Source organism: Rhamphochromis longiceps, linkage group LG4, assembly GCF_057381845.1.
Source record: "Rhamphochromis longiceps isolate RC_006_pf linkage group LG4, R_longiceps_female_GT1.1, whole genome shotgun sequence".
In the NCBI taxonomy this organism is placed as follows: Eukaryota; Metazoa; Chordata; class Actinopteri; order Cichliformes; family Cichlidae; genus Rhamphochromis; species Rhamphochromis longiceps.
In genome coordinates this window covers 20,378,834-20,439,781 of record NC_140560.1, presented here as the reverse complement: position 1 = coordinate 20,439,781, position 60,948 = coordinate 20,378,834, and the positions used below count along the sequence as shown (strand labels likewise).

Below are 60,948 nucleotides of genomic sequence, written 5' to 3'. Positions count from 1 at the left end.
AGAAGACTTTGTGGGGAATGAGTGAAGAAAGAGTGAAAAAAATTACAGCCAAAGGTCGTTCTCTTCAAGGCAGACGATAGCGGTGCACACAAAAGCCTCAAATTCGCCATGCACGCTCACATGTGCACGCAAGCGCACTTTTGACCTCGGTTTCACCTTTGTCAGCCCAAAGAGCTCAAAGCAGCTGGGTGGAGGAGAATTCTGACAACACGCTGAAACTGAAACTGTATGCCCACATAATCCTGGGCCACAGAAGGTCGAGTGGGTTCAGGGGGAAAGAGAGGAATGAGGAGCAAATGAGAGATACTGTGACTATAAAAAAAAACACCAATAGAGAGAAGAAATGTTTCAGTGATACAACATAGGTCAAAACAAAGCTCAAATCCATCTTAGAGAGAGTGATGGAAACACCATTGTCACACTTTATTGAAAAAAAAATGCAACCTGCCACATATACCGTATTCTTTTACTGTACAAACATGAGCCGCAATAACAAGAGACTGCTTTGCTGATTGTCAGAACATACAGAGCGAGCCCTACAGCGCACACAGACAGACACTGAAGATGAATCACGACACTGTGTGGAAAGACTGTGGTCGTGAATGAGAACAGAAATCCACTTGCTGTCATACATTATATCAATATTGGTTGGATTATGGCATGTATAACTCCTCTCCACACACATTGTGCACCCAACGTGTGTGAGCATGTGTATGACAGCTGTCCCTGTATGTGTAATAATCCTCGGTAAGCTCCATGGCTCCTACAGTCTCTTCCACTAGATCCTCCAGAGCATCTCTGACCTCAATGTGTGCTTCTCTGACACTCCCTACAACCTACAATACACCACACAAACTGCTCAAGCTGTAGGTGAGAGATACCATGACTCCAACTACTGTCTTCTTGCAGTGGTCAAGCAGGGCTGTCACTTACAGAATACATACATACAGATATTTAGCTTCATATGCAATCTCTACGAGTGTACTTGCATGGATCCTCTTATATTGAAAAGCTGAACATTAAATAGTTCAATGTTATGGTAAATACGCATTCTTTTAGTTTTTGTATTGTGAGAGGATAGATGCCATTCTGTTGTTTGTAAGTAAAATAGAAAGCTATAGGGAGTAGCTGGCTAACTTAGCTTAGCACAAATACATTAACAGCTAGCCTAGTGATGTGCAGTTAAAGAGATAAAAACAAAAGCGTTTTGGCTCTCATCTTTTGTCCAGTTTGTCTCAAAAGCTCATTAAAAAGAAAACATATCATTAAAATAGACCACACAAGTTAATTAGTGGGCTTTCTAGGTGAATTTGTTCCTTCCGGACACAGTTGCTTTATATCTGGCCGGAAGCAGGAAAATGTACAGAGTTGCGCAACAGACTTGAGCCACCCTTCATTTTTTCACATTTTGTTTTCATAGACCCAATTTTCTTGTAATTTTTCTCTCTTCTTTTGAAATTGGCTGCTTTTTCAATCATTTTCAGTCCAGTCTTTGTACCTTATTTTTTTTGTTAAGCACTTAAAACTGACCTATGACTCATTCAAGCTTAAAAAAGGCATCTAACTCAAGGGATAAACCAATCTTGTATGTAGACATGACAGACAACTTAGCAAAGAACCAGTTTAAAATGATATCTTTAGACACTTTGTTACTTTCAACCTATCGAGAAAAAAAAGAAAAGAAGAAAGAAATGACAAGAAAGCTATCCAGTCGTTAAGTGATGACGTCACGAATCCTACTTCCGGGCCTAAAGTAGTCTGCGTTTAATATGGCTTTTGTGTTGTTAACATGTTTAATGTTTTGTATTTTCTTCTATTTAATCTCAAAAAGCTCCTAAAACAGTCAGTGATCACTGTTGGGATCCCTCAGCTTTTATTACCGCTAATTATTTATCTAAGCTCAGTTTTTAAAACCTTACGATGTAACTACAGCCCAGCCCATGCAGCAGTATATGAATGACTAACTTTGTATTGTGGATGGATTATCTCAGTTGTTCTCCTGGCTGAAGTTTGGTCCGTTTACAGCATCCTGCCATGTGATTACATTTGTTCCTGACCACCGAGAACACTCACGTTAACTTTTATCGAGTGGACAAACGTTAGTGTGTGCTCACATAGCTGTGTCGCTAGCGGTCACGTAGCACATCATTATATACCAGCTAGCCAAACTTCAGTAACCCTACAAACGTCACTGCTGTTTAGTTTTCTGTCTTCATTTATGTTGGAAGTGATAACAGAGCTGTACGTTTGAATTTGTTTCCAAAGTCCCGCAGTCAGGACATGCTATATTGTATTTAGATGGAAGCTAGCGAGCTAACTTCCTGCTAATTTCTACTCCGTTAAATTTCATAAATTCCGTTTTCATGGATGCTTGGATGATAAACTCAATGTTACACCTGGTAGAGCAGAACGCTGATCATTTTATTACAGATGAAAGACTTTAGACAGTTTTTCAACTCTCAGTGATGCCATAGTGATCATTTGACTTTGGGACCTGCAGCGAAGTTTGAGCCCAGTGACGTCAGACTTAAAGACCGGATTAAAAGAATTCAGGCTATGTTGAAAAATAAAGGTGGTCATACAAAATACTGACTTACAATCTCATCAGAATTTTTGCCTTACATACTGTATTTACAAGTATATTTGCATGTTTTGTTAAATCACTGCATACATTTCCTATTTTCCTAGCAAAATGTAGAAAAAAATGAAAGGTGGCTCAGGGGTTTCTCCCAGCACTGTCACAAGATATTGACCTTCCTTGAGCACAAATCAACTTGATAAACTTCACATTTACAAGACAATACTATAGTTAATACTGACTGATTATTAGCACGTGGCCAGCAATTACATTTCCCTTCCAAAGCTACTTATAAAATGATGCTGAGCTTCATACCTTCATATTTAACAACTTACCTTTGAATCAAAGTCCAACAAAACATAACTAGCTCATAAAGTGTAGGCCACTTCACATTAAATCTGAATAATGCTGTCTAATACAAATACATCTTCAAATTATCTAAAGTTTATTTTCTCCACTTCATTTGAATTATTTAATGTTTCTGGGACATTTTAAGATGATGAATGAAGTCTGGATAAACATCTATTCCGTTTAGTGTCAAAAGGGGGTATCTATTCATGGTGTAAGTTCGCCCCCTGCTGTACACATCGAGCCTTCAATAACAACAACAAAACTCATCCCTCACACTATTTCCCCTGAGAAACTCCCTCACTTTTCATGCCTATTATTTCCTTCAATAACACAATTAATAATAGTGGTGCCTCCCTTTGTTATGCATGTGTGCACTGGAGCACTTTGTAAATAGAGGTTAGTGGTGATACACTTATTACGACTAATGGTTAAATAACAAGTAGGGGATTCGTAAATCAAAGTAATCGACTCAAAGTAAAGGTACGAATACACGTAGGATACACTATGCTCAACTATCATTTTCTTTATCAGTGGTTACAATCAAACATGGGATCAATGGGCTGAAGGTGGAGGGTCTCAACTCTTTCACAGTGATCTTCTGTCAAACTTTGGGCTTCTTATGACTTCTGTGGGACAAAATCCCCACATTATCCACAATCATTCATGTCACAGTGTCCTCAAAAGTCTCTCAAACGCAGTCCACGATAATGGGATACTGTTTAATCATAGTCGCTTATACTTTTTAAATATAAAAATAGCTGTCAAAAAGAGTCTCTAGGAGTAGGGAGAATGGGATAATCAAGTAAAGACAAAGGCAAATTTGTGAATATTTGACTGCACTTTCCCCAAGGACAGCAGTACATGTAAGGACAAAGTTCCCTTCTGAGCATATTTTTTGCAGTCACAAAGTCATATAGCACTTCCTTTATGCTGGACTTGAACGAAAAGGAACTATTAAGTCACTTAAGAAGTAAAATCCTTCGAACAGTTCTGTCACATTAAATCCCAGGATGAAAATATCTTCTGTTTGAAGGGTTATTTTGGTTCTTTGTCTAAGAAGAAGAGAATCTGTATATCAAGAGGATAAGTCTCCCATTCAGGGATCTGCATAAATCTCTGTCCTTTGTCGTGTCCTTAGAGCAGAATGTCTCAGAAATTGCTGAAGAGCTCATGCTTCTTCGTCCAGTCCATCTGCGGGGCCTTCCTCTTTTCTTTACCACGGACCTTCCTCTTTTCTTCTGCCGCCGTAGCACTGAGACTCAGGCCCATCTCGGCAAAGGGGTCAGACAGCTGGCCACCTTCATCATCTGCCAGCTAGAAATGATGAGACAGACAGATGCAAACAAAGGATTAGGGTAGAGGCTTTTATGTGGAGGTACAAAGCCCAAACATGTCACTGTGCACGAATGCTCACATCCACCTGCGTGCTGTTGCCCTGGCTGCTGAGGTCAGAATGCGTGGACCGGATGGACTGAGTGGTAGAGCTGCCATTGATCTGAGGACTGGGGGAGCCATTGGATATGGATGGACCGTCATAGTCTGCGAAAACATTCACATATGAAGGAAGTGTTTTCCAAGCCCACGGCTTATTTGACATAGTGCTTGTCTTTACTTTTGTCATTATTTGATAATAATTGTTCAAAAAAAAATAACTTTACATAGGAAGATACCCCAAATTATTTGTTTGTGTATGCTAGACCTTTTAGTCAGTGCTAAGCAGATGACCTGAACAAATTAAAGCCAAATTAGTCTGGCTGTAAAAAGCAGCGCTCCACTGCCACCACTCTTTTAAAGGTGTATAATGATCTTTTTATGGCGTCTTATGGATTTTACTTCAGTGCAGTTTTTAATACCATTAACTGTAACATTTTACTTTATAGGCTTAAGGTTTTAGCTGGTATCGCTGGCTCTGCGTTAGATTGGGTTTCCTCTTACTTATCTGATAGGTCTTTCTCTGTTAGGGTTGGCAAGTGCACCTCTAACATTGCCTCCCTAAACTGTGGGACTCCACAAGGTTTAGTCATGGGGTAATTAGTATTTTTCTTTCTAAATCCTAAATACTTTAGCTGGCATCCTTCAATCTTTTATTGATTTTTCTTATCAAATGTTTTTACATCGATGACATTCAGCTTTATATCCCTTTAAAACCTCACCAGCTGGACAGGTGAGGTTCCCCTAGTCCACTGTTTAACACAGATTAGTCATTAGCTCTCTACCAATTGCTTTGTTTTAAATATCACCAAGACCAAGACCAAGATCATAAAATATGCCAGGCTCAACAATTCTTCCCTGGGCTTTAACTTGGATGAAAAATCTTTATCTTTATTGCCTTTTTCATTTAAAGAACATTTCTAAATTGCAACATATGGTCTCCTCAGGTGAACGGGAGAAAAATATTCATCCATCTGTGCCATTGTGTTTAGATTACTGTAATGCCATGTTTACATTCTTGGACAAATCATCTCTTTCACCTCTCCAAGCGATATAAAATACTGTGGCCATCCTGTTAAAAGGTTCTAGTAAGCTCACATTACTCCCATTTTATCCTCTTTACATTGGCTCCCAAGAGATTTTAAAATTCTTATATTTACAAACAGAGCACTAAATGGCCAGGCTCCAGATTATTTATGTCATCTACCTACAAATTGCACTGCTGCTTGATGTCTTCATTCACAGGCTCTGAATTTGTTAGTTTTCCCTGTACATGACTAAATAGATGAGAGGGGATGACAAAGCCTTTCAGCCTGTGGCACCAAAACCGTGGAACAATCTATTACTACAAGTTGACTCTGTAGAGTCTTTTAATAAGTAGTTAAAGCTTTTTTGTTTAAACAGGCTATCTTTGTGACTGTCTTCTAACAAAGAAGAAAGCTCTATCTAGTTTATAAAAACTATAAACATCTTTTTTGAAAAAATGTTCACCAAAATAATGCAATAAAATATCTGCCATGTGCTTCCTCAACAGGGCTTCTTGGAAATTCAAGCCCATCAAATAGCCCGATGTAGCACAATCCCACCTTTTACATGGCTGACTGTGGGGATCAATCCCCTCCTCTTGAAGTGCTCGTCTGTTTCTGGATCCACCACCAACAGCCAGGTTTCATCTCCCCCTTTCTTGATGAAGGCCACCACCTCTGCATGCCGCATGCCCTCGATGTTAACGCCATTAACCTGGAAAACACACACACACACACAAAAGAAAGGTTGCTTTTGTTTAACAGAATCATGCTTTTACATGTTATTCTTTTTAACTTTTCCATCCAGGCTTATGACAGCTTTAAACTGAATTTCTTAATAGTTAGCTATACAGTGAATAGTACTCTCTATTTTGGACTGAACACCTGCTAACCTTCTGACCCTTGAGTAAGTTACTATTCATGCTATTATGAAGACCTGTTTTGTAAACAGCTAATGCTCAGTCACAGTCCCAGCTACACGAGTAACTGTAACTATAACCAGCAACATGAAGTTATCTACACTCCCATGAAGTGTCTTTTGGGCAATCTGGGCAAATGGGATGGGAACACGGACAGCCCTCATTACAGTGTTGAGGTCCTTATTCAACTTTGTCATCACTGTCCCATAAAAAAAAATACACACAGACATGGCATGTATAGTTTGATGATTCAAGACTCCCTCAAAACATGACTTTCCTTGATTTGACCCAGGGTCATTTTGGGTCACTTTAGGAATAGTCATAAAATTTTAGCCTAAAGGAATGACATTTAGGGTATTTTGACTTCTGCTGAAATGTCAGTTTTTAAGGGACAGTACAGTATAGAAGTCTGTGCTACCTCATTCAAACAGCAGGGGGAGCCATGCAGCCACAAACTAATTGCACAGAGTTTATTTTTCAGGGGGCCTGAAAAATGCAACAATTCTACTACCTCTTGAATTTCTGCAACAGCGATTAAGCAAAGCTTTTTTCTTTACATCTGTACGTACGTGTGGCCATGGATGCAGCGTGACGTAACAGTGTGGAAAGCACACATCCACATCTACTCTTGTGTGACGTCGCCCTTGCTTTCTACACTTCACTTGCATAACACAACAGTCTGTTGTTGCCTCATCTTATCTAGATGCTGTGTTTTGAAAACTTTGAGTAGACCGTGGCTTCTCAAAAGGCAGCAGTCGCGGCATGCCGAGTTAGTGTCGGTACACAATCAATTATTGATGGCTCTCCTTGGCTCTGGCTATAGTGCAAGTTTCAGGTGTCAGTGTACTGAAGGGAAATTTGTGTAAAATTTCACTGCTTATGATAGAGGAGGATGGAAAATTTGAGCTTTAAAAAATAAAACTGTAGACAAAAAGGTACAATATGACAGACCAGGAAACAGAAAATGAACGGAAGGGCAAAGAGAGTAGATGGAAATGAAATGTAGAGAGAGCAGGATCAACAGATGGAAAAATGTGAACCTCTCTACATCAAAAAATCACAAATGCAGGACTTATGTCAGCCAGAGGGACAGACAGACAGTTTGAATCCGAGAGAACAAACATCTTTGTATTTGGCCAAACAACAGGTGTTGTGTCATGTTTCACAGACTTCATTAACAGTCCATCCCACACAAGACAATACACTCTGTTCTTTGCCCACTGAGCTCATTAATACAGGCTGTAGAAACGTGCAGAAGCTTATTTCTCATGGGACAAACCCTTGTGGGACCTCTTGATACTCTGACTGTGCGTTTCTGAGGTCCTGCCACCTGCAGTTCACGTTTTTCATGCTATTTGCACATGTGGGTCTAACCTTGGACTGATCGAAACAAACAATTTTAAATGCATCCACACATCTGAGAATATGACGCATGTGATACTGTGAGTGACTTTTAACACTTCTGTCCACGCAGAGTCCCAGGAGGGGATGCCGGACAAACAAACAAAGCATGAAATGTGATTTAGATGAATGTTTGCAAGTATTTTGCCTCAGATTAAGTCATGCTTGTAACAGATGTTAATGTAATTTACATAGAACAACAATTTTTAAAGTTTACCAGCTAAACAATCATTTCAATTGTTCCGTTCAACTCAGTTTTGTTTATATAGCTGCAAACCATAGAAAAACACTTGCCTCAAGGTGTTTTACATCTACAATATTAGAACGAAAAGAAAACCTCCACAATCAGACGACCTCCTTTGAAGAAGCACTTGGTGACAGTGGAAAGAAAAAACTCCCTTTGAACAGGAAGAAACCTCCAGCAGTTCCAGACTCAGAGAGGGAGGATAAGGGGAAAGAGAAGAAACATACGAAGAGTGAAGTCTAAGCCTTAGTGGAACATAACTGAAACTAAGTTTGATCTAAAAGGAAGTTTTTAAGCCTTACTGGTCTGCCTTCTGAAACCAAACTGGGAGCTGCTTCTACAGGAAAGGGCCTGAAAGCTGAAGGATCTGACTAGGAGCAAAGTGCAAAGTGCTCTGTTAGGATAGTAGTGTAAGCGTTCCTTACAGCAACTTGAATCACATTTAAAATACCTTTACTTTTATTTTCAACATAGAAAACTCCAATGCCTTCATCAGGGAATTTAACAGGTTCCATGGACACAAGTTTGTAGTGATGTTACACCAATAGAAATCTTCTACCAGGAATTAGAGCGTAAGATTCCACCAGTGATCTTCACATCAAACTTGCACATGGTGTGGGAGTCAAGAAGGCACACATAGCTGCGTTTCCATTTTAAATGAGTAACTATAGGCAAACTAGGAGGACCATGAGGCTGCACCGATCTATATGCAGCAAAAAACTGAGTGAGGCAGTTGGCACAGAGACTGATGAGGCGTTCACTGGTGTCAGGGCTTCTGCCAGACATGGGCAGAAAGCTGAGCTCTCATCATAGTCTTAACACGCGTCCTGTGTAATGGGGCGTAGTGAGAGAAAAAGACGCCGGGAGATGGAGAAAGAGAGATCTGTCATGGTCTCTAACAAGCTGCTGACAGATAACACAAGCGCATCTTGACGCATGGTCAGAGACGGCTGTAATTATCAGGGTGCTCTCCCACACTAACTCACACAGCAGCCAACTAACTTCACAAAGACTCAGATTTGCTGATCCACAAACAACTCATACACTGAATTTGACAGGAAATTAAAAATAACTTTTTCTCTGCTCTAAATAAGCACACAATACTGGGCGTGTTATTTCTATGCCAATTAACCCTGCTCTTTACTCTGCATATGCATACGTATTCATAATTTCACTCAAGCGCTTTAAATTAGTAAGGTTGAGTACCATTCAACTTCATCTGTATATGAATGTTCATGTCTGTGAGTGTCCCTCGGTTTCTGTCTCCATGGAGAAGGGAGGTGGAGGACAGTCAGTGCCTTCGTTGACCTGCTACAGGATGTTCCCACACTCTCTCTCCAGCCATCTAATTTTCCAGTGAAGCATCAGCGCACTTTATTTTCTAATGATAAGCATGTTGCCAGCACAAACTCGCCTCTTGCTAACTTTGGTGAACAGCAACTCTGCTCTGCTCGTTTAGGTTTGCATAAAGACTGGAGAAAAAGGGCAAAACTCACTTTAAGCATTCCGGAATATCCATGCATTTCCTTAAACTCCAACTAAGGTTGTGGAAGGGCTCGATTGAGAGAGACATGGGTTGTCAGTCTGTGGTAAGGTTAACGCAGAATAGCAGACCCCCCCATTCACGCTGACGCCTACACCCAATTTAGAATCACTAATGAACCCAACATGGATGTCTTTGGGTTGTGGGAGGAAGTCAGAGCATTTGGAGGAAACCCACGCAGGCACTGGAAGAACATACAAACTCCATAAACAAAGGTCCCAGCTGACCAAGAACTTTCTTACTATGAGGCGACAGTGCTAAAAAACTGCACCACCGAATCTGCTCTAATGGCATATTGTGATTTTTATGCTTAGGATTGCCAGTACATTCAAATTAAATATGTGTCATAACTGCTAACTGGCTGATGGGGCTCTCTTCATCTAACTCTTCTACCCATCGTAATACACCACCTTATTTACTTAGGAGGAAGTATATCTGCGAGCTATCAACTGAAACCAGGAGCTACAAAAGCATCAGTATGTTTCGCTAGATTTTAGCTTCGTTTAACTTTTCTATCAGAGCCTGTTGGAGTCCTGTTTGATGTAATGTGCTGCACTCTAGTCTCAACCCTGATATAGAGCCGGAGAGGTCAAAGGTCATGAGAATCGAGGGTGAATGCTGTGTGAGTGTGTACACTCCGATGAAGAACGACTTATAATGATGATGATGTTTCAGTAGCGTGGATTTTGGTTAATCTAGGGGAAAGTTCACCAAACATCCGTGAACTTTCTAACCAGTTTCCTCACTCCGGTGGAAATCTGAAATAATTATGTTGTTTTTCTTTTTTGCACATGCATCTTCATTTTCTGCTGCATTCTTTCTTTGCTATCCACCTCACTCAGTCTCTTTCTACATGTTATTGAGGGAGCACGTATACGCTCCGTATTGTTTCGTGTCTCAGCTCAAAGTGATTTATAGCAGATCCTCCTCTCCCCTGAGACCACCCTGCTCTGCCTCACCAGTTTGACACAGTAAAGCTCGAGTTCAGGCTGCAGGTCCTGTTATCCTTAGAAACACAAACGTGTAACGCCCGCTGTTTTAATTACAGCCAGGGTCACATCTGTATTTGATCACATGTGTGAGACTGCTCTCAAATCCTGAAGCCTTTGTTTAAAAATAACAACTAATGAAAAATCTCCATTTTATACCATTTAAAATGGTTTATTGCTGAATTTTGAATGTTTCCAATAAGGTGGCGAATGTCTTGTGTACAAATACTCTAAATCAAATGGATTTTTTCAAATGCAAACATAATGTAAAGTCACCCATCAGCTTCTAGTGATGAGGGAACAGCTACGAAGAAAGTCATGCGAAGTGTTTTGGTATGATTTTCTTACGAAAGAGGCCTTTTGGGGTTCTTATAATCTTCCGTGACGGGAATGCAGTATGCATCACCAGTAATCAACTCATCAGTGCGCGTCTACGTGCTTTAAAATATCCTCACTTGTTTTTCTGGTCTGCTGTGCCCATGCCAAAAAACCTCTCACACAATAATTACTTAATATGTTGTTCTGGAAATTTTGCACCTTAGATTGCTTAAGGACACTTCTTTGACCTGCTAAACTTTACTAACTTCACTCATTCAGCATGCAAGTCTATCAATGTCCTAAAAGTATCTGTTTGGGGACTGTGCACAACCTTCAACTTAGGCTATATCCAGTTAACCAATTTCAAAATCTCACATGGTCAGGGATGTTGTCATCATACTGTTCATGTCTGAATAACTTAATTTTACATCACAAACACATACACCTGTAAAAACTGGACTTTCCTACCTTTAAAGAGGAAAAATTTACTGGACAATGTGATTTTTCTGGATTGCACTGAATTGTATATAATATTCAGTGCCGTGTGTAGTGCGTTCCCAAGTCACAAATTACTGTAATCACATTACACTTTTCAGTAACACGTTGTTGTAGTAAATTAAGTAATTACATTACAATAATACTTATGTGTTTTTCTTGTGTTACTTGGTTCTTCAGTCATCTGCATGTTGGGCTTGGAGGAGGTAAATGGTGGAGAGGTCTACAGCTTTTGAGGAATGAAGATTAACTTTATTTTTATTGCACGAAAGGACAAGATGTTGAAATGCAAAGTGAGTCCAGGACAGACAAACTGGATGATGCTACTAACACAGATAGAACCCAGAGTGATGTTAAAGCTGAACGTATGGCAACTCCAAACCAGCAAACCAGGCCCTGAACTTCAACGGGCGTCAGTCGGAGCTGCAGCCTCCATTTCTACCTGTACATCTACAGTAGAATCACCATGACGATCGCTTTGAAGTCTAAAGGGAGGGGCGGCAAAACCACCAACACAAAGAAAAGATTTGCTTTGTGTTTCTGGTTTTTATGGTCATGCATTCAAAACTGAAAGAAAGACTGTGTGTGCATCTTGTTTAGAATAGTTACTTGCGTGGTCTGTGGAACTGGTAACTACTAACTATACAACATTGCATTTCAGGTCATTTATAGAGTAATGTAACAGATTACTTCATATAGTGAGTAATTAAGTAACATTACTGCATTGCTTTCAAGAACAGTTACAAGTAATATGTTGCACTTTACATTTCTGAGTAATATTACAGATACAAAGACTCCACACCTCTATGAGTCTGTCTTGAGGCTGGAGCCCGGCACGGTCTGCAGGTGACCCGGGGTCCAGGGAGCGGATGTACTGTCCGGGCCGCGACCGATCACTGTGAAGGTTGAAGCCGTAGCCCATCTCTGACCGCACCAGGTGGCAGAGACGTGGAGCGAGCTCGGATGGGTTGACCTGGGGCCTCGACTGGGACTCGGGCTGGGTTTGAGCTTCAGCCTGGGCCTCCTGCAAGTGAATGGGAAAAAGATGTTTGTTCGCCTGCTTTGCATAACACACAATACAATTAATCTACACTGTCAGTTAAGGGAAACCCTCAACAGAGACTAGAAAAAGAACTGGTGACTTGACACTTGACACATCACTCATTTTAAAAGGCCATGCTTTGACAAGTTGTGTTGCCTGAGGACATGGCTATTGCAGTAGTGCTGGTACAATCAAATAGTGTGCATGAATTCTTATCCCTACTTTTATTTTTTCATGTCTATTTAAGTGCTATTTATGACACTATGTTTGCACTGAAGCACCGCAGCAATTTCCTAATGTTGTAAACCTGCTCAACATTTGGCAATAAACCCCTTTCTGATTCTGATTCTGAATATTTGTAACTGTACGCCATTCTTTGTGGCCCTTCTATTACAGATGTGTTAGCAACAACTGTAGGAACTTAATACTGTACTCAACCAGCACAATTCACTTGACATAGTCAGCCACACACACACATTTTAAGCTAATGACTCACAGCCATATTCCTAACAGCCAAACCACATCCATAGCTACAGTTAGAGTCATAATCACAGCTACAGTCACGGAGGCAGCAGTTGGTAATAAGCTGGCAAACTAGTTTGTTAACTTTCAAACTTCAATGACACAGCTAAAGGATCAGACAGTGGTTACAACCAGCAACGGTCTGCTGTATCGTAACGCAGCTTTCTTCATGCAGGAAATACAACATCAGCTATGGCTTTCTTTCTGTGAAGCAACTATCGAACCAATTTGAGGTGATTCGAGCTTTGTTACACGGAGTGTTATCCTGCTGGAAGCAGCCGTCAAAAGATGTGTACACTGTGGTCATAAATGGATGGACACGGTCAGCTATAATGCTCATATAGGCTGTGGTGTTTAACAAATGGACAGTTGGTACTAAGGGGTCCCAAAGTGGGCCAAGAAAATATCCACAACGCTATTACACCACCATCACCAGCGTGAGAATAAATCCATGTTTTCATGTTATTCAGGCCAAACTGGCCCTACTGTCAGAGTGTCACAAAGGAAATTGAAACTTATCAGACCAGGTAACATTTTTTCAATCCTCTATTGTCCAGTTTTGGTGAGTCTGTGTGAACTTTCCTGTTCTTAGCTTCTGGTGTGGACTTCTGCTGCTGTACTTAGTTTTACAGAATGACCTGCTATTCATTCAAAGATGCTCTTCTGCAAAGCGTGGTTGTTTCTGTTGCCTTGAAGCAGTCTGGCCATAATCCTCTGACCTCTGACATCAACACGGCATTTTTTCCCAGGGCTCCCTGATGCAACCATTGTCTGTAAATGGTCTGTTTTGTGTGGTAAAATCCCAGTTATCAGCAAGTTACTTACTGCAAATTACCTTTCTTCCCCATTCTTAACTTTAGCAGGCCACTGAATTGCTGCCATGTGATTGGCTAATTATTATGCATTTGTGTTAACACACAGTTGAACAGGTGTACCTGAAAAAATGGCTGGTGAGTGTATATACCATAGGAATAGAAATAAAAGTGAAAAAATATAAATTGCCAACAGCTATCAGTTCATGATGTCAGAAAACAATAAAAAGTGTGAACAATAAAACATGTGAGCATCAGAGAGAGAGATGAGATCAATCGCAGCTGATGTTTGGTCTGCAGAGAAGTTACATCACAGCAGTGGTATTTATGTAGGGATATATGTACAGTGGTTCATATGTAAATGTAAAAAAAGATGTAATCCATCAAAGTAACACGCTCCTTTCTGCAGACCATGTGATGATTTTCAGAAGCCGGTAACTAAACACGCTCCACCAACTTCCCTCTCCACTGTGTGAATATTTTATACATAAAAAGTGATGCTTAAATTCAGTGGTAATTTAATCATACTCACCGCGTTACGTTTTGAATAGTTCCGGCTGATTTTTTTGTTGGATAACAATAACCTCCTTTTCATGTACCACCATTCACTCATTTAATAGGATGTCTGATTTTATTATAAGATTTCAATCTGGACTGAAAATGTCCATTTGCAGCATATCTCTGACTAATAGCCTGGGTGAAGACATTTATAGAACCTGTATAATTGTGCCTTGAGTTCTACAGTGTGATCATGCTGATTTACCCTCCTACACACCCAGGAGAGAAATGTGCTGCGAGAGGGATGGCCAGCTCCATAACCCCTGCTGATATTAGCATTGAGATAACAGACAGGCTGAGCTGGAGTCCACATAATGTACACACGCTGTGTTCACATGATGTAGCTCCAGCCACATTACGCAACTTGAGAAGCCTTTTGCTTTCGCTGCATATGCAAAAACTAAGATCACGGTCCAGCTTGCGCCGGCTATAAATACATATGGAGCATGTGGGCAGGGTGAGAGAGAAAAGAGACAAAGGTAGTATGGTGTGTTAACAGGAGATGATGGTTGATGACAGCTTCTTCTTTTCTTTTTTTTCCCTATTTTCTAACTCGTCACTCATTTCCATTCAACTTCCTGGACATTAACGCAAACGGCTCCCGAGAACATGAATCTCCACAGCAGTTCTCACCAAGAAAGACCTCAAAAATAACAAAGATGGCAACATATAATTTCAGTTCAGGCGCAGAATTCTTTAGGGCAGCAGTGATCTGGGCAGCTTGCCATTAGATGGAGGGAGAGAAAGAAGAGAAGGGAGTAAGAACTGACAAACAATGGAATAATTCACAGTCCTCTGTTTCCTGGCTGGAGAGGAAGTGCCTGGGTTGGGCAGCTGGGGCGGACTGTCCAAGGGAGAGAAAAAATATTTGCAATATCGAATGCATTACTATCCTGGGATGTAGGCAAAGGGAATTAACAAGAAAATGACAGAACGGAGGAGAGGAGGAAGGCTGAGAGAGAAGTGAATGAGTGAGCGTGCATGTGTGGGAGGGATAGAAAATTAGATGCAGTGAGAGGGCTGGGAAATAAAGTTCAAGAAAAAAGAGAGACAGGCAACTTAAGAATATGCAGAGCTAACACATAAACACAGAGTGCTAAGAGAAATCATGATGACAGAAGTTTCCAGTAAGACACGATGGCGAGGTCTGCAGTGGAACTCCTCTAACATAAACACTGAGAGGAGCACAGCTGGGAGTTATTAGGTCGGGGGAGACGTAAGCGCCTGCCAATCTAACCTCCAACCGCCTCCCAGTGCCTGTCTGCACCCCACTAATCACCCCCTGGGGTCTGTGCCATCTCTTGAACTCCGTGTCCTCAGCATAGTGTGCATTCAGGACACTTTATTTTGGCGCTGTGGGTTTCTTCTGCATAAAACTAAGAGCACAGGTTAGCTGCACGCCTCACTCACGTGTATGTGTGTGTACTCCGCTCCACATCGAGGAAGATTAATTTGGGCAAGAGGAAATTGTAAAGGACGGAGGCGCTAATTTGAAAGATTCGAAGGGTGACAGCCAAAAGGCTCGGAGGGCTTTAAGTTACCACACAACCTTGCCAAAATCGCAGGCAAACAAATGAAATGTAGCCACTGTGTTTGTTTGAACTGTGGGTGCTGAAAACTTGATGGTTTTTGGAGAAAATATTTTGATGAGAGAGAGAAAAATGAGATGTAATGTTCTTATTTTTGTCAGCAAACTAGCTTGTCATCAGGAAAGTTATCAGCATTGGACATTTTGTTTTTCAAAACAGAGGAGGAGAAGCGATAGGAAATGCTGGAAAAAAGCAGAGAGACCATGTAACTACAAGTTCATGGAAAATGACCAGGCTGCTTTTCTATAAGGAATATGGAATATTCCACTCTTACTGCTGTACATTAAACATGACATGCAAACGCATACTGACCCGAGCATCCTGACTGTGACTTCCTGAGACGATTTGCTGTCAAAGGGACGAGTGCCCTCCAAAGGATTGCATTAGTTTCCAGCCACAATGACATTTTGCTGGTCTCAGTAGATGCATGTGTGGGTGAATACCCAAGTCATTTCTTTAACTCTGTAATTGGGATTATTTTGATTGCACTAAAAGTTTGAGGGCTGAACTTTCTTTTGTTTAATGTATGAGATGACATGCCAGAGCTGGTTCACTTTATTTTCTTATGCATATTTTTTCCATTAGCAGCTTTTGCCCAGTTAGTTCCATATTTTGTACAATAGATTTATTTACTGGTGAACAGATTCATTAGCCATCGGTAGCTCAGTTTGTCCTTCGAGACAAATTGTGTCACTTGGGAGCCGTCTTAGTAGCTCAAAATGGATAGTGACATATAAACTGCATATACAAAAACACTTGTCAAGTCTAATTAAAAACACTTTAACCTAAAATCTGGTCATTTTATTGCAGGTTATACTTAATGCATGTGCAAGTTATGTAACATACGATGGTTGTCCATGACTTGGCAGGGCTGAGTTTGATTCATGGCTCTCCCATGACTTCCAGCCCATGTTTCCTCAGGCTAGAAAACTGCCACTTTGTGTCTTTGAGACGCCTGCAGTTTAACTATTTGGTGTGTGTCTTCTGGCTTCCTTGACAGACATAGTTGTGTATCATTTGCATAGCAATAAAAATGTATGCATTGCCTGATACTGATGATACTGCCTGGGGGAAGCATAATAATGTAGAGTGAACTGGTCCTAGCACAGAACCTTGTGGAACTCCATAATTAACCTGTGTGTGTAAGGACTCCTCATTTACATGAACAAATTAGAGCTCGTTAGATAGACATGATTCAAACCATTGCAGTGCAGTTGCTTTAATTCTTATGACATGAATCTCTGTAATAAACTATTGCAGTCGACAGTATTGAACACAGCACTGAGGTCTAGCAGGACAAGTGCAGAGACGAGTCCAACGTCAGAGCACTAAATCAGTGGAAGGTCTGAGAAATCAGAGAGAAACGCTGAGTAACTGTAACTTCCTGGATTCTTGCTGCCTGCCTGGCCTCAGCTCCTTGCAGTTAATTGTAATTTTTACATAAGGAGGATTTGTTTTTTTAAAACCTTGGGTTAGATTGAGGCCCCTATGTTAGCAGTCTTCACAAATAAAGCTCTATTTCTCTACCTGAAAGTAGATATTTTTTTTCTCCCCAGAAAATGACTGAAGTCAAGACAAAATTAGCCAAAAAAAGGCAGCACTAAGCTGTGTTCTGGGGTCTTCTCACCATTTCATATGTATATGTGGAAAGCTGTAGATGGTGAGAACAGCTGCAAGACCCAACACAGAACAGAGGATGCATCAGTGATAACAGACACTGTCACTGATACAGCCGGAAAGGTGAAGCTGGGGTGGAGGTGGGTTGCAAAACAGCTTGCAGGTTCACAAGTAACTGTGCAGCTTAAAGCAGCTTAAATATCACGCAAGATATGCGATTTGCCAGAGGGATGCACGGAAGGATATCAGATGAACTATCAGCTCATGTGGGCTTGCAATGAAAGCAACTAATCTGTCTGGATTGTGCATGAGCTTGACTTTATGGCCAGCCTGAACAATGCTACGATTTTAAGGTTAAACCATTATCACTTATATTGGTCTTCACAACACAGGTTATATCGCAAAACGTTATCACTGATCTCCAAAACAGTGTGCACTTTAATGGGAGCAGTTTGAAGTTTGGCAGACTAAGAAAGAAGACACACCAGTTTACATGTTTAACTGGTTTATGTGCACAGATGCTTCTCCATATTTTCCTCCTTGCAGTGACTACTGAAAGTGGCATTGGCAGGTGATGAAACTAGATCGCAGCTTGTTGAATAATTGAGCAGCGGCCTGCTGCGATGGATGGATCATGATCGGTTGTTAACCCTTTCACAGCCAGGGTGTGTGTTTGGGTCATGCCTACGTGTGTGCACTGCTATACCTGCCCTAGATTTCCTACAAAGAAACTTTAGATCCCCTGTGTGTGTGCATCAAGTGGCTTCCGTAGAGATTATTGTAAACTTAATAGCCTCTTTATGAGTCAGTCAGCCCTTTGAACCGTGAGACAAAAGAATGCAGTCTTTCATGCTGAATTTGTATTTCTAAAACAGATGTGGGAAGCTCTAAAATATGACAAGTGTCATGAAATTAAATAATAACGATATTCAGCTTATCATGTTTGTAAAACAAGCACACCCACTATTGTTGATAAATAGGGTGTCTACTGACCAAAGACATTACAATTGCATTTGGAAAAGAAAATTTCCACATGAATCTGTGCAAACCTGTTAGAAACTAACTGCACTGCCAGATGCTGCTAATCAAATGAACTTGATTAACTGATCATCAGCAAATGCGAGCACCTCTTTTAAAGCACAGGCTTTGCAGTTTGCAGGTCTGGAAGATTCAGGGGTGTGTTAATATGATGGCACAATCTTCTTAGGCGTGGACATCCCAACAAATTCACCCCAAGGTGAAACTGTGCAATGCTGAAGGAAACTGCAAAAAAAGAAGCTGTATCTAAGGCTTGTTCCGGAATTTACGTTTCCCAATTTTGCTTTAAGTTATAAAGTTATTTACATATGGCCTAATTATGATCCTTATTGCTTCTTTTAGAGAGGAGCGGTGCTTCAAAGGATAGTTGCAGATTTCTGTCAGAATCTGCAGATTTTACAGTACAAATAAAATGTTCAAATTTCTCCAACGTTGTCTTCCCAACAGTTTCACGGGATGGCCAGGAAGCATTCGCGATGTCTTCTCTGGCGTCTGTCTTGTGTCAGTGACGTAAAAGACTGATTTAATGCAACATGAACATTCAAACAGCAGTCGCTTTCTACAACATCAGATATGTATCGGTACCACATACGAAAGTGACCCAGATCGGATTTGAAAATATCGGATTTGTGCCGTTCACACTGTCATACCATGATCGGATATGGGTCACATAGGGTCAAAAAAGTCGGATTTGATGCGCTTTCGCCTGCAGTGTGAACGTAGCCTAAGACTCTACTGACCTCAACTAGTATGCTACATGTTAAAGTTTATGACAGTTCAAAAAGATAGAAAAAGACTGAACAAGTACAACTTGTTTGGGAAGGCTGGCAGGCAAATGCTTCTTCTTGCTTAAAAAAAACATGGCAGCATGGCTTAGCTTTGCAAAGCTGCATCTGAACAAACCACAACTCTGAAACAATGTCGTTTAGACAGAGCATACCAAAGTGGAGATGTTTGGCTGTAATGCACACCGCCATGTTTGGTGAAAACCAAACACAACATATCAGCACAAACACCTAATGCCAACTGTCAACCTGGTGGTGGAGGTGTGATGATTTGGGCTTGTTTTGCAGCCAGACAACCTGGGAACCTTTGAGTCACTGATTAAACCATGAACTCCTCTGTGTGCCAAAGCACTGTAGAGTGAAATCAGCCAACTAAAACTGGGCCAATCTTTGGACATGCACCAGGACAATGATCCCAAGTACAGCAGCAGATCTACAGCAGAATGGCTGAAAAAGAAAAGAATCAAGGTGTTGCATGGCCTAGTCAAAGATCAGACCTCAACCTGACTGATATTCGGTTGCAGGATCTAAAGAGAACTGTGAATAAACAATACCTGCAAACCTCAGTGAACTGAAGCAACACTGAATTAAAGAGTGGGCCAAAATTCCTCCACAATGATGTGAGAGAATGATAAAAGTAATACACAAAACAATGACTTCAAGTTACGGCTGCTGAAAGTGGTTCTACAAGGTTTTACAGAACTGCACAGAATCCCGTGAAAACGTTAAATTTTTAATGACTGCACTTGTGCATCTATCAAATGTCAGTAATGGTTCAAATAAAACTTAACTTTAGAACAAGTTTATGGAAAAAATTGACATTCCGACAAAAAATACAATCTGGAACTAAACTAAATGGCCTTGGTGTAATTTATTTTATGACTTTCCATAACCCGACCAGAGTTCTTTCATGACCTAAAAAACTGTATCCCAGTTTGTTGTTGTTACTCCTCAGCTTGGAAACATTTTCACTGGAGTCGACAGTCTGTTTTCCAGCTGGGCATGCAATGCAGAAAATACCATAAGTGTTCAAAACACAAGAAAGCACCTCTGCTGTAATCATGTAGCAGCTGACCACTTAAAAAAAAGAAAAAGTTTGCATGTTTTCATACATAAGTATCTATGAGATTACATCAAAAAATACTCTAGTATAAGCAGCAATGTGCACAGCACAAGGAAGGAGCTGCTGCTCTTGTTTCCATGCATGCTTGTCCTTCGTCATCTGGGGAGGATCCTCACTTTTTTTTTTTTTTTTTAGCATGGAAAGATTTTTATCAGGGGTGTTTTGGAGACATCAATCATGCAATGAATTTGACACCCGTTGGAGCCGTGGAAAGAAATGCCTGCCTTTGTTTGTTCATGTGGCGGAGGCGTGGCCCCGGGCGCAGCTGCAGGGGAGGAGTGCAGCAGAAGGCTCAACAGGGCGGCGCTGCGAGGCCGGTAAGAACAGCTGATGGTGTTTATGTACTGATGATGGTCTCCCTCCGCTGTGTTTATAGTGAGACGGGGAGGGGCGGCCAAAGGAGAGATCAGCTGGGCTCGTGAGCTGTCAGACTGTACGACTGAGTCAGCTGTCAAAACTCAACACTCAAAGCTTCAATAAATGCGGAAGTTGGCAGTACATACCTGTGTGTGCGTGTGTTTGTGCCTGGTGTATTCCACAAGTGGTGCCGAAACCCAGGAAAGTGCTGGTGGGGGAATGTCCGACCCACAGGCCGCGCCACCCGCCCAGCCTCTGCAATTCTTGGCGCAGATGCTAGCGGAGATGGCGACGATGAGCCGGGATCAGGCGGCCGACCAGCGTGCCCACCTGGCCGCGCTGCAGGAGCAGACGGACCGACAGACGCAAATTCTGGAACGGCTGGTCGGGGCCGCTGCCACGCCGAAGCCCTCGCCACTGTCGGTGGCGGTGCCCCGGATGGGGGACGGGGACGACCCACAAGTTTTTTTGGAGACCTTCCGTGCCACGGCGGAGGCTTGCCAATGGCCGCGGGAGGAGTGGGCTCCGCGGCTGCTCCCCCTGCTGTCTGGGGAGGCACAAACAGCGGCCCTGAGTCTGCCTCCGGCGTCGAGGAGCAGCTTCCCGGACGTGAGCCGGGCAGTGGTGGACAGGCTGGGGCTCACCGCCGAAAACCATCGCCGGCGGTTCCGGGCCTGTCGGCTGGCTACAACGGACCGACCATTCGCCTGGGCCCGGCAGCTGCGCGACGCGGCGGTGCGCTGGCTGCAACCGGGGGCATCGGAGGGCGAGACGAAGCTGGTGGACAAGGTGGTGCTGGAGCAGTTCACGGAGGGATTGCCAGCGGAGACGGCGAGATGGGTCCGGTGCCACCGGCCCGCAAGCTTGGAGGTAGCGGTGACGCTGGTGGAGGACCACCTTGCCGCTGGAGCAGGGGAACCCGGGGACGCCGGACGGAGGCCGAACAAACAGGCCCCAGTGCCGGCCCCGAGGCGCCGTGTGCCGGCACCAGGGCAGGCCGAGCGGCTGCCGGCGCTGAGCCCCACTAACCCTTTCGCGGCGTTGGTGCCGTCCAGGGGAGCCGAGCCAAGTGGAGCCGCCCCCGAGCCACGGAGAGCAGCACAGACGCCGGGGCCGGAGTGTTGGAAGTGCGGGCAGCCGGGGCACCTGAGGAGGGATTGTCCGCTTATGGAAGTGGGGCAGGTGTTCCGCGTTGCTGGCGCCCCAGCACCCTCCCCCGGTCCAGGAGGGACATACAGTATTCCGGTAAGGACTCGAGGGGGTATACGCCAGGCGTTGGTGGACACGGGCTGCACGCAGACCCTCGTACACCAAAGCTTGGTTCGCCCCGGGGCATTGCTGGAGGCAGAATGGGTGGAGGTGAGGTGTGTGCATGGTGATGTTCACAGGTATCCCATAGTGCCGCTGTTATTAAAGTATAAGGGCAAAATGCATAGAGTAACGGCGGCGGTTAGCCCGCGCCTGTCGCACCCCCTGATTCTGGGTACCAATTGGCCGGGGTTTCATCAGCTACTGGGACAGTACGCGGGGGTGCGATCACGACCGGAAGCGGGGTGTAGCGTGTGCGCGGCATTCAGCGTCCGACACCGACTCCGGGGGGGAGGAGCCGGCGGGTCCCTCACGGGACGTCCTGCCGGCCCCGGAAGTGTCCCCCATGGGTGATTTCCCACTGGAGCAGTCTCGTGACGGCACCCTACGCTCAGCCTTTGACCAAGTGATGGCTATTGATGGTCACGTGGTGCGCCCTGAGGCCGCGCAGACCTACCCGCGTTTCGTCTTATTAAACGACCGGTTATATCGAGTGAGTCGTGACACTCAGACCGAGGAAACACACACCCAGTTGTTGGTGCCGCAGGGCCGCTGGGAAACGCTTTTCCAGGCGGCCCACTATAACCCCATGGCAGGGCATATGGGCTACGAGAAAACTCTGGAGCGAATAACGGCCCGATTTTATTGGCCGGGCATCCGAGCGGATGTGCGCCGCTGGTGCGCGTCCTGCCCGGACTGCCAACTTGTTAACCAGCCGGCCATACCGAAAGCGCCTCTGCGCCCTCTCCCCCTCATTGAGGTCCCGTTTGAGCGCATCGGCATGGACCTCATCGGGCCGTTTCACAGGAGTGCACGCGGCTACCGCTTTGTGTTAGTCCTGGTGGATTACGCAACGCGGTACCCGGAAGCAGTTCCGCTGCGCACCATCTCTGCAAAGAGTGTGGCGCAGGCACTGTTTCAGGTCATCTCCCGAGTCGGAATCCCGAAAGAGATACTGACTGACCAGGGCACGTCGTTTATGTCTCGTACACTGCGGGAACTGTACGAATTACTGGGCATTAAATCTATTCGGACCAGCGTCTACCACCCTCAGACTGACGGGCTGGTGGAGCGGCTGAATAAGACTTTAAAGTCCATGATTCGGAAGTTCATTAACGAGGATGAACGCAATTGGGATCACTGGCTAGACCCTCTGTTATTCGCAGTGCGGGAGGTGCCCCAGGCCTCCACGGGATTTTCTCCCTTTGAACTGCTGTTCGGCAGGAGGCCACGTGGGGTGCTCGACCTGATTAAAGAAAGCTGGGAGGACGGTCCGAGCCCCGCCAAAAATGAGATTCAGTACGTGTTGGACCTGAGAGCAAAACTCCACACTTTGGGGAGGTTGTCACGGGAGAATTTGCTCCAGGCTCAGCAGCGTCAGCAACGCCTGTATGACAGAGGGGCTAGGCTCAGGCAATTCTCACCGGGAGATAAAGTGCTTGTGTTACTCCCTACTTCCAGCTCGAAGTTGCTCGCCAAGTGGCAAGGACCCTTTGTGGTCACACGGCGAGTCGGGGACGTGGACTATGAGGTCGCTCGGTCGGACAGGGGAGGAGCCACGCAGATTTATCACCTCAATCTCCTCAAACTGTGGCGAGAGGTTGAAACCGCTTCTCTGGTGAGCTTGGTGAAGGAGAGAGATGAGTTGGGGCCTGAGGTGCCAAATTCTATCATTCCCGCCTCCCTCCCTTGTGATGACCATCTCACACAGGCCCAGAGAGCAGATGTTGTCGCGTTGCAACAGCGTTTTGCGGACGTGTTCTCCCCCCTGCCCGGCCGGACGTCCCTCATCGAGCACCATTTCGTGACGCAGCCTGGCGTGACGGTGCGTTCACGGCCCTACAGGCTCCCGGAGCACAAGCGAAAAATCGTGCAGAGGGAATTGGCGGAAATGCTGAGGATGGGAGTAATAGAAGAGTCGCACAGCGCCTGGTGTAGCCCCATCGTTCTGGTGGCGAAGAAGGATGGGTCTATACGGTTCTGTGTCGACTATCGCAGGGTGAACGAAGTGTCACGCTTTGATGCCTACCCCATGCCTCGGGTCGACGAGCTCCTGGACCGGTTAGGCACGGCCCGCTTTTTCACGACACTGGACTTAACCAAGGGCTATTGGCAGATTCCCTTGTCTGCCGAGGCCAGGGAGAAAACGGCCTTCTCCACTCCGTACGGTTTGTACCAGTTCGTGACACTTCCGTTCGGCCTGTTCGGGGCCCCGGCCACTTTCCAGCGTCTCATGGACCGGGTACTGCGTCCGCACGAAAGCGTATGCTGCCGCCTACCTGGATGACGTGATCATCCACAGCGACACCTGGGCGGAGCATGTGCTGCGGGTGGCCGCGGTCCTGGAGTCCCTGAGGGGGGCGGGGCTCACGGCCAATCCGAAGAAGTGCGCGGTTGGACGGAGGGAGGTGCAGTATCTGGGGTACCACCTGGGGGGCGGGCAGGTGCGTCCACAGGTGGAGAAGACGGCGGCTATCGCATCCTGCCCGCGCCCCAGGACGAAAAAGGAGGTGAGACGGTTCTTGGGGTTGGCGGGTTACTATCGTCGCTTTGTGCCGGGGTTTGCGCAGCTAACCAGCCCCCTGACCGATCTCACTCGAAAGGGTGCCCCGGATCTGGTCCAGTGGACGGGGCCGTGCCAGGCGGCGTTTGTGCAGGTGAAAAAGGCTCTCTGTGGGGAGCCGCTGCTTCACACTCCTAACTTTTCCCTCCCTTTTGTTCTGCAGACCGACGCCTCGGACAGAGGGCTGGGAGCCGTTTTGTCCCAGCAGGTGAGGGGGGCTGACCGCCCTGTCCTATACATCAGCCGGAAGCTAGCGGAGCGCGAGCGCCGGTACAGCACCGTGGAGAAGGAGTGCCTGGCCATCCGGTGGGCGGTCGGCTCCCTGCGCTATTACCTCCTGGGACGCTCATTCACCCTCTGTTCGGACCACGCCCCGCTGCAGTGGCTCCACCGCATGAAGGATGCCAACGCCCGGATCACCCGGTGGTATCTGGCGTTGCAGCCCTTTAAGTTCAAGGTGATCCATAGGCCGGGGGCGCAGATGGCGGTGGCCGATTTCCTCTCTCGCTCGCGGGGGGGGGGGGGGGGGGGGGGGGGGGGAGTTGGCTCGGCCGGACGGCTCCCCGGCCTCGAACGGGCGGTGGGGGTGTGTGGCGGAGGCGTGGCCCCGGGCGCAGCTGCAGGGGAGGAGTGCAGCAGAAGGCTCAACAGGGCGGCGCTGCGAGGCCGGTAAGAACAGCTGATGGTGTTTATGTACTGATGATGGTCTCCCTCCGCTGTGTTTATAGTGAGACGGGGAGGGGCGGCCAAAGGAGAGATCAGCTGGGCTCGTGAGCTGTCAGACTGTACGACTGAGTCAGCTGTCAAAACTCAACACTCAAAGCTTCAATAAATGCGGAAGTTGGCAGTACATACCTGTGTGTGCGTGTGTTTGTGCCTGGTGTATTCCACAGTTCACTTTACTCGATAATAGCCACAATGATCTTTGTGTGCCACTGAGCATTTAACTATTTATTGTTCATCTTGATCCTGTCCTTGTTTTAATAGGCCTGCAGACATATTTACTTGACAAGTAGGAAAAGCCCCAGAGTTCCTGATAACCCTGTTCTGTTTAACTGCAGAAGTAATTAATTGCATTGTTGTACCGTGACATGGCATAATATGCCTGCGGTGAGAAAAAGAGGTCCTGCTGGGGCAGATAAAGTTTTCTTTAATGAATTGCGTTAGCGGGAAAGAGGTTAGTGGACAGCCATTTAGCTCAGGCTTGGCTTTCACTCTGACCTTTGTGGCCGACACCAAAACCTGCCTGTTTTATACCACGTGTTACAGTCTTGTTGACAATACATGTGTTGCTGAGGTCTTCTTCATTAAACCGAATCATGATTTACACACTTAGTTACATGGGTTAATAAATAAATGACATCATCGCTGAGTGAAATCCCCTCGAGTGGACACTGAAGCCAGAGTTGACCCAAATCTAACTTAAAATAATGTTCCACGACATTACATGCAAACACATGGGACTGATGCCATGGTTGACAAACAGGGACATAGAGACGGCAGAGGAACTAGTGGAGGCAATTCCTTCAATCAGGGCGCCTCAGTAACATGTAAAGTAACCTCACAGGACTAGATACAAGACTAACTATTGTGGACACACAGGTATAGAATCGAATATATATATATAAAAAAAAACAAACACCCAGCACGCCCCTGTGGGCGGTTTATCCTTCAAGCTCGGGTCCTCTACCAGAGGCCTGGGAGCTTGAGGGTCCTGCGCAGTATCTTAGCTGTTCCCAGGACTGCGCTCTTCTGGACAGAGATCTCCGATGTTATTCCCGGGATCTGCTGGAGCCACTCGCCTAGCTTGGGAGTCACCGCACCTAGTGCTCCGATTACCACGGGGACCACCGTTACCTTCACCCTCCACATCCTCTCGAGCTCTTCTCTGAGCCCTTGGTATTTCTCCAGCTTCTCGTGTTCCTTCTTCCTGATATTGCTGTCATTCGGAACCGCTACATCGATCACTACGGCCGTCTTCTTCTGTTTGTCTACCACCACTATGTCCGGTTGGTTAGCCACCACCATTTTGTCCGTCTGTATCTGGAAGTCCCACAGGATCTTAGCTCGGTCATTCTCCACCACCCTTGGGGGCATCTCCCATTTTGACCTCGGGACTTCCAGGTTATACTCGGCACAGATGTTCCTGTACACTATGCCGGCCACTTGGTTATGGCGTTCCATGTATGTATATATATATATATATAAAACACCCAGCACGCCCCTGCGGGCGGTTTATCCTTCAAGCTCGGGTCCTCTACCAGAGGCCTGGGAGCTTGAGGGTCCTGCGCAGTATCTTAGCTGTTCCCAGGACTGCGCTCTTCTGGACAGAGATCTCCGATGTTGTTCCTGGGATCTGCTGGAGCCACTCGCCTAGCTTGGGAGTCACCGCACCTAGTGCTCCGATTACCACGGGGACCACCGTTACCTTCACCCTCCACATCCTCTCGAGCTCTTCTCTGAGCCCTTGGTATTTCTCCAGCTTCTCGTGTTCCTTCTTCCTGATATTGCTGTCATTCGGAACCGCTACATCGATCACTACGGCCGTCTTCTTCTGTTTGTCTACCACCACTATGTCCGGTTGGTTAGCCACCACCATTTTGTCCGTCTGTATCTGGAAGTCCCACAGGATCTTAGCTCGGTCATTCTCCACCACCCTTGGGGGCATCTCCCATTTTGACCTCGGGACTTCCAGGTTATACTCGGCACAGATGTTCCTGTACACTATGCCGGCCACTTGGTTATGGCGTTCCATGTATGCCTTGCCTGCTAGCATCTTGCACCCTGCTGTTATGTGCTGGATTGTCTCTGGGGCATCTTTACACAGCCTGCACCTGGGGTCTTGCCTGGTGTGATAGACCCCAGCCTCTATGGATCTTGTGCTCAGAGCTTGTTCTTGTGCTGCCATGATTAGTGCCTCTGTGCTGTCTTTCAGTCCAGCTTTGTCCAGCCACTGGTAGGATTTCTGGATATCAGCCACCTCCTCTATCTGCCGGTGGTACATACCGTGCAGGGGCCTGTCCTTCCATGATGGTTCCTCGTCTCCCTCCTCTTTCTTGGGTTTCTGCTGCCTGAGGTATTCACTGAGCACTCGGTCAGTTGGGGCCATCTTCCTAATGTATTCTTGGATGTTCGTTGTCTCATCCTGGACTGTGGTGCTGACACTCACCAGTCCCCGGCCCCCTTCCTTCCGCTTAGCGTACAGCCTCAGGGTGCTGGATTTGGGGTGAAACCCTCCATGCATGGTAAGGAGCTTTCTTGTCTTTATGTCAGTGGCTTCTATCTCCTCCTTTGGCCAGCCTATTACCCCAGCAGGGTACCTGATCACGGGCAGGGCGTACGTGTTGATGGCCCGGATCTTGTTCTTACCATTCAGCTGACTCCTCAGGACTTGCCTGACCCTCTGCAGGTACTTGGTGGTTGCAGCTTTTCTAGCGGCCTCTTCATGGTTCCCATTCGCCTGTGGGATCCCCAAGTACTTGTAACTGTCCTCTATGTCTGCAATGTTGCCTTCTGGTAGTTCAATCCCCTCAGTTCTGACTACCTTCCCTCTCTTTGTTACCATCCGACTACACTTCTCCAGTCCGAACGACATTCCAATGTCATTGCTGTATAGCCTGGTAGTGTGGATCAGTGAATCGATGTCTCGTTCACTCTTGGCATACAGCTTGATGTCATCCATGTACAGGAGGTGGCTGACAACTGCTCCGTTCCGTAGTCGGTATCCGTAGCCAGCCTTGTTAATGATCTCACTGAGGGGGTTCAGGCCTATGCCTGAATATATATATATATATATATATATATATATATATATATATATATATATATATATATATATATATATATATATATATAAGGGGTGCAACGATACACAAAATTCACGGTTCGGTTCGGTTAGATACTTTGGTGTCACGGTTCGATATTTTTTCGATACAAAAAAATGTTCATGCATTTTTAATTTGTCATTTATTAAAATTATAAATATATATTTTAACTCAAAAGTACAGTTTTTAAATTTAACCCTAACCCTTGTGCGTGTTTTTTATTTTGACAGCGAATGCGCACCTGCGGACCACTTATGTGCAGCCCTGGTTATTTAGCTCGTCATATTGCAGCCACAGAAATTCTTTTGTCCATGAAACCATAAAGCTGCACTTTCTTTTTGCCTTATAGTCTGATTTGTCATAACTTCTCCGTTTTGTGGTAAGCTTTTCTTTGGCTGTCACTTCTTCACCCCGACCTGTCTTATTTGGCTCAGCAGAACTGAAATGCTTTTACACAAGCACTCACATAAGCTCAGCGATTCTCTGCGCGATCAACCTCTCACATGTTTAAGCTTGCTGCGGGAGATTTCACTTGTCATGTTTGCATAGTAAGCTAACGATTAATAAGACGATGTCAGAGGAATTGGTGCACAAATTATCATCACTCACAGATCAGTGCTGTCGCTCTCTATACACAGTTCGCACGATTGCAAAGTGAAAGCAAAAAAACAAGCGCAAATTCAAACGCGACTTCAATATGTCACATATTGACAGTGGCTCACCGATGCCAATGACATAATTACCCAGCTACATTTCTGAAAGAATGCAAAAGCATTGACATATATTTTTCCTACAATAGCCCGACGGGCAGGGAAGAGATAGATTTTGGTAGCCCGACTGAAAAAAATCGCTAGCTCCGGGACGTCGGGCTAGCGATATTGCAAGCCCTGTATCTGATTGAGGAATCACTCATCTTTGGAAAAGAGAGTTTATTACAGAGAAATGTCTCTTTCCAAAATAAAAGCTATACTATCCGCTTCTTCTGGGCTATATTCTCAGCAGCATAAGGAGAATCATGTGCTAACAGCTGTCTAAATGACTCGGCTAAAGTTAGTAGCATGCTTGCTTTTTTTTCTCTGATTCCACTTGTCTTTGCACTAGGATGATGTCGGCGTAAATGTGCAGTCATATTCGTCGTGTTCCCACTAGTGCTTTCAGGTTAATCTCGTTGAAATGACCTTAACGCCACAACACGGCAAATCTCCGTTAATGAGCTACCGCCGATCGCTCCGTGCATGGGGCTAGACGGCCAACACGTTAACGAGCTAACTGCGCTAACACACTAGTTCACACCCATGTAATTGAGCATTGCATGGCACATCCAACATACTGTTTTACTTTAGTCCATGACTCGCTTACCTTCAGGGTCATACATCACATGAAAACCAAAATAATTCCAAACGCCAGATCTGAATGAGGGTGGGGGAGGTCCATGTTGCAAGGAGAGCTTAACTTCTGTCTCGCTAGCTTGCCCTGCGCTCTTCCTTCTGACTATGCTGTCTGTGTTGAGCGCTCAGTGGATCTGCGCTCGACAGTGCAGCCTAGGCGGAGTAGTCGAACACAGATTCACTGAGCGCTCAACACAGACAGCATCGTCAGAAGGAAAATTGATAAAATAAATTACAAATGTTGTATTGTTCGATACATATATCGTTGCACCCCTAATAAATATATATATATATATATATATATATATATATATATATATATATATATATATATATATATATATATATATATATATATATATAATGTGAAAACACGGCTTCACATCTGAGAGTGTAAAGGAAAGACTTGAAATCTTCAGAAACCCATCTGAGGATAGTTTAATGGGACTTTACCAAATTAAGAAAATTGCTGTGTCTCCGACTTGCAGACCACAACGACTCTGCCTTCAAATTGTGTGTGTGTGTGTATATATATGTGTGTGTGTGCCCTACGTGCAGCTGCTTCAAGTGTTGCTCAAGCAGAGAGGGAAAGAGCAACTCAGGCCAGTTTACAGTGGGTGAGAAAGACAGGAGTGAGGAGGGGAATGAGAGAAAAGAGAATTGAAGGCCAACTGAAGGGAAGCAGAGGCAGGGTTTGTGGCTTGTAAAAATGAAACTGGAGGAAAGTGGGTTAGAAAAATAAGCAACAGAAGAGAGCACTGGTCAAAGAGATGATGCACAGGACATCGAGGGCAGGGAGAAAGGCAGCGCTAGAGACAGAGAGAAAAGAGAAAGAGTGAAGACTGGCCAGAGATTTAAATAGCTGATGGGTTTTCCTGCTGATTTTGGTGTTGTTATTGTGTAACAGCAGCGGAAGTGTTTGGTTTGTGTGTCCAGTGCTGCTTTACCAGGACAGAGCTGCTTAGATCTGTTTACAAAATCCTTTGCTCAGCTTCACTGCATGTGTGTGTGTGTGTGTGTGTGTGTGTGTGTGTGTGTGTGTGTGTGTGTGTGTGTGTGTGTGTGTGTGTGTGTGTGTGTGTGTAGGTGAGTAATACGTGCAGCACCTGCTCTTTAAGTGTTTCCTGAGAACATAACTCCTGACTCCCGAGCAGCGTGATTAGACTGGAAAATTGTAACCTGGAAAAACTGCATCAGTCATAGATGAAGTTTTCCACAGGCTTTATCATCGGTGACTGCTTGGACTCTTTGGAGGAATTTTGGGGAGATGAATACTAACTGTTAAAGGTTCATATTTTTTAACACTAATTGTTTAAACCATCCTGAGAATACAGTGGGAAGATTAATAACACTCTCTTATCAGAACAGCAGATATGAGGAAAGCCAGTAAGTCTGCATACCACCAAATTAAAGCTAGGAAAAGGACACACTTTATATTATTTATTGTCACCGTGTCCAATAATCAGGAAAAAACTTTGTTTGCTATTTCTCTGGAGGTTATGCTCTGCGTTATTTCTTGGCTTTGAGAAATTAATAGTTTCCCCTCGTTGTTTGTCTGCTGGCCAAGAAAGACAAAGAAAAGTTAACATGCTAATTAGTGGTGATGGTAGGCAAGTAGAGATGGGAACCAAGAACCTTGAAGTTCCAGTAGAGAACTGGTTCCCAGCAGTCCAGTTCCTTGAAATTGTCAGTCTGTTTTACTATTGATTTCACCTATTAGTTCTGCTTGCACTTGCACTACATATTCAGTTGATTTCAGCTCCCGTGTTGCAGGAGGACGATAGTGGCCGGTCTGCAGAGTGGATATGGACATAACTTTTATTTTTATTGCACAAAAGGATGACAGCGTGATGCTAAAGTGGAAACTGCATCCAGAACATAAACAACTGCATTATGCCGCTAAAACAACTTCAGCTCTTTGCATTCACCTGCACAGACAGCATGCTAATTTAGATAACATGCTAACTCTAAGCTAGCCGAGAACCCAGAGCGATGCTAAAGCTATTGCTGTTCTAACAATGCTAAGCTATGCTGGCTGGCTGCTGGTTCCACATTTACTAGCATGAGAGTGGTCTCGAGCTCCTCAGCAAGAAAGCAACAACTATTTAAAAAACAGAACTTCATTTCAGGGACAACAACAGCATACATGCTAAACAAAATCACGAGTTATAATTTTAAAAAGCCACAGCTGATGACTCCACATGCCTGCTGTCACATGGCTGCACAGTCAGAATTTCATGTCAAATGTAAGTCATTAGCACAAATGAATTCAGGCTCTAAATGACCATTTGAAATTCATGAACTCGCATGCACCCACACATGACTTCCATCTGACTGAGACTCTGTGATTGTGTCTGGTTTCCACTGGTAACAGCTCCTTCTAAGTATCTGTAGGGCTTGAGAGGTTACAGTAGTGCTTTCATTTAACGATCTTTAAATATGTACTGCAGTGATTTATTACTTTTTCCATAAAAATGTATTCACTCCCTAGAATTCAAGCTATGAGTACAACAGATGAATAGAAAAGCATTTATTAGCCTGGAATTACACCGCAATGCAGAAAAAAACACTTACATATGAGCTTCCTGTGATTTTTTTTTGTCATGCTGACTTAAATAGGTGATTAAGCAAGCATGGATGCTGATATCTGTTGTCATTTAACACCTGCTGAAGATGCCTGCAGTTCAACTGTCAGACTGTACTGGAACTGTTTGTATGTTATTTCTCCAGGCCTATAGGGGGCGCAGGTTTGCACAGTTTGCTATGTTGAGCCAATTAGTCACTAAAAGAAGTGTGATAGGAAGTGTTTGCTCATGAGTGAAGCAAGACATGGTGTGTTTTCCTCCGATCCAAAGCCATCCACTCCGTTAAATCCCTTTGAGTGGCAATATGAGTAAGTTTCTTAATTGTGTTTACCTTTAAGAGAGGGTATATGACATTATTGAAGTGATTTGGAAACTTTTGATGTGTTTTATATGTCCACTTAAATTCAACCCAAGCTAATGTTTATGTGACATTTCTGTATTCTGTATCATTTCAGTTTCACACTTTTTTGCATTAAATCCTGTCCAAATACAACACGTGCCTGTTCCTTGGAGGAAGTGATGCAAGAGAGAGTTTAGCTGGCTGTGAATCTCAATATAGGACACTGGGTCACATTGGGTGCAACAGTACAGTGAAATCATAGCGCTCTGCGAGGGACGTCGAGTGACAGTTCTACTCTAACATGGAGAAATCAGAGGCTGAAGGTCAAAACGACGAGGAAGCAAGGTCCACTCGCTCAAGAAGGTCCTCAAAGTCTTCAGGAAAACTGACTGTTAGATCATCTGCAGCATGTTCAAGCAGGTCGTCAGCATCAACCCGAGCCAGTATGGCAGCAGCGCGGGCACAAGCAGAAGCTCAAGCAGCAAAAGCCAGATTAGCTTACGCTGAGAAGGAGATGAACATTAAAGTAGAAAAGGCCCGTCTAGAAGCAACTCTGGATGTAATCAACCTCCAAAAGGAAGCAGATGCAGCCTTGGCTAAAGCAGAGGTAATGGAGTCAGCAGCAGCTCAATTTGACAAAGCTGAATCAGGGGAAGAGTGGCCATTGTCACCCCTACAAGTAACCCCAGAGCAAAAAGTGAGTGAATACATAAATAAACACAGCCACACTGACCTGGTTCCAGACATTACATCTCACCATGATGACAGTAAATATCAGAATGAACAATCCAAACAACCAGTAATGTACACACCTCTTTGTCCCAAACAAGAGCCAGTGCAGTACTCATTCATGCCACAAGATGGGGCAGAGAGACGACTACAAAGAGATGTAAGTCCACAGACTCTCCACGATGCATTACAACTGCAGCACGGATTAAGCTCAAATGATAATGCAGACACCATAGCAAGCGACCTCGCCAGATTCTTAGCCAAGAGTCAGCTAATAACTGGAGGGCTGTCTAAATTTGACGACAAGCCAGAAAATTACCTTAGTTGGAAAGCCACATTCCAGAGCACCGTTAGGGACCTTGGTCTAACAGCCACTGAAGAAATCAACCTACTCATTAAGTGGTTAGGCCCAGAGTCTTCTGAACACGCCAAGAGATTAAAAGCAGTCAACATAAAGCATCCACCTGCCGGTCTGAACATGATATGGTTGAGACTAGAGGAATGTTACGGCTCACCAGAAGCAATAGAAAACTCCCTGTTTGCCCGAATACGAGACTTTCCAAAGCTCTCCAGTAAAGAACCACACAAGCTTCGCGACCTATCAGATCTGCTGTGTGAACTCCAAGCTGAAAAGCTAGATGGTTATTTGCCTGGTTTAAGTTACCTCGACACAGCTAGGGGAGTACATCCAATTGTGGAGAAGCTGCCCTTCCATCTTCAAGAGAAGTGGACAATGGTAGGGTCAAAGTTTAAAGAAGACCACAATGTTAGCTTCCCACCATTCTCATTCTTTGTCGAATTTGTGAAACGTCAAGCAAAAGCAAGGAATGATCCAAGCTTTACCACACCTTTCAACACGACTCTTTCCTATGCCAACCACATGTCCAGCTACAGAAAAGAAAAACCGTTAAGTAACCACAACCAAAGGTCATCGGTTACAGTGCACAAGATGGACATATCATCAGAGGGATCAAAGGTAAAAAAAGCAGACGAAGACATTGAAAGACAGTGCCCCATACATCACAAACCCCACCCACTCAAAAGATGCAGGGGCTTTAGAGCTATGCTGCTTGAGCAGAGGAAGAGGTTCCTCAGAGACAATAGCATTTGTTACCGCTGCCTTGCTTCCACCGGCCACCAAGCCAAAGACTGTACAGTCATGATTAAGTGTGAAGAGTGCAATAGTGAGAAACACCTGGCAGCTCTTCATCCTGCCCCAACACTGCAAATGCTCAGACCTCCTTCATCTCCTGAAGTGCACGGCGGGGAGCAAGCAAATCCACAAGACCCGGATGTTACTGCCACATGCACAGAGGTATGTGGAAATAAAATCACAGGGAGATCCTGTTCTAAGGTTTGCTTAGTGCAAGTCTATCCCAAGGGTCAGCGAGACAACGCCAGAAGGATGTATGCAATAATTGACGATCAAAGTAACCAGTCACTTGCAAAGACAGAGTTTTTTGACATATTTAACATACAAACCACACCTGAACCATACATGCTGAAAACTTGTAGTGGTGTAACACACACGACTGGTAGAAGAGCATGTGGCTACATGGTTGAGTCATTAGATGGAAAAATGAGTTTCCCTCTCCCCGCGCTCATTGAGTGCAATGCCATCCCCAACAACAGGGAAGAGGTGCCAACTGCAGAAGCTGCTTTACACCACCCGCACCTGAAAGCAATAGCTGCTCAAATACCACCTCTCGACCCAAGTGCAGACATTCTGTTGCTGATAGGACGCAACCTTCTGAGAGTTCACAAAGTGAGGGAGCAAATCAATGGCAGAGATAATGACCCATTTGCACAGAAGCTTGACCTGGGCTGGGTTATCATTGGCGATGTGTGTCTTGGTAATGCCCACAAGCCAAGTAAAGTGAATGTTCTGAAAACCTATGTATTGGACAATGGGCGCCCAAGCTATCTCACTCCCTGCGACAGTCACCTTAGTGTAAAGGAGGACTTCAGTCTGAGCCAAACCAAAGCCATCTCCAGTCAACCGCCATCTGCTCTCTCTTAAATAGATAACTATCATATCTGATATCATATCTCACAGTACAATAATATTGAATGGGTTGCATTGTTGTATTTTGTCATGTTTCTCAGGTCTTTGTCTGAATTTCTACGAACATTATTGCTAAGGATTGTCTTATTGCATTGGAGTCACACTGGGTTAAATATGTACACTTGGGTTTTAAGGGGTATTTATTATTTTCTTCTTTTTTTTGGGTTGTATGGAAGCCCCAAACGCAATTTCATTGTTCTTGACAATGACAATAAATAAATAAATACTAAATACTAAATACTAAAAGCCCACGGCTGAGAATTTGGGAGACTCTGTGTTTTGTCACACCAGCAACGACAACCACCTTGCTCATTCAGCTGAAGATGTAATCTTTTTGAAAAAGATGGCAGGCTTCTTCAAGGACAATACAAACAGCTGGGTTGCACCACTCCCGTTCCGAACCCCCAGACGCAAACTCCCGGATAACCGGTCCTACGCCTACCAACGGCTGATGTCGTTACGACGTACGCTCGACAAGAAACCAGAAATGAAAACACATTTTGTGGAATTCATGCAGAAAATGCTAGATAACCAACATGCAGAGCTCGCACCACCTCCCAATAGAGACAAAGAGAACTGGTATCTCCCCATTTTTGGTGTGTACCATCCCCAAAAGCCAGGGAAGATACGCGTTTTGTTTGATTCGAGTGCACAGTTTGATGGAGTGTGCCTCAATGAGGTGCTGCTTTCTGGCCCGGACCTGAACAACACACTTTTGGGTGTGCTGCTTCGCTTCAGGAAAGAACCAGTCGCAGTCACAGCTGACATTGAACAAATGTTCTACTGCTTTGTGGTCCAAGAAGACCACAGAGACTACCTTCGCTTTCTTTGGTACAAAGACAACGACCTTGGCAAAGACGTAGTAGACTACAGAATGAGGGTGCATGTCTTTGGTAACAGTCCTTCCCCTGCAGTGGCAATTTACGGGCTGAGACTGGCAGCAAGGGAAGCAGAAAGCGAGTATGGAACTGATGCCCGAGACTTCGTAGAGCACAACTTCTATGTCGATGACGCATTAAAGTCTTTCCCAACTGCAGCTGAGGCTGTTGATGTCCTACAGAGAACTCAGAAAATGCTTGCCCTCTCAAATCTACGTCTCCACAAGATTGCTTCCAATAAAGTGGAAGTGGTGAGTGCATTCCCCCCTGAGGATAGGGCCAAAGATATCAAAGATCTCGATTTAACAACAGATGAGCTTCCAGTCCAGCGCAGCTTGGGGGTAAGTTGGAACCCCACAACAGACACGTTCACATTCCACGTTCCACAAGAGCAAAAACCCTTCACTCGCCGGGGCGTACTCTCAACAGTGAACAGCTTGTTTGACCCTCTTGGTTTGCTTGCACCTGTAACCATCAAAGGCAGACTTCTTCTCAGAGAGCTCTCCAGCGGCAACCTTGAGTGGGACAGTTCCTTACCCCAAGACATGTACGACGGCTGGAGAAGGTGGCATGACTCGCTACGAAGTCTCACAAACCTGCACATTCCCCGCCCCTACGTCACGTTCTCCATCTCACAAGCCACATTCATCGAACTTTGTGTTTTCTCAGACGCTTCAGTGAAAGCCATCGCTGCGGTAGCTTACCTGAAGGTCACACATGAAGATAGGCACAGTGAGGTCGGATTCGTTATGGGTAAGGCCAAACTAGCTCCTGTACCAGAACCGACCATTCCTCGATTAGAGCTGTGCGCTGCAGTGTTTGCTGTGGAGATGTCAGAGCTTCTCACAGTAGAACTAAACGTAAAGATTGACAAGACAACATTCTACACTGACAGTAAAGTGGTGTTAGGATACATTAACAATCAAAACAGAAGATTCCATGTATATGTGAACAATCGTGTACAGAGAATCAAGCAGTCTTCCCTACCAGATCAATGGAGATACGTCCCATCAGAGCACAATCCTGCCGATCATGGCTCTCGGTCTGTACCAGCAGACAAACTCTCTGGTACTTCATGGTTGTACGGCCCAGCATTTCTTCTCAATCACGAGACTCTCTCCCCAGAAAAGGGTCCATTTGAACTCGTCGATCCAGAGTCGGACATTGAAATTCGACGTAACGTCAATGTGCTTGTGACCACAACTGCTCCAGGTGCCTTGGGTTCATCACGCTTTGAAAGATTCTCAAAATGGACTTCCCTTGTCCAAGCGGTGGCCTACCTTCGCCACATCTCCCACAGTTTCAAGTCTAAAGATGGTGGTGCCTGTAGCGGCTGGCATCTTTGTAAGGCTAGTCTCACAGATGAAGCGTTATATGAAGCAGAGCACACAATCATCAGGTGTGTCCAGCGTGAAGCCTATGCAGAAGAAATAAAATGCATCATGGCGAAACGAGACTTACCTCGCAACAGTGCTCTTCACAAACTTCATCCCATCGTCGATGGCAAAAACTTATTGCGAGTAGGAGGTCGACTTGCAGAGTCTGGCTTGCCGAGTCATCAGGCTAACCCTCTTCTGATACCAGGGAAGCATCACATTGCAACACTGCTCATTCGACATCACCATGAAGCCACCCAGCACCAAGGAAGACACTTCACTGAGGGGGCTGTGAGAGCAAGTGGCTTATGGGTAGTTGGTTCTAAGAGGTCTATCAGCAGTGTAATCCACAAATGTGTCACCTGCAGAAAGCTTCGAGGTAGAACAGAGCAGCAAATCATGTCTAACTTACCTGCCGAACGCCTTCAGACGGACCCCCCATTCTCTTATGTTGGCCTCGATGTATTTGGACCGTGGGAGGTTTCAACACGCCGCACCAAAGGTGGTCATGCAAACAGTAAGAGATGGGCAGTCTTGTTCACTTGCATGTCTACACGGGCTGTTCATATTGAAGTGATTGAAACTCTCAGCTCTTCCAGTTTCATCAATGCTCTTCGCAGGTTCTTTGCGATCAGAGGCCCTGCCAAACAGTTGAGGTCAGATTGCGGAACCAATTTCATTGGTGCCTCCAAGGACCTAAAGTTGCATTCCCCAAAACCTGGTGATACAAGTGTGGATGACTACCTACGCAAGCAGAGGTGTTCCTGGGTGTTTAATGCTCCTCACTCATCTCACATGGGTGGCGCCTGGGAGCGTATGATAGGCATCTCACGACGCATCCTGGACTCAATGCTCCTACAAGCAGGAAACCCTACTCTAACTCACGAGGTCCTGACAACGTTAATGGCGGAACTCACGGCTATTATCAACGCAAGGCCACTTGTACCCGTTTCCTCGGATCCAGACGCTCCCTTAATCCTGACCCCCTCAGCTCTGCTCACCCAGAAGTTCGATCCGATTCCAACTCCACCTGGGGAATTCACCAAGGCCGACATATATACACGGCAGTGGAAGAGAGTTCAAGCCCTTGCCGACACATTCTGGGCCAGGTGGCAGAGGGAGTACCTCCACATGCTCCAAGGTCGTCAGAAATGGCAGCGCAGCAAACCAAACTTGAAGGAAGGAGACGTTGTTCTTCTGAAGGACAAGCAACTAAAAAGAAATGAGTGGCCTATGGGTGTCATCGTGAAGACACTTCCAAGCAGAGATGGAGTTGTCAGAAAGATGGAAGTGAAGGTGACACGCGACAAGATTGCAAAGACATTCTGTAGACCCATTTCGGACTGTATCCTTCTTCTGAGAGATTGGTCTCATGTGTAAATAGGGTCTAGTGGCAATCTTAAAATAATGCCAGGCGGGGAGTGTACTGGAACTGTTTGTATGTTATTTCTCCAGGCCTATAGGGGGCGCAGGTTTGCACAGTTTGCTATGTTGAGCCAATTAGTCACTAAAAGAAGTGTGATAGGAAGTGTTTGCTCATGAGTGAAGCAAGACATGGTGTGTTTTCCTCCGATCCAAAGCCATCCACTCCGTTAAATCCCTTTGAGTGGCAATATGAGTAAGTTTCTTAATTGTGTTTACCTTTAAGAGAGGGTATATGACATTATTGAAGTGATTTGGAAACTTTTGATGTGTTTTATATGTCCACTTAAATTCAACCCAAGCTAATGTTTATGTGACATTTCTGTATTCTGTATCATTTCAGTTTCACACTTTTTTGCATTAAATCCTGTCCAAATACAACACGTGCCTGTTCCTTGGAGGAAGTGATGCAAGAGAGAGTTTAGCTGGCTGTGAATCTCAATATAGGACACTGGGTCACATTGGGTGCAACAGTACACAGACTGAAGCTGTAATTAGGTGCAAAACTCCTGTGAGTGCTAACATATTGTGCAGTAATTTTGTAGCTGGGGGCCTTTGCTGTCACCAAGCCCAGACGAGAGCATGATGGATATGAAGGCACTCAGCTTGACTCTTCTTAATAAGCACAGAAATAGCTTTGATGCAGAGGCAATTAAACAACCCTCTGAAATGTCATTGCAGGCTGGAAAAAAGGCAAACTACCAAAACATTTGACAAGAAATACAGTTCTCTGACAACCTTACAGAGTTTTAGAAAGCTACTGAAATAATAACATTATTATATTATATATTATATCAGACTGTTGCATATTATTCTTTTGTAATGCTGATCTAAATCAGATCAAATTGATGTAAATTTCTCTTTTGACGGGCATAAAATAGCATTTTATTTGCTGCATATCTCCGCACGGCATGCAGTGTGTGCTTAAAGAAACTGGGGAAAAGAACAAGTGGAATGTTTACAGAGCTACCTACAGCAGATGAACAGTATCTGGAAGTCATGTTCTTTAAAAATAGGAAAAAATCTCAGCCGTCAGCTGATCCATCTGCTGTTCACTAAAGCCTCATCAGAAACTGTCTCAGTGGAAGGTTGGCTCTCAAGAAACCATTTTTAAGGAAGGGAAACAGGGAGAGAAAGCTGAAGTATGTCAAATTACACAAGAGCTGGACTGAAAATTAGTGGCAACAGGTCTGATGGAGCCATGAATCCAAATCTAAAATGCACAAAGACTGTGCTGAATAAAGGTATTCACACCATATATTGACTTTCAAGCTTGTTAGAATTGTACAGACTCCATTTTTGCCCTAAATGTTGTATTTCCAAGTACGTTTGCACATGTTTCAATAAATCACTGCACCTTTTTCCCATTTCCTGAGGAAATGATAACAAACTGAGTGGTGGCTCAAAACTTTTGCACAGCACTGTATGTGATGGGCCGGCTGTGTTTCCTGATGTTGTGATTTCATTGGAAACAAATGTGACCTTCGGAGCAAATCATCCATGAGAGCCGCTGTATGTAGCTGATGGGATTCTCACTGCCCGATTTCACTACAGAAGGAAAAACATCAAACACACTGACTGTCCAAAAGGATTTTCCAGAGAGCAGACTCTTTGCCTCAGTGATTTCAGCGTCCTGAATCCTAACAGTGATCTGTCGTTGTTTCATTTTCACAGTCATGCATGAGGTTAGTGAAACTATGCAAAGCCAGAAAGCACAACAGGTGGTTTAAGCCCCCCTTACAGAGTTTCGCTATCTCTCACTATCTTTCTTCACCTCATTCTTCCTTAATCTCCTGTTTGCTTTGCATTTCACCCTCCATGCCATGATAACTTATGCCAGCTTTCTGCTCAAGTATCACATCCAGCATGAAGAAACTGGCAGAAAAACAAAAAGCTTGCTTCTACATACATTTAAATGCCATTTCAAATTATGGGCCAATGTTGACGCATTTGGTGGTAATGTGATGATGTATGTGTTAGAAAGAGGCAGCGATGTTTTAAAGGTTGGGGCAGTTATTTTCTCTACCCTCTGGTTGTTTTCCCACCTTCAAATTCATGTAAAAAATTCTCTCCATTTTGTGTTTTTGCTGTGTGATGGGACGGCCGTGAGTGATGTAACGTTTGGATGAGTGCGTCCACACCCCTGTTATCAGTGCGTGGCAGAGATCCCTCAACTCTCAGAGGTGACGGTTGTGGTTTTGCGTGTGTTTTTCACAGTGTCCAAGAAACCGTTTGAATGAGCAGAGCTTAAACAAGTAGTTTATCTATTGATTACAAAATAGAACGTTTATCAGTTTAAGTCATTTTCAAGCAAAAAAGTAACAAAAATTCTTTGAAATTGAATTCGTGATTTAATTTAACATTTTATGTGTATTTTATTTTTAAACAAAACAAGACATTCGACCAGGTTTTGGATAATTATCAGTCATCCAAAAATAGAAAGAAGTTCTACAAGTTACCGACCTATATATGTGCATGTATTACAACAGTCATATCATGGAGATACAAGCATGATCCGTGCTGGATGCCTCAACACAGACTTTGAACATGGCGTGGTTGTTGGTATGGCACGGGCTAATCTGGGTGTTTCAGAAACTGCTGACCTACTGGGATTTTTCTCCACAACCATCTCTAGGGTTTACAGAGAACACACAACAAATTGAAGCAGATGGGGTAGAGTAGCAGAAGACCACACCGGATGCCACTCCTGTCAGCTAAGAACAGGAAACAGAGGATACAGTTCACATGGGCTCACCAAAAGGGGACAATAGACGATTGGAAAAAACATTGCTTGGTCTGATGAATCTCAATTTCTCCTGTGATATTCTGATATTAACATAGGCTTGACCTCACCTCACATGCAGGTGAGGTCAAGCCTCCTCCTCTTGTTTGTCACTACTCAAGCATCCTTAGAATTCCCAGTTGATCCATAAGGAAGCAAAACCTCTCTCCCATTACTTGACTCCCACAGACAGAGCAAAAGATGGCTTCAATTAAACAGGTCTGAGATGTGTAAGCTGAGTAAAACAGAGCAAGGCCAGTGGGACGTCAGATGTGTTTTTCAAAGTGTGTGTGTGTGACCTCTGTGAGGATCGATGTATGGGAATAGATGCTGGCCTGCAGCTGTGAGTGTAGCAGATATAAAGAGGAGTGTTTCAGGGAAGCAGCAGAGATGTGACAGCAAGTCTGCATCAAACAAAAAGCTCTCTTTACTACTTTCAAGGACTTCTCACTCAACAGAATAATTTCTTGCTGCTTGCTTTTTGAGTTCTCTGTATGTTACAATGTTTCTGTCTCTTTCTCTCATATTTTTTGCCAGCACTTTGCGTGGGCAGTGCACTGTTCGATCCTCACCCTGGCTGCGGCCGACCTACTGTACATTCCAACATCCAACAACTGACATTTAAAAGATGACATTAAGAAAACTGAGACAGAGAAGCAGAACAGAGTGTTCATTACCCAAACAGAAAAGATTTATCTGTGAGAGAACTCAAAATCGCAAATTAAATATCAGAGTTAATGGTTTCAGGAAAAGCTTTTGGATGCTAGTCCCCGATGATTCAAAGATGGCATCGGATCACAGGTCTGTTTTTAACATTCAGGCCAGTAAGGGCTACACAAAAGTAGTACAATCTATAAATAAAGCTGAGGATTTGGGTCAAGCCTCTTAATTGCCACAGATATGATTTTTAGATAGCAAGAGTTCAGTTCTTTCATAATCCATCCACGTATGGCTTTGGTAATTTGTTAAGTCATTAAAAAGAGCTACAAAGTGCTCCACAGAGAAAAGGCACAATATATTAAAAAACACATGGGAATCAGTTAATGCAGATACTTTATATAAACAATATTTTGTTTTAGTGGAGACTTCAAGGAAGTTGCTGAATAGGAAAAACAGATGTTGGACAGATTTAAGCTTGTAGAAAAGGGACAACAAGCAGAGATTTGCTGCAGGATCTGAAGTTCAGTTAGCCACATACCGCATCAAGAGCTCACCATCAGTGACCTTAATATAGTGCTGAAATCAGGCCATGAAGTGGTTTCAATATTGTTCTAAAATAAACTGAAACCAATGAAAAAAAGAAAAAAAAAAACACATAAGATATATATTACTAACTTTATGAGCCATGAAGGCCAGAGACCAAAAGCTCTGCCCCCTTTAGTTTTTAGCCAGACAAAATCCCCCTGCCCAAGGATCTAAAGGTACTGGTATGTGCATATGGTATTAAAAGGTCACAGGGGGACCTAACAAGTAAATGGACAAGTAAAAAGTCTATTTCAGTAATCTAGATGTTATGAAATACTACTCTTTGTTTAGCAATATGGTGCTCAAAATAGTAGGACTTCACTACACCAGCACTGCACCAATAACATCAGATTTAGACATAAAATGCCAAAAAAGAGAAAAGTCCGTAAAATTCAACCTGCATGTCCTGCTGGATTAGTTTATACAGCTGATCTCAGTTCTAGTCAGCCTCAGCTGAACATTATTTATGTATCCAACTGGAAAACCCCATATAAATTTAAGTTACTTCAGCCTCTCTACAGTTGCTGCAAGCCACTATGCAACCCATCTCCAGTCCAGGTCGCCGTTTCCAGGCTTTTCCTGCTTTAAGTTAATCAGTGTCAAGTCTGCTGTCCGCTATGGCCGCGCTGTTCTGTACCAGAGAACCACATGCATATGCTTTCTACTTTTGTGTATGCAGAAGCAGGGAGTGCCCAGAGCAGTCTTACTGCCAAATGTACATAACTGCGATCTTCTTTTGATTCAAAGCGTTCTTAACAATAAAGAGCAGTGTCAAAACACCTTTTAAGGTTTTCTAGGTGACAAATTCAGAAAAGAGCATCTACTATATAAAATGCATAACCAGACATTTTTGTATCTAATTCATTTTAGGTAACTCTACATCGCTTAAACTGTCCATCTGGCGAAGTGTTCAGGTCAACATCCACTGGTTTAACTGGGAAACAATTTGAATACATTATCAGCTCTGCATAGGGAGAGATAATACAAGAAGCACACAGCTGTGCTCACTCTCACATACCCACCCACACACATTTAACACAGTACTCTCAGTTGTTCATGTCTCTCTGGCATTACCCACCTTCAATTTCTGTGTTGCAATTCCCCAAAATACATAGCCTACACATACCATCGTTCCCCACTAGTGACCCTTCCACATCCTACGTGATCCCACTCCAGGAATTAAGTTTACTCACTCTCTCACACACACAGAATCAGGACCCTTGATGTAACAACATTGGTATTCAAAGCAGGGGGTGGAGGGTCTTGTACACTAGCTCCAGATGTTGGTAAGAGTCACTCACTCTCGCCAACTTACAGTAAAAAGTAAATTAGTTTCAAACTCTTCATAAGCATGAAACATCTGTTTAGAAGACGTCAGTTTAAGGGAGATTAAACAAAAAAAACGCCCTAAAAGAAAACTCTGCAGAGTACCTCACACAAACTGCTGCCTCTGTGCAGCCCTTTGCAGTAACAGACACCCCCAAATGGCTCGCCTTGTCAGAGCAACAACTTCTCATCTGTTTGCCCCTCACAGTACACCTTAGAGGAGGGCAATCCTGCAGGTTATGACACGGGCTGAAGTGGCGACTGCAGGACCCCCAGACAAATCCTGTGCTCTGTGCTGTTACATTGGAGCTGACAGGCAACATCTTTTTCCTATTATCCCGGGCAAAATGAGAGGCTGAACCAGAGAACAGGACATGTGACTCCCACTGAGTCAGAGCTGAGCCGTGGTCTCATTTTCTGTTGTTAAACTAATGGCCAGAAATAATCATTTTTAGGAGGCAGAGACCAAGAAGCAAAAGGGGCATTTAAAATACAACATGTCAAACAAGGAAAGAGACAAGCCTGCCTTGTCGTGACGGTTTACAACATCTGCAGAGAGACAGAGGAAAAGCAGATGTTTTTCTTGCCTTTGCGGATCTGTTTAAGGTTAAATACACAGAGATGTACATTACTGCTAAAAGCACCTCTACTGTTTTCGTCTGTTTTATCCATACAGAGAACACTGATGGCAGATTTCTTTTACACTCCTCACCCCTCTGACCTCAAGCCCTGACTTTTAAACATCGTGATGTCTGTCCATAATTATCTCACAAAATGGTTTTCACTCAAACGACTACAACAATCTGCATTTTCTAAAACGGTTTAGTGTATTTCTAGCGACCGGTCCCAAGCCTGGATACATGGGTCTGTTTAAGTTCGTTTAAGAGGATTTTTAGTCTAAGTTGTTGTTGTGGTTTTCTCACTATAATATAGAGTCTTTACAATGGTCATAATGGTTTGATGGAAGTCAGAATTTAGGGCGATGCAACTGCCTGTTGAACAAATATGCACATGTGCATGTTTGTCCTTGCACCATCATCATCATCATCATCATCATCAAATCGTTAATATGCCAAACTTGATCATGCAAATGTTTCACGATCAGATGCAGAATACCCTCACATACCACGCCCCTCCTCTCTGTAACTGTTTTGACAGATGCATCTCCACAGGGAACAGGTGATCTCTACAAGACGTCTGCAAATCTTTTACATTTTTATTTAAAAACAAGCTTCTCAGTGGGCTAGAAGCAGGATCAGTCATCTGCTGTTGCACTGTTTCATACTGATCAGTATCTGAATGGGACATGTTGTTAAGTATCAAATCACCTGGAAACAGAACTATTAAAGTTACAGCTCAGATGTTGCATCATGTACCGGGAAAGCTGTAAAACTTCTCTCCTCCTTTTCTTTGTTTTCCACATATAGACTTTTTGTGCCAAATTTAGCCGTGTGTATGTTTCCTGCACGCTAAGTGGTGTCACTGTGACCGTCACCATAGCAATGACTTTCTCTGTGTTTCCTAACAAGCCTGGTGTCAAACCACCCCGGAGTCCAGCGGGACTGGAAAGACCAACAAAAGGCTGCAATATATTTATGTGTGTCGGAGGCTTCACCATGAACAAAAGAGGAAAATTCTAGCCAGGGAAAGGTGAACAACAGAAACAATATCCACTCTGAAATGCAGCAGTTTCCACAGATGAGGTAATGCAAGCAGTCCTCTCCCCCCAAACTTTCTATATTACACTTAAAAAACAAACAAACAACTTAGTATGCAATCCCAGTACACCACGGGTTAATTCCTAATCTCAGTGCCAACAAACACCAGCTAGCTCTACTCTATGTATACATGCTGCTTTCTCTGCAAGCTCTTTTGCAACCCACCTCCAACCACAGCTCCTCATTCAAGTCTTGTCTGCTGTCACTTTTCTTTGTAGCAGGGTGCTGCTGCAACCATACAGTCCCTGGCCACTTTATTAGATACATTTATCTAGCTGCTTTTTAATAATGTAATTATCTAAACAGTCAACCACATTTCAGTGCATTTAGGGATGAATAACATGACCAACTCTTTATGATCACAGTGTAGTCATCTTCTGTTAGCTGCTTCCAAAATGCACTATGTTACAAAGCTCAGACCATCTAAACCTGGTTTCTTGAACACGACAATGATTTCACTGTCACCAGATCTCAGTCCAATAGAGCACCTTTGATATGATGGAGCTAGAGATTCCTGTCATGGATGTACAGCCGATGTACAACTCTGCAGCAACTGTGTGACGCTCTCATCTGAATATGGACCAAAATCTCAGAGGAAGGTTTCCAGCACCTTGTTGAATCTGTGCCATGAAGAATTAAAGGCAGCACTGAAGGCAAAAGTCCAACCCAGTACTAGCAAGGTGTAACTAATGAACTGGGAAGTGATATCCTTCACTGGCTGTTCTAGGTAAATGTGTACGTGAGCATGCATGTCTGTGTGTGTGCTTGTTTCAAAACAGGTTCTGGAGAGAAAGTGAAACCCAATGCTTCATCTTTAAGGTTTAGTGTTAATGACACACACATAACACACCTCACCGCATGTGTGTGTCTGCAAAGGAGGGAAAGAGGAGCTCGTGGACGGAGCACAGACACCTCAGGTGTGTGCTGAGGTAAGACGACGCAGCTTAACCTAAACTGCTGATGCTGCTGTCCTTGAAGCCTTTATTCTGCTCTCCCAGGAGCAGGCACAGGCAGTAGGATCACTGTTTCTGCTAGAGGCTTTCTACACAGTCTAGTGGCTGCTATTGTGCCAACAGGCCAAAGGTTTTAGGAGAGATGGAAACGAATATTGTTTCAGAGACCAAAAATAAGCTAATTTCTTCTGATCTTCAATCAAAGAGGTAGAAAAACAAAATGCCTTTAATGTGGTTCTGTAATTCAGTTACTCACTTTAAGTGGGCAAAAGTAGCTGAAAGCTGAGAACGGTGCTCAGTGATAGTGACACTTCTCTCTAATGCTGAAAAGGGCAACAAAACAGCCGTTACCAGGCAAAGGTGTCATGATCTACTTATGTTAGGAGAGATTTGATGAACACAAAAAAATTGTCTGCTTCTTCATTTTTTTTTGTTTTTGGTCATATATATATATATATATATATATATATATATATAAAAAAGGGAAAATATATATACATATCATCATAAAATGAAAATGACTGTGTCTGAGCAGCTGGATAGCGTAGTGGTTAGACTACACGCCTTTGGAACAGAGGATCGCAAGTTCGATTCCTGCCTGGGGCGTCTGTATCCAGTAAGGGTCCTAAGGCTAGACCCCCTATGCTAAGCAAGCCTACCGCAGACATGAGCGAGACAGATAAATATGAAGGCATGCCGGCTCGGACGTCGCCCGGATCAACAAGGTCCGCGTCAGGTGTTGAGGAACCAGGGCACCCTGACGAAAAGTGGGCTACTGGAACAAGAAGGCATCGGTGGGCAAGAGACGAAAACAGGGCGTTGTTGGAATGCTACTACGCAAGTAACCCTGGCGGAAGGGGCTACATGAATAGGCTGAGGGACCTATGGATTCTTCGATACCCAACATCCACAATGACGGCGAAACAACTAGTAGCTCAGTGTTCCAACATTCGAAAGAAGGGACTGCTCTCACAGCTAGAGATTGACGAGGTACAACACAAATGCTACGGCAAGGAGGAGTCAGGACGCCAGGTCAGGGGGGCGATATCATCACCCCCACCCGAGATTGGGTACATAGCCCCAAGTGCGATAGGAGAAGGATCGTTAAGTGCGAGAGGAACTGACCTGAAAGATAGGATCATGGCCAAGCTTGAAACCTGGATCCCCCGTAGCCGGTTACCAAGATTACGTGAAGTACCCTCAGAAGGTCTGCTAGATGATGTTAATGCAGCACTACGGACGATACCTACAACCACGATTACCGACACTAACAAGCTGATCTACAATACGGCAGCAGTGATCAGTGAGATGCTTGGCTACAAGTTGAACAGCCACAAGGGGCAGTACCCTCCATGGAGAAGGAGGCTAGAGGGCAAGATCAAAGTAGCACGGAGGGAGGTTAGCCAACTAACGGAGTTGCAGAAAGGTGCGACAAAGAAGGTGCATAAGAAATACAGCAAGCTGTCCATACCTGAGGCCTTAGAAACTGCCAAGCAAAGACTCACAGCCTTGGCCAGCCGCTTGAGAAGGTACACCAGAGAGATAGAAGGCAGGAGAATAAACCAGCTGTTCTCCACAGAACCAGCAAAGGTGTACTCTCAGTGGCAAGGGAACAATAAGAGAACAGCACCACCAAGGCTGGAGACCGAGCAATACTGGAAGAGCATATGGGAGAAGGACGCAACCCATAACGGCAATGCTCAGTGGCTAGTGGATCTGAGGGCAGACCACAGCAACCTCCCCGAACAGGATCCAGTAACCATCACAGTGGCAGATATCCAAGAAAGGGTCTCCAGTATGAAGAGTTGGACAGCACCAGGGCCCGACATGGTTCACGCCTACTGGCTAAAGAAGCTGACTGCACTCCACGAGCGTCTAGCAGCACAAATGAACCAGCTGCTAGTTAATGAGAGACACCCGGAATGGCTAACCGAAGGTCGGACGGTCCTGATCCCCAAGGACCCCAAGAAGGGACCGGTCCCCTCCAACTACCGACCAATAACCTGCCTCAGTACTACATGGAAGCTCCTGTCAGGCATCATATCGGCTAAGATGAACAGGCACATGGGTCAATACATGAGCGGGACACAGAAAGGAATTGGCAAGAATACCAGAGGCGCAAAACACCAGCTACTGGTAGACAGAACAGTCAGCCGAGACTGCAAGACCAGACTGACCAACCTGTGCACTGCCTGGATTGATTACAAGAAGGCCTATGACTCAATGCCCCACAGCTGGATACTGGAATGCCTAGAATTGTACAAGATCAATGGGACCCTAAGAGCCTTCATCAGGAACTCAATGGGGATGTGGCGTACAACACTAGAGGCCAACTCCAAGCCCATAGCACAAGTCACCATCAAGTGCGGGATCTACCAAGGAGATGCTCTGTCCCCACTGCTATTCTGCATAGGCCTGAACCCCCTCAGTGAGATCATTAACAAGACTGGCTACGGATACCGACTACGGAACGGAGCAGTTGTCAGCCACCTCCTGTACATGGATGACATCAAGCTGTATGCCAAGAGTGAACGAGACATCGATTCACTGATCCACACTACCAGGCTATACAGCAATGACATTGGAATGTCGTTCGGACTGGAGAAGTGTAGTCGGATGGTAACAAAGAGAGGGAAGGTAGTCAGAACTGAGGGGATTGAACTACCAGAAGGCAACATTGCAGACATAGAGGACAGTTACAAGTACCTGGGGATCCCGCAGGCGAATGGGAACCATGAAGAGGCCGCTAGAAAAGCTGCAACCACCAAGTACCTGCAGAGGGTCAGGCAAGTCCTGAGGAGTCAGCTGAATGGTAAGAACAAGATCCGGGCCATCAACACCTATGCCCTGCCCGTGATCAGGTACCCTGCTGGGGTAATAGGCTGGCCAAAGGAGGAGATAGAAGCCACTGACATAAAGACAAGAAAGCTCCTTACCATGCATGGAGGGTTTCACCCCAAGTCCAGCACCCTGAGGCTGTACGCTAAGCGGAAGGAAGGGGGCCGGGGACTGGTGAGTGTCAGCACCACAGTCCAGGATGAGACAACGAACATCCAAGAATACATTGGGAAGATGGCCCCAACTGACCGAGTGCTCAGTGAATACCTCAGGCAGCAGAAACCCAAGAAAGAGGAGGGAGATGAGGAACCATCATGGAAGGACAGGCCCCTGCACGGTATGTACCACCGGCAGATAGAGGGGGTGGCTGATATCCAGAAATCCTACCAGTGGCTGGACAAAGCTGGACTGAAAGACAGCACAGAGGCACTAATCATGGCAGCACAAGAACAAGCTCTGAGCACAAGATCCATAGAGGCTGGGGTCTATCACACCAGGCAAGACCCCAGGTGCAGGCTGTGTAAAGATGCCCCAGAGACAATCCAGCACATAACAGCAGGGTGCAAGATGCTAGCAGGCAAGGCATACATGGAACGCCATAACCAAGTGGCCGGCATAGTGTACAGGAACATCTGTGCCGAGTATAACCTGGAAGTCCCGAGGTCAAAATGGGAGATGCCCCCAAGGGTGGTGGAGAATGACCGAGCTAAGATCCTGTGGGACTTCCAGATACAGACGGACAAAATGGTGGTGGCTAACCAACCGGACATAGTGGTGGTAGATAAACAGAAGAAGACGGCCGTAGTGATCGATGTAGCGGTTCCGAATGACAGCAATATCAGGAAGAAGGAACACGAGAAGCTGGAGAAATACCAAGGGCTCAGAGAAGAGCTCGAGAGGATGTGGAGGGTGAAGGTAACGGTGGTCCCCGTGGTAATCGGAGCACTAGGTGCGGTGACTCCCAAGCTAGGCGAGTGGCTCCAGCAGATCCCAGGAACAACATCGGAGATCTCTGTCCAGAAGAGCGCAGTCCTGGGAACAGCTAAGATACTGCGCAGGACCCTCAAGCTCCCAGGCCTCTGGTAGAGGACCCGAGCTTGAAGGATAAACCGCCCGCAGGGGCGTGCTGGGTGTTTTTTTTTTATATATATAGAGAGAGAGAGAGGATATTGATTTAGAATGCATGCACACACACAGCCAGTCCATCCATCGCTCAGCCGTCGCCCTCTCGACTCCTTCTGCTGTACCACAAATCAAGAGAGAAGTAAACATGAGAGGAATGCAAAGGAAAAAAGTAACCTGGGGGATGAGCGGCCATAAAACAGAGGGAAAATACAGACAGTGTCATGTAACCTGGGGAACACATGCACAAACACACAAATCCCTCTCATGGGGATATTTATTGGGGAAATGTGAAAGTAATTACAGTTGCAGAAAAAAGTTTATGTCATGTTTCTTACGCATGTAGCGATTTTAGGCTATTAGACCTGCATGATCTGTGGCTGTCGAAGCTTCTATTCGTTCAGCAGACAAGGGGATATTAAAAAAAACACAAGCTGTAATAAAAGTTTGGCATTTGACGGACATAGTTTGAAACTGAACTGATCATGGCCCAGATTTTCCCTTTGCAGCTGACACACTGGGACCTCCTACACCTCCCCTCCCATCCCCTAACAATAATTTTGTGATTTTTGTTGCTGTAAATAAAAAGTACAGTGCTCTCACTGAGTTAGTTAGCAGTAGGTTCCAACTTTGAAACCCATTTTGAGCCATACTTGTCTACGTTTAGGAAAACTGGCACCATTGAACAGGCATGAAGTGAATTCCTGTTCTTTTTGGATAATTTTCGTATTGAAGAAAACATAGGATCTTTCTCAAGTCCTTTTATGTTAATATGTTATTTTAAAGGTGTTTTTTTCGTGGATTCAGAGGTAAGTCTATCTATTTTAGGTCACAATGCAGCTCTGACGTCGCCTCATCTGCCCTTTCTCCCATCGTACAGCAGGAGGAAACTGTCTGTGGCAGAGTTCTGAAAACTAGAAGGTGTGTTTGTTGGTGAGGGGCAGCGCATGGGTTCAGGAGCCAGGGCACTCTTTTCTTACATGTGCTCATTTGGACATTACACTGAATTTTCATTGGGAAGCTAGCATGGTATTATTCCTGAAATCTGGTACGTACCCAGCTTCACCAGGTAATAGCTCGAAAATGAACAATGTACGTGTGCAAAACCGGCTATAGCTTGAAATTTGTGATTTTCACTGAATATACAAACATAATCTGCACAAAGTGAACTGAAAGTGCAAATTAAAAACACCAGTAACATAAAACAGCTTGGGGGTCAGGTATCCAATTAAAAAAAAAACATCCCCAGCAGGAGGCTAGACCCTGGAAACACACTGTGTACATGCACAACCACCCTCACTGCTATACTGGCACATGCACAACCCATCTTTCTCCCTCATTGTGTGACTCCTTTGCACTGCAAAGAGGAGAGAGCACTTCCTGAAACTTCTTCTTGCAAAGCTCAAGGTTAGCACTGGCTGTGGTTCCTTCTATCTGCTCTGTCTCTAGTTCCCTCTCCTACCTTCTCTTAAAAAAGTGAAACCTATGAGGAAATTTGCTTAGCTCAGCGGTCTGGCTCTCCTGCTTTGATGAGCAAAAAGAAACTTTTACAAGAATCAAAAACAAAGAATTGGGAGGAGTATTTTACTATGTATTTTTATAGTTTATTCTTGTCTCGGTTATTCTGTGTTTCTTCGGTGGTCTGTGTGTTTTTCCCCTCCACTTTCATTGTTGTAAACACCAAACAAGGGGACGTGCTGCATCAGCAGGCTGTGCCAATAGTCTGCATATGTCCGAAGAAGTCCGATTCTTTGGAGGCTCACAGGAATCAGTCAGGCCACAGAGGAACTCTTCATTGCGCCAGTAAAAATAGAAAGAAGCTGATTATCTGTCACGGTGCCTGAGCAAATGTGAACTGTTGATACATCAACAGGTTTCCTTCGTTTTTTATTCGGAACCACAGATGCCTTTTTTTGGCTCATCTTGCTGAGCTTTTCTTCAATTCTTTCATTAGACTCATTAAGACAGAAAAGAGAAACGAGAGACCGCTGAGCAATTCCTGAACCGAGTACTAGGATTTCTCCCCACAGGTCAAAGCCAGAGCTGGACAAAAGACACACACACGCAAACACACGCATCCAAGATTTAACTGATTGGGCCTGTCACTGCTCTGGTAGAAGGACTGCCTGAGTGCTGCTCACATATTGGCAAGGCAAGCCTAAGTGAAAACACATGTTGTGTAAATGCAGAGAATAGAAGTTGAGCCTCGGCCTCCCCCCAATAAAGACCATTTGAAACCAAATCCAATCAGATCTCAGAGCGTTCCAGGAGAGACAGAGCGGGCGGAAACGCTTCCTGTTTTTCAGGACAAAGGGGAGTAATAATAAGCAGTGAATCCAAAAAAAAAAGAGAAAATAAAAAGTATCGAATGCTTACTACAGGTTAGGCAACCAACTGTGACAGCGATCCTGTAACTGTCCTGTAAAAACACTCGATCTACAACCTTTCAAAATATAGGCAGGTCATTATTTTTCATGTATTGCAACTTTTTTATTTTCAAGATTTCTGTGGATTTTCTTTTTGCAGAGTTACTACGTTGCCTGGTGCCAGATTCCTAACCTCTGACCTTTCACATCCTCTTTGACCTCTAACACAACATCTGGAATGCTTCACCCGCATTCATTGCATTCACACGTAACAACGCAGACTGTGGAACCTGAATGTTATCTACGTATCTGATCAAAAACTGGCAAAGCGACAAGAAAACAAGTCTAGGGTGAAAGCATGCTGAGGAGAGTCTGTTCAAAGTGATGACTCAGTCACTACCTTCCATCTGTTCTAATGCAAAGTGCGTATTTTTAACTCTCGGGTGTGTTCAAGCAGACAAATCTCTAAGAATTTTCTATGATGACTGGCTCGAGAAGCTTGACAGTTATTTGTGGGTTTACTGGGGAGCTGGTTCACACTGAAAAAAAGAAAACACACTCTTTCTGTAAGTTTTAAATTCTTTTGTTGTTAGACAGATATCTCCTTAACAAGCCTGGAAACACACATATTAGTGCTTTAGTAAGCGTGTAGTGTGACCATTGTGATGATCCAGCACGTCCTTACCTTCTTTGAAGCCTTAGACGGTGACCTCCTAGTGGGCTTCTGCACCTGGTCGCTCACTGTGACGGGCTGCTTAGACAGAGAGCCGTTCTCCCGCTTCTTGGAGGGGGAAGATGGTGTTGACGATGGTGCTGGAGAAGGAGACACAGGTGGAGAGGAAGAGGAGGAAGGATTTCCAATTCTAAGGACGGCCATATCCTCTGTTGCTGTGAGGCGCAGGCTGCGTAGGCTTTCATAGGTCTCAGAGTCAACCACCAGCAACCTGGTCTTGTTGTCCATGGCCTTAATCCTCTGTACCACCTGAGGAATGGAACATCGAACGTTTGGTTTGAATACATTAAATTCTCTACAGTTTGGCAGCAGATAATTAAATGCTACTCCTATGAAGGATTAGTCCCAATCCATCCATCAAGGACTTGTTTAATATATAATTACTGACCATTATATTAGGCTGTATACACCTTTTAACATGCAGGCCTGTGATTTGCATCTTTATTTTAGGAAAAATGCTATATAAGCAACGTTTTGAAAAAGGCGATGGCTCTAGGTTTTTGGGGTATGTGTGTTCCTTTAACTGAATTTCTTAACATAACTTTGTATTTATTTGGTTCTTACTGTTTGACAAAGCAACTGTATCAACTGATCCATCAGTTTTTCTAACCATTTATTCCCATACATCTGTAGTGGGAATATAGTGGGAAGCGATGTTTTCAAAACTGACAATTATCATTGTCGTTGTTATAGATCATTGTCATATGAGCAGGAATATGAGGCTCCTTAGAAACACCTGGGTGGCAGATTTGTTCCCTGAACTTCAAACACAATAGTCAGAGGGTTTGTTTTCGTCTTTCAAGCTGCAACAAACCTAATATACAGCACACAGAGAGGAGGCTGGTGCTGATCTTCCCCCGTGTGCCTGCAAGCTTGTGAAAATAATTATCTGAGCCTGCTGACTCTATCTGACCACCAGCCAGGCCTTGCAAATAGAGGAGCACACAGTTTGTTAAGATCTTATTTACAGGGACCGGTTTATATTTAAGCTCAGGCCACTGACTAGAGACTTGCTGATTTGTTGAATTTCACTAGGAAAAAAAAACTGCAAGGGAAGGAATACAGCCTGCGTAAAGTTCTTGCTCAGCGCGCCCCTTGTTTCCAAACAAAAATGTTTTGTAATTCAATAACCTGCAGACCTCTGGTCTGTGACGCCGAGTGGAGGAGGAGGCTATGCGCCACCGTGTCAGGATGTCTGCATCAGCCAGTGTCACCTGTTGATGTAGCCCCTGCTCAGCCAGCTAAGACACAAGTTAAATAATAAACACATCTACTTGCCTGATGGTGCGTCTCCTTCTCCACGTTTACTCCGTTCACTGCGACCAGCCTGTCACCGGCACGCAGCCCTGACGCTTCTGCGGGGGAGCCAGCCTCCACTTTGCGGATGAACTGGCCGCTCTTTCCTTTCTCGCCATGCAAGTGAAATCCATACCCGTTCTCCCCTTTTGTCATGACACAAAGCCGCGGTTTCCCCACTTTGGCCATTTCCCCCTTTGTCAGTTTAAAGCTTCTGAAGTGTTCAAGTAAAATATAACAACAACAGCAACAACAATAATAATAACAATAAATGGAAATATTGGAGTTTAGGAGAGCGACTGCAGGGCTGCTAAACTTCTTGGAGAAAACATATCTGGCTGACACGCGCGCTCTCCCAGTACAAAAACACAAAGTGGAACAGCCACAGATGCGCTTCAGAACAAGAAGAAAAAGAAAAAAATAGTGCATGCAAGAAGCAGCAAAGTGTAAAACTTCAGGTAACGAAGCAACAGCAGCAGATCCTGTGTCTTGTATCCAAGCTGAAGCGCACGGCTCAAAGACTCCAACAAAAACCCGACGGGCGCGCACAGACTTCAGAGCCCCCGACAGCGCACCATTACTGTTACTGCAGACGTCGAATAGACTGCCGGGTCCTCTCCTCTCACTGGAAATTTCTCCATAACAACAGTTCGGAGAGCATACGCTGAGTACAGTTTGCTCTGGGTTAGAGCCGCGTGCGCAATAGCACCACCTCTTCCCAGACCGCTTACCTGCTCTCACTGTTTTGGGCAGGGAAGGAGGACTAAAAATGATACAACATTGCCCCTGGGTGGCAGGAAATGGTTTTGAACGGTGTCCTAAAAATAATGAAAACACCCAGCTATTTGGATTCTCACTCTCAATACATCCAACTGGTAGCCTAATTGTAATGGGTCCAGACAACAGTTCATCTAAAGTTTCGGAGCCGTTTCATAACATATTATTATTCAAATAAATGTCATAACTGTGCTACTAAAATACCCACTAAAATCTAACTGATGAGCCCAAAGCTTTTAGTAAGTAGGCCGTTTCAAATACAGTATCCTTATACTATCCTTAATTAAGTATCCTCATTAATGCAGACCAGGGATGTCAAACTCATTGTACATTGAGAGTCTTGTCTAACGACTCTAACTGCACATTCATTAACTTAATATAAAACATAAGAAAGTGGAATTTCAACAGAATGCCTCAGTTTTTCTACATGTTAAAGAGATTCTGATGTTATAAATCAAATACATCTGTCAGCACGACTCTTTGGACTTTACAGACAAATTACTGGTGACTCATTGGCCAGACTATCCTGTAGCTGTAAAACAAAACAGCCCTTGTTATTACACAGATAAATTTCTATTTATTTATTTGTTAATTAATTTAACAGTGGAGATGTATAATAGTCACGGAGGAGATCTTTATTGGAAGGAAACGCTATAAAAATTATAAAAAGACAGTTGAAAGTCTACAATTGACCTCGGGCCTTATGTTTGCCACCCCTGATGCAGACCATCAAAAACGCCAATGGTATTGCTGTTTGAGATCTTTGCTAAAAAAATGAACTTAACACATTCATAATTACAGCCGTTGATTGAATTTATGTTGCGTTGGAGGGCGCAACTGTACTTCCTGTTGAAACCTTCACAATAAAGCAACCCAGTGAACGCTGGAACAAAAGCAAAACAAAAAGGATACAAGAAAAGAAGAAAGGTCATTTAAGTAAAAAATAAAAAAAGACAGAGAAAATATCCAGTGAGCAGCAGTTCTCTGAAGAAGGCAAGTAAAACAGTTAAGTAAATAAAATAGCACTTGTTACAACAAAGGTATGCAGAAGACAGCACTTTGTACCTTGATACAGATGGGCTACAGAAGCAGAAGACCACACTGACTGTCACTCCTGTCAGTTAAGAACAGAAAACTTAGGCTACAGTTTGCATGAGCTCAACAATACTGGACAATGAAATTTTGCCAGGTCCAATGAGTGTCAATTTCTGGAGGGTAGTGTCAGAATTTGGAATAAGCAACATGAAAACATCCATCCATCCTACCTTGTAGGCCCTATTGGGCCCCTTAGCACTAACTGAGCATCATTTAAATGCCACAGCCAACCTGAATATTGACGCTAACCATGTCCATCCCTTTACCACAGTGTGCCCATCTTGTGTTGGCTGATTCCAGCAGAATATTACGCTATGTCACGAAGCTCAGGTGATCTCACATGGCCACCAGAGTCGTTGGGTCTCAGTCCAATAGAGCAAGCTCGGGATGTGGTGAAACAGGAGGTTCACATCATGGATGTGCAGCTGACACATCTGCAGCAATATTACAGTGCTATCATGTGATTATGGATCAAAATCTCTAAAGAATGTTTCCTGCACTGTGTCAGTCTACGCAATGAAGAATTAAAGCAGCTACAAAAGGAAAATTGGCACAACATAGTACTAACAAAGTGTATCTAATAAAGTGATTGGTAAATGTAAATACTGTAATTGAATGGCGACGTGTGTGGGGAACACACCCTGTCATATCAAAAACTCCACTGACTTCACGAACGAGGTCCAGAAACTTACCCTGGATCTACATGAAACCATCGTGTCCTTTGATGTGGTCTCACTCTTCATTTGTATACATGCAACTGAGGCAGTCAGAAAACAACTACAGCATCAGATTTGCACATGGTTAGACCTCTGCCTTATCACCACATATTTTAAATACAACAAGCATTTCTACAGGCAAAAGCTTGTACCATGGGCTCCCCAGTGTCACGTATTGTAGCCAACCTTTGCATGGAGGAAGTGGAAATTAAAGCTCTTGGCTCTTTCACAGAGACAGCGCCTAGCCCCTTAGAGATGGTGGCATGACAAAAAGACTGAAAGCTGATAGAAGTATTAAATAATTTCCCCTAGGGATCAATAAAGTATTCTGATTCTGAAGTAGAAGAAGATCTGTATTTTTAGGATGAATGATTTTAATAAATAATGTATATATACAACCCCAGTTGCAAAATAGTTGGGATGGTGGGAAAATGTAAATAAAAACAGAATGCAGTGACATAAAAATCTCATAACCGTTACTGATACCAACGACCTTCCCACTAACCAGGTGCTGTAGTTCATACTATGACAAAACGAGGGCGCTAAACACTCACATTTCAGTAATCGTTTAGCACTTGTCAAAGTAGAAACAACACCATAGTTACACTTCCGGTCACCCTTTAAAAAATAAATGCATGTTTTCAAAGGCTTAAAAACACAAAAGCAGACAAATATAAAAAAGGCGGTATGTTACTGAAACGAATCACACGGATAAATAAAGCAGTCTGTGATAAATACTGAGCAAACAAAATACTCACTGTGAACCTTTTAAAAAAAAATAATTTTAGCCTATAACAAGTATTTATTTCAGCAGGAAATGTTTCTTTAGTGTGATTTCTAACCTGATGCTGACATGAACACCAGCAGGTTAGACTGATTTCCAGAACTAAAGAGTTTATCCCGTTTATTTACTTTTTTTCTCATCAGAAAGTACGCAGGTGATTAACTTTCACCTTTAATGGACTAATACTCATCCAGCTGGATCCAGTCTGAGCCCGCGGCCTTGAGTAATGAAAAACAGATGGTCAATCTCAGTTTATTACTCTTTGTATTGCCGTGGCACAACTGCTGTTGCTCATCTGCACATCCTTCACTTCACAGCGATGATTCCACTGAGTCGGAGCATCATTTCCTCTCTCAGCTCCTCTGGGAACTCGAGGAAATCACTGTTTGTCAGGCCTGGAGTCCAGGCTGGCTCACTGTTATTTTAGCTGTACGCCTACCCGCTGATGGACTGTCTAATCTTGATGACTGTTCCATTTAATACACTAGTTTCCTGTCAATCAGCCATGGAAGGATCATCCTTTTCACGGTGGGGCACTTTAGGGAATTTAATTTTCAGCGGAGACAACACAGCAGCAGAAAGTGGGTCGTTATCGTTCCTGCTCCGAGGTTCACTTTATTTTTAGATGGGTGTTAACATTTCCCGAGGAACATATAACTCTCTCTCAAAATGTGACAAACCCTGCTGCTGATTTCTCACTTTTAATTTTATTTTGGGGGATAAAATAGTCCTTAGATGAACCATCAGCAGTGGAGCTCCAAGGATTAGCGGACTGAAAAAAATGACTGGGAACAATTTTGATAGCGATTAATCATTTGGAGTGATTAAAAAGTTGTGCATTAATGGCCAAAACGTGTTGCTGATTTTCATAAAAATAGCCCCCCCAAGGGCTAAAACTCAAACCTTTCACCGCAAAGAACAAAAAAACACATGCGCTCATGAGCTTGCATAATGATGAAGATTTATTCTGCCTGTCAGGCCCTGATTGTGCTGCAAGAGCTGCGTTTCATGTTGCATTCTTCTGCTGACAGGGACCGAGAGGGGAGATATGAAATTGTAATGTAGCGCTCAACACAATCACCCTCCTCCTACATGAACTTTTGCACGTTCTCTAGCTCTCTTTCTGTTCCAGTTTCCATGTCATCATCACATCACCGCTTCTTCTTCTTATACTGGCGGATGGTGGAGGTGAGGTGGAGAGATGATGGTGAGGGTGGGTTGGATTCAGTGACTGACACCTCCCGGAGGAGAAAAGAAGGTTTTAGTGAATGTCTGCGCATAGAAAGAAAAACAGCTGGGGATTGTCAGCATCCACACACACACTGTAAGATGTGTTTTACCAGCACCAGCGAGGTCTTCTGCTGCCTGTTTATATTAAAGAAGACAGCTGGTGCCATCGGGGGGAGAATTCTTGGGGGAAAATGTCCATTTTTAGTCTGTGTCACAGCTGTCACTGCCTCACCTAAATGGCTCCATGAGTCAACAAGCACGCAACACATACACACACACAGTGTCCACAGCAGGACAAGCTTCAGGTATTTTATTCCGATGACGCAATCACAACCGAAGTAGTCTCAAGTGCCTAATTTAGTGCCCAAGTTTTACCCCCTCATCTCCTCAAATCATGCTTTTTCTAATTGATATAAACAACTTAGAAAACACAGGCGCGATCTGGATCTCCGTCACACCCGTGTGACCTGGTTTAATTGCTACTGACACACTGGAGCCCTTCCTGCTGTGAGGCTCCTTCTGCTGTCGGTTTTGCAGAGAGTCTCTGAAATATCAAATGGGGTTTTTTGAGACATAAACCGGTGTGAAGAAAATGGCACTGCTCCAGGAAATGCTGCATTAATAAGTATGACATATGCCATTTTCTAATCTTAAAGTCATCATCATCATCACGGTCCCAGTCCTCTGGGTCATCTGTGCTCCCGTTGTGACACTCCACCGACTGCTCTTTTGTACTTTAAACTTGAAATTG

General features: G+C 44.4%; 2 protein-coding genes across 3 annotated transcripts; one reads left to right on the top strand and one right to left on the bottom strand.

Annotated features, from left to right (window-relative positions):
* Positions 1-398: 398 nt before the first annotated feature.
* Positions 399-56,301, bottom strand: LOC146671469 (Na(+)/H(+) exchange regulatory cofactor NHE-RF2). 2 transcript variants are annotated; one of them, XM_085403673.1, is made up of 6 exons: positions 55,578-56,301; positions 54,252-54,548; positions 12,098-12,319; positions 5,947-6,100; positions 4,344-4,468; positions 399-4,243 (listed from the first exon to the last, which is right to left on the bottom strand). In XM_085403673.1, the coding sequence occupies exons 1-6, from the start codon at positions 56,022-56,024 to the stop codon at positions 4,079-4,081; spliced, it is 1,410 nt and encodes a 469-aa protein (XP_085259799.1). In that variant the 5' UTR covers positions 56,025-56,301; the 3' UTR covers positions 399-4,078. The 2 variants fall into 2 exon arrangements, with proteins under 2 accessions (XP_085259799.1, XP_085259800.1); XM_085403674.1 differs by having other exon boundaries at positions 4,350-4,468.
* LOC146671470 (uncharacterized) lies at positions 20,862-25,355 on the top strand. Its single transcript, XM_085403675.1, has 2 exons — positions 20,862-21,983; positions 25,338-25,355. The coding sequence occupies exons 1-2, from the start codon at positions 20,862-20,864 to the stop codon at positions 25,338-25,340; spliced, it is 1,125 nt and encodes a 374-aa protein (XP_085259801.1). The 3' UTR covers positions 25,341-25,355.
* Positions 56,302-60,948: the final 4,647 nt, after the last annotated feature.

Excerpts from the sequence above, each read along its gene's own strand:
- LOC146671470 (XM_085403675.1), top strand. The coding sequence starts at position 20,862 with ATGCGGAAGTTGGCAGTACATACCTGTGTGTGCGTGTGTTTGTGCCTG.
- LOC146671469 (XM_085403673.1), bottom strand. The coding sequence starts at position 56,024 with ATGCACTATTTTTTTCTTTTTCTTCTTGTTCTGAAGCGCATCTGTGGC. Across the intron at positions 54,549-55,577 it reads AGAAGGAGACGCACCATCAG|GTGGTACAGAGGATTAAGGC; the intron begins GCAAGTAGATGT and ends TCCATTCCTCAG. Across the intron at positions 4,469-5,946 it reads CACAGTCAGCCATGTAAAAG|ACTATGACGGTCCATCCATA; the intron begins GTGGGATTGTGC and ends ATGTTTTCGCAG.